This window comes from Palaemon carinicauda, chromosome 3, assembly GCF_036898095.1.
Source record: "Palaemon carinicauda isolate YSFRI2023 chromosome 3, ASM3689809v2, whole genome shotgun sequence".
Classification (NCBI taxonomy): Eukaryota; Metazoa; Arthropoda; class Malacostraca; order Decapoda; family Palaemonidae; genus Palaemon; species Palaemon carinicauda.
In genome coordinates this window covers 128,110,365-128,180,485 of record NC_090727.1, presented here as the reverse complement: position 1 = coordinate 128,180,485, position 70,121 = coordinate 128,110,365, and the positions used below count along the sequence as shown (strand labels likewise).

Genomic DNA, 70,121 nt, shown 5'->3' with positions numbered 1-70,121 from the left:
GAGAGAGAGAGAGAGAGAGAGAGAGAGAGAGAGAGAGACATAACCAACTTAAACTTGAATTATTATATCTTGAGAGAGAGAGAGAGAGAGAGAGAGAGAGAGAGAGAGAGAGAGAGAGAGAGAGAGAGAGAGAGAGAGAGAGAGAGAGAGAGAATACGTAACAGCAACAAAGTATTATATCTTGAGAGAGAGAGAGAGAGAGAGAGAGAGAGAGAGAGAGAGAGAGAGAGAGAGAGAGAGAAATACATAGCAGCAACTTAAACTTAAATTATTATATCTGAGAGAGAGATAGAGAGAGAGAGAGAGATACATAACAGCAACAAAGTATTATATCTTGAGAGAGAGAGAGAGAGAGAGAGAGAGAGAGAGAGAGAGAGAGAGAGAGAGAGAGAGAGAGAGAGAGCTGTGTTCACAGTATAATAACTGCTTTTCATATATTATGTTATAATTTTTAAAATAAAACCCAAACTGCTGCTTTTCGGGGACTGGAAGATAGGTTAGGTCAACGTAATGTTGCATTTATAATTTACATAATTTAGAATATCACATTTATTGCACTGTCTCCTCTAATGAGATGAAGTGAGGAATCTATTCTCTTTATTACCAGCATATGTGATTCTGTCTTCTATGAAAAAATTAAATGAAACAAGCAAGAAATTTCTCCAGAAGCGTTAACTTTTAATGAAACTTTCAAGACCTTTTCTTTAAAAGATCAAGATACGCTATACAAGTATTGATATATTTCTTGTTATGCAATCCAGAGGAAAGGAGGAGTTTAATATCCAAATTATACTATGATAGATCTGAAGCACACAGGTGACGTTAATAGTCAATTTTAGAATATCGATTTTTGTTAATCCAAAAATATTTTTATGTCTTCAATTTCTTTTTAGAGTAGGCCTATCCACATGCGCTGCTGTGTAAAATTTGAACTCGTATCAACCAATTTGGTGAAGTTTTTTAATGTCTATTGTGTAAAGAATTAAAGAAAATCGTAATTTTCTAAGCATCATTTTTTTTTTTCATTTTCTTCCTGAGTGTGACGTTTCACAGTTGTTTCTATTCAACAACAGATGTCAGGGCTGTTTGCTGTAACTTGCTAAAATGCATTCTTTGAGTGTCCTTGCTCCTCAGCCAATCAGAAATCGTTCCCTCTTTCCTTGTTTTTAATTGGTTGAGATCTGCTAAAAATATTATCAGGAATAGATCCTTAGCCAACCTCTACCATTTACCGGAGTCACTGCGTTCTTTTTGATAGAGCGTCGGTGAGTGCGGGAGTAATTGTGGCTTTACTCCATCAGGTAGGGTAATTTTAGTCATTTTTTGTACATATTTGGTCTTTTGGTAATCGCTCGCGGGGATTAGCTATTAGTGTTTGGTGCATATAAATGTTAATTGTACTTTGACACTGATTCAACTGCAATGTCGGTTAATATTCAAGAACTTCCTCGACTTAAAGGTTGCAATCTTCGCTCGGGGGGCCAGCCGGGTACATGTTTCTTTTAAATTAACCTAATTGGCTTTCTCTACTAATCGGCGGCAAATTGTTTACCGTGTATGGTTGGTTTTCCCCCTATCTCGTTTGATTTATATCTTGTATCCTTGATTTTTTATTTTGACAACGGATATAATTTTCGGAAAGCAGATGTGAAGTGCATAACCTGTTGACCCGCATGATAGCCATGCGCAGCCTCGTCTACCGCTTGCCAGAATGGTGTGATTTTGTTTGAGCTTAGAGTAAAAAGCAATATTTATAACTTTAGCGTTTTTCAAAACTCGACTGATCTAGCTGACGAACTGTGCATATTTAGACTTATGGAAACTACACAATTTCCGTTAAATCTATTGTAAAACCTTTTCACTTTTAGTTATGGGGAAGAAATTTAATTGTATATTTTGAAACTTTAATATACTTTACCGATTGGAAGTAATGAAGTTGCCCTTGTGGAAATAAGCTGTTTGAATTGGACCATGTAGAGCTGATAGGAAAGTGGTAAATATTTTTGCAGGTTGTATTCATCAGTGGCAATTATCTTAAGTTACTATAAATGATTTGTTTTAAATGAGGTATACTTTAAACTAGTATGAAACTCAAGCCAGATTGACATTTTTAGCTGTCCGATGTTGATTCTGGAATTCCAGGTAGCGTGGTGTTATGTCATGAAACCTTTATAAATTTCACGTGTCATTGAAGTACCAAGTTACGACTCTTTGCTCTTGACAGTGTAATTTTATTACTGCTACTGGTTTTCTCATAACCAGTTATACTACAGTTGGGTAGCGTTTATCAGTATCAATTCACAAATTTTTTATTCAAACAGTCAGTTAATCAATAATTGTCATACAGGTTAATCAATAATTGTCATACAGGTTAATCAATAATTGTCGTACAGGTTAATCAATAATTGTCGTACAGGTTAATCAATAATTGTCGTACAGGTTAATCAATAATTGTCGTACAGGTTAATCAATAATTGTCGTACAGGTTAATCAATAATTGCCGTACAGGTTAATCAATAATTGCCGTACAGGTTAATCAATAATTGCCATACAGGTAATCAGTTACGTAAATTATAGGCTTTCGGTTGGTTAACTTGAACAAATGGATTATGCTCTACTAGCAATATTGTTAATCGTTAAAATTGAGTTTTATCCTTTGTCTTTAAAATAAGTTAGTGATTTTGTATGCGTGTGAGAAAGATCTTAATGCTGTAATTTCATATGCAAGCTGTGGTAGGTGGGTAGTTGGATTTAGCGGAAATTTTGACTGCTCATATTTCGAGTAGAGTGGGGTAATTGGTTGCCGAAGGTACTTTAAATACCGCCGAATTAACATCAAAATATCCGTAGTAATAACTAATAACCCACCGATTTAAGATGTTAATTTTTTTCATTGCAATTGCTGTTTTTAACTTACGCATATAAAGCAACATAGTGAATATTGTTACTTTACTCGTCTTGTGGATTAAAACGGCTGCTGGCGATTGCCACCAATTACAAAATTTTCCCTACCTTAAAATTGAAATGATTAGCTAACACGGTAGTGCTAAGCGCTCGTTAATCTTTTTCTGTAATTGCTAACTAATTAACCACCGTGTGAGGTAGAATGCTGTTGTAACACAGGGCTGTGCCTTTAAGCAGCTGGTAGAACAATCATCATACGGCCTTTTTGCTAATTTGGGGATATTTCTTATAATGCGTATTATAGAAAGGAAATCTATCTTGGAGGAAATTGTGTAGGGATGAAGGATGAGAGGACAGGACACGTGTGATAGGGTTGAATAGTACGTAGTTCTGTTTTATAAGATTACTGGTTTAGTTAAGCACTTAGATTTGGTGTACTACCATAATTTAGGAAAGGTAGGAACACCCAGGTCTTGTAGAATAGAAATGTGTCCGTTGAAAATTGCCAAAAAAAATGGTTTTCCTTAGTTCCTAATTTACTTTTACCCCTATTAAGGATTTGTACTTGAGAATATTGTCTTCAGATTTGAAATTATTTTCCATATTGCCACATGGTAGTCAGTAATGCTTAAATATAATTTTAAACATTTCATCCACAGACGCAACAAATTCCCCGAAAGAAAAGAGGGATGGATACTTATCCATAATTAGGATATGGGCAGTGAAATTGTTTTAAACCAAACTAGTCTGGTATAGATTCTCTTCAGATAACTGCAAATTATCGCCAAATTAAGACATACCCGAGGGACTTTGCATCAAGATTGCTTTTTTTAATACTGAAATGAGTCATTTTAGTAATGGCAATTCTAAGTTCTACATTTTGTATTAATTAATTTAGTATCTTACAAATCTCGATTAAAGTATCATAAATACATGAACGGTTTAAACGTTTTGGAACTTTAGTTTAAGAAACCTGTTTGGTCGTTGTAGCACTTCGAACGCAGTTTTCAGTGGGGGAAAAAAGAAACTTAAGAGTTTGATGTAACAAGTTAGGAAACTTGGCGGCATATGTCATTAAATGCATTAAATGTATAGTTATGACAGGTCGTACAGATTGGGCGTAGTCCAATGTCATAGCTGCTGTAAAGTTCTTATTTGCCGCAGCATGTTAGGTAATAACCTTAGTTTGTAGTCTTAAATCATTAAAAGCAGCTTCTAGTTTAACTATAAGCAAATTAAAACTAGCTTTTAACTACTTGTAACTATTGTGGAGTTTTATAATCGGGCTGCGTATCAACCTTAAACTTAGTTCCAAAGATTAAATCTTAAGTCTTCAAAAGGGATACTCAAAAGTGCTGAAAATATTGTTATACAGCATATAGAAAGTTATTCTTAGTGAACAAAGGTTTTTCTCTTGGTGAATATTTAAGCGCAAATTGACTTTCGCAAGTCTGTAAATTTTGATTTATTACTGGACAGACTACTTGATTTTCTAATTACCGTTAGTTTTCCATAAAAGCTGAGTCTTTCCCTTTGAAATTTTGATAAAGTTCGCCTACTGACTTGGTACGACTTAAAATACAATCATAAATATTTAAGTTCTCTTTTGAAGGAAGCTTATAAATTAAAATTTTACTTAAGCTGCTGTTCTTAAATACGCATGAAATGTGCTGATGTAAAGTATATGTTTTTGGTGTATATGATAATTTTAGTAAGGTCTTTGCAATATTATAGAATAGGGCTGTCCAGAAGTTCTGTAAATTCAACTTAGCACCTAGCACCAATTTAGTGTAGAGTAACTTGATAAAATTTTGGTGAAGTAAAAAGTTGAGCTTTTAGTAAAATAAATTTGCTCATGAAATTCCTAGTATACAAAAACTACAAATGAATTTTATATTCTACAGCTTGTCCCGAAATACTATTGGCTAAAGTGTTCGCAAAATATACTAATTCAGAAAAGTATCTCACTGGGTTTTCTTATGTTTCACGTCACTTAGTTTATAGAAACTAGTACTTGGTTTATAGAAATTAGAAGTCCACTTCTATAAAAGTTTGACAAAGTTTAATACCTTAAACTAATTAAATCTTCAGGATTTCCAGTTAAGACAGTTTTGGGCAAACATTTGAACGCTTTTAATTTTTATATAATTTGCGTAAATTGTTATTTTATTCCAAAACTATTAATTAATAAAAAATTTGCTAATTCTTTAACTTTGTTACGTACAAAACTTTTAAATTAAAGCCATTTGAGTAGTTTTATTGATTATTCATATTTTCTATGCATCTAATGCTGTTCTTTTATCTTTTCAGACCTGCATTCTATGAAGACGTCTCAAGTGGTATGTAAATTGCTCAAAATTCTTATAGCCAGAAGTATATAAAAACGCCCGTTCATAGATGCCAAAACTGATCCTACGTCCAACACGGCTTAGTCTTCTGTATTTTGAAGTCCCCTGCATGGAAGATCTTCCTAATCGGGTAGTTGAATCAGCAGAACTTCAAAAGTTCAAAGTTGGAGCCAATGCTTTTTTGTTGACCAGGCGGACATGTCTTTTTATAGTTTATATATGACATATTTGTTTTTGACGTTAATAGTTTCTATATGACATATGTTTTAACGCTGTTGCCTTTTTAGAATGATTTATTGTTAATTTGTTCTCATAATTTATTTATTTCCTTCCTTTCCTCACTGGGCTATTTTTCCCTATTGGAGCCCTTGGGCTTATAGCATCTTGCTTTTCCAACTACGGTTGTAGCTTGTATAGTAATAATAATACTGCTTGAATAAACTATTAGATTGTATGGCTGTTAATTTCTTGAATCATTTATGATAATGAAATGTCCACGATAGGAAGTCAATCTGTTGTGCACAATATCTTTATCAGATTGCACACCATAAGCTGGGAAGATTATCTGCATTTACCATGTGGCTTTAAACTAATGCAATATATCTAATTTGACATCAAAAAATTGTGTACCAGTTTAACAATTTTATAAGCAGTTTGCATAAATATATAATACAATCACTGTACTATATTTCTGATCTTTACATGAAGAATTTAATGGTACAAAGTTGCAGTCCATCCACATCTGTAAAATTCAGATCTAACTAGATTACTTACTTGAATATTTACTTGAAAATTCCACTTTTGTAATCTGTCATTGGAATTATCCCATCGAAACTTAATAAATGTACAGTTCTATTCTGGTACTGTTCTGAATTATGCCTGTACTGTTCTGAACTAGTCAAACAATCGCATTTAACTTTGAAATTACGCTGCCTGGTATTATAGAAAATTCCATCAAAGTTTCTTGGAAAACTAAATCTCATTTTTTAATGTATATCCAGCAAATGCTATAGTTTCATGGAATTTGGTCTGTTTAATTATATAGTGTTATATAAGGTGTTAAATAAATTATTAACGTCTAGATTTTTTCCTATTTGACAGCACAATTTAAATTTTTTTTTATGGGTGGTTGAATTGATATAAACTGCTTACCATAATAAATGCCATTTGTTAACTTTTATATTTTAATTCGCCCCAAGCATTAGGAATCTGCATTTTCATAGTTTTTACAAATTAGAAATAGATTTTAATGTGTCCCGAATTTTTACCAAACTTGTTACTGGGAAAAACCACCTGTGGTTTGGATGGATGGTTGAAATTTTAATGTTTAACCAGAACACTATCAAAAACATGGCTACACTATACCTAAAATTTTGAGAGGGTGGTTTTAAATGAAAAATAAAAGAAAATTGGCAGACTGTTATTAAAAGCAGAAATATCATGTAGCATTGTAATTACCTATTTTCAATAGGATATCTGCAAAAAAGTTTGCAAGGTATAAAACTTAATGTTGTTGAAAAGAAAGTTAAAATTGAAGGTTGTAAAAACATATTAATGAATATTGCGCCAGTTTAAATCGAAATACAGCAACAAGGACCATATTAAACATAAGCCTGGAAAACTCTTGGCCATACTAGAGGATGAAGCGAAGCTTAAGCCCTTAACACGCAAGGGGCAAATGCGGGGTGGCACAATGTCCGTAATTCTCAAACGGTTGCGAAATAGGTCCAAGGTAGGCAGTTAAGGACACTCACGCGCACAAGAGCGCTCACAATTGCCTTGACCACATTTCCGGGCGAGGGCTCTTTGACGGTCATAGCTTCTAAAGGTAAAGGCTAAAGCGGGGTTTACACGGGTGAACTGCTCGTAGAGCCTGGTTCGACAACCCTGTGTTTGAATCGATGTTCGAGCGTGTAAACGGGCTATTTGGTTGTCGAGCGCGCTCGTCGAACGGCTCGATGAGAGTCAGGCTCATCTTGACTTTTGTGGGCGGAGCTACATTGTTTGACGAACGGTGTGAACGGGTGTCGAGCATCGAACCTCAGTTGTTATTCAAACCTGCTAGAGGAAACATCATCAAAGAAATGAATAATGGTTGCCATTAATGAGATCAAGATTGAGAAGGTAGCCGCACTTAATTTCATACATGCATATCGGGCTCATCCAGCTTTATAGAAAGTTAAATCAAAAGACCATTACAATAAAGTAGCCAGATACAAAGGAATAGCGGACACTCAAGTCTTTCATGTGGAGTTATGGCCTTCCATATAGTTGTATCTTCCTAAGTAATGAAAGGGCTGGCACGATAAAGTAGATCAGTGTACGTGTCTTCATCCATACGCAAATAATTGCGCCAGTCATCTGGCTCTTATTTTAAAGCAACAAGCAAGTTGGTGTGTGAAAATTTCTATTTTTAGTAGCGAATCCTTCGTCTACTTTGATTTTTTTTTCTTAGTGCCACTGCTAAAGCAATGGCTATCAAATAGCCCTGGTCGAAAGAAATGTTGACGTTGTTTTAGCACGAGGCACACTGAGGTTCGATGTACTGTCTGAAAGCCCTTCGAGCCGTTCTACAAGTAAGTTGGACAACCGGGCTCGCTGAGCTGTTCGGCCGTGTAAACCCGCCTTAATAACGTATGACTTCGAGCCAGGGAGTCAGACCGGGCAGCCACAGATGGCCGGCAGCGTGGTTCGTAGACAGGCGACTATTCAGTGCCTCAATAACGACTCTGGTATAATATCGTACCATGTGCGGTTCGATGGGTTACCTATGACCCATGCAGTGGGTTTCCTACTCTGACGTTGTATCTTTTGTTATCTCTCTTCCACAAAATTGATACGTGCATTTGGTACCTTTGGTATCTCATGTGGAAGGGCTTTGGCCAGGAAAAATCACCCCCCCCCCCCTCAATAGAAAAAAATAAAACATTCACTACAAATCTTATTCAGAGAAACTCATCAAATATTTATTCTGACATTGAATTGGCTTGAAACAAGTTATTCCAGCAAAGAGTATGGATCATAAACGTAAAGCAGAATTTTTTCAAAATATATCTCTAACCAGAAAAAAAATTCTTTACAATATTTTCTATTGGAAAGTATAAAAAAATCTTATGAAGAATAGTTTAGTAAATTATTCGGAAATTGGTAAATTACGTTAGGAAAGACTTAAGAAAATTTGGTAAATATCAGAGGACCAAATAAAACCTTTTAAGCTATCAGAAGACGTTAACCATGAGTAATTAGTGATTAAAGAGTAATAAATCTGCATCTGAACAGCTTCAGTAATGCATATCCAACTGAGGATTAATAGAATTTAATGCTTGACAAAAACATGCTAAAAGATTGAATAACGAGCCTACATAAAGGTAAGATGCATTGCCATTGTAATGCCTTTTCTATAGGATGTCTTACCAGGGACAAATTTAGTGTACTAAACTAATTGAGGAGTAGTTATAGAAGGAATAATTCATTTAATGAAAGACGTAAGAACAATGAAATAAAAATTTGCGAACAGAGGAAAGAAAGTAACTCTGAAAATGAAGATCAGAATAGTAAATGAAAAGTCTTATTCAATGTTTTATCAACTACACTTCATGTCTATGCTTATATCTATTAAAATCCCCAGAAGCCACTTTTTATAAGGGAAGGCGAGAAGTAATTGCATTAAAGCTTACATATTTTTGTAAGTTGGGCCCATTACGCTGTTTACCTTGAACTAAAGTAACTGTATTCTTTCTGTATTGTGTCTTTGACTTTTGACTCTGACGGCTGTTTTTTCCGGTCCTATACAGCAGGGGAACCCTACTCTCTACAGGACCTCCACTGTCATTTTATCTTATTCGTTTAGTTAAAGTATTTGCACAGTCGACATTATTCACCAATTGGTATGATTTCAATAACTCGTAAAAGCATCAGGATTTGATGAGTCATCCATCCAAAGATTTAAATATCCACAAATAACTAATTCATTTTTCTCTATGGTAATCATCTTAGTGAGTTCACTTAATTCTTCAAGGAAGATACTGGCATTTGTTCTCGGAGGTTTGTAAACTGTTGCAATGTTTTTTTTTTTTTTTTTTTTTTTTTTTTGTCGTAAAGTCAATTTCTGTCAATCAAACGCGCAAGGAAGCAAACAAGAAAATTCCTTAGAAGGCTTGACGTATAGACGACTTTATGGTTTTCTATAAAAAATGTAGACTCGGCAAATATACTCTTGCTTACTGTTCAGGACAAAGTTGAATAATCAAATGCCCAATTTTTAATATGATGAATCTTGGGAACACGTGGAGAAGCAGTCCTTTACCTATGACACAAATCTCTTTGAAAAATTGTATTTTCTAAACAAAATCCATTTTTTCTGCCCTTGATTCACATTTAAGAGTACATTCATCTGTCCACATACACTTGCTATTGTGGAATGATCTTCCAAATCAGGCAGTTGAATCGGTGGAACTTCAGAATTTCAAACTTGCAGAGATTTTTTTTTTCAAGAAGCTGAGATGACTGTCTTCCTAGAATATATTTTTGAAATATTTAGTTTGTTATTACTGATATGAGACCTAGGGCTTATAGCATTCTCCTATTTCAACTAGGGTTGTAGCTTAGCTAGTAGTAATATGATATGCAAAATTTAAATTGCAATTCTATAATTTGGTACAACTTTTGAACGTTTAATATGAATTAATTCGGGAAACCTGCAATTTCATACGCATCCTTTCTATTTTTTCTCATTTTTTTCTACCTGGAACTTTTCCAGTTTTTCTATTTAACAACAGATGTCACTTCTGTTTGCTGTGACGTAAGACACTGATATTCATTTTTGGATTGTTTCAGGGTCCTTGTTCTTCTTTTCCAGTTTTTCTATTTAACAACAGATGTCAGGTCTGTTTGCTGTGACGTAATACACTAATATTCATTTGTGGATTGTTTCAGTGTCCTTGTACAGTTTTTTTGTTTAACAACAGATGTCAGGTCTGTTTGCTGTGACGTAATACACTAATATTCATTTGTGGATTGTTTCAGTGTCCTTGTACAGTTCTTTTTATTTAACAACAGATGTCAGGTCTGTTTGCTGTGACGTAATACACTAATATTCATTTTTGGATTGTTTCAGTGTCCTTGTACAGTTTTTTTTATTTAACAACAGATGTCAGGTCTGTTTGCTGTGACGTAATACACTAATATTCATTTTTGGATGGTTTCAGTGTCCTTGCACAGTTTTTTTTATTTAACAACAGATGCCAGGTCTGTTTTCTGTGACGTAATACACTAGTATTCATTTTTGGAATGTCCTTGTTTCTCAGCCAATCAGGAATGCTTTCATCTCTCCTTGCTTGTGATTGGTTGAGAGCTGCTAAAAGTATTACAGGGAATGGATCCTCAACGAATCTGTACAGATCATCGGGTTTAGTCAATTCTTTTCTATAGTAGTGACAACATACGACAGGCGTCATCTTGGCTTAACTTGGTAAAGGTAAAAAATGGTGGTTTTATGTTCCAGGCCATGGGACATGTTCATAGTTTTTATGAGTTAGGAATATTAATGCAGTTAATAGATAGGGATTTGCAGATGTGTAGGATCATTTTGACAATTAACGTATACACTGTTTGTTCGTTAGTCATGTTTTTCATATGGATTAAATGGTTATTTGTCCCTTAATGCGTGGGGACAGTGGATTGTTGAAATATTGTATAATTTTATTTTATTAAATCTTAGGTTAAACTGATGAATATGCAGACGTTTTAATGTTGCCCAAATTACTGCGCCTTTGTATTTTAAGTTCCCTCAGAACTTTTTTTTCAGAATTTGTGATAATTAAAACTTAACGATAGAGTGTCTGATCTGATCATATTCAGAGGTTCCATTTTGTCTAACTCTGGGCAGTATAACTCGAGCTGCTTCAGCAGAATCCATGTTTTCTCTGGTCTCCATTTTCCTTTCCTTTAATCTTGCTGTCCAACTTTTTTCTATTTTGCTTCTTAGTGCAATTTTGGAGTTTTCTTGTTACACCTCGACTTTTAATGATCTCTTCGGTCTTAATGGCGGTTCCGGTCCATATGATCCAAATTCATTATAGCTTTGATGTGATTATAATTAGTTGGTTGCTTTAATTAAAGTTTATGACAACGTGAGCTATTTTCGAAAAGCAACTATTAATGTGGTAAGGGAATAGCGCGATAATTTCTTGTTAGTAACCTTACTGCCCTTGCGAGTTAAGGAAGGGTTTGGGCTAGAGCCAATATGTCTACACTCAATTATCAGCAGCCATTGCCTGGCCCTTCCTAGTCCTAGCAATCAGCAGCCATTGCCTGGCCCTCCCTGGTCCTAGCAATCAGCAGCCATTGCCTGGCCCTCCCTGGTCCTAGCAATCAGCAGCCATTGCCTGGCCCTCCCTGGTCCTAGCAATCAGCAGCCATTGCCTGGCCCTCCCTGGTCCTAGCAATCAGCAGCCATTGCCTGGCCCTCCCTGGTCCTAGCAATCAGCAGCCATTGCCTGGCCCTCCCTGGTCCTAGCAATCAGCAGCCATTGCCTGGCCCTCCCTGGTCCTAGCAATCAGCAGCCATTGCCTGGCCCTCCCTGGTCCTAGCAATCAGCAGCCATTGCCTGGCCCTCCCTGGTCCTAGCAATCAGCAGCCATTGCCTGGCCCTCCCTGGTCCTAGCAATCAGCAGCCATTGCCTGGCCCTCCCTGGTCCTAGCAATCAGCAGCCATTGCCTGGCCCTCCCTGGTCCTAGCAATCAGCAGCCATTGCCTGGCCCTCCCTGGTCCTAGCAATCAGCAGCCATTGCCTGGCTCTTCCCAGTCCTAGTTTGATGGAAGGTGGGTGGTTACTTGGGTACTGACCATAATTCCACATGTGGCCAGTCTCTTTCATGAGCGACCTCCTCTGGTCTCTTCAGAGTCGTGTTTTTCTGCCTTGTTGGATAGTTTCACTGTTCACAAATATGATAAATTAGTGTTCATAATTATGTGTGTACATTTATAACGTTGGTTGTTGCAATATTGTGTCCTGAGACAAATCGTTGGTTTTAATACTACGTATGTTTTTTAACGAGGCTGGTTTAAGAAAAAAAATTTAGTTATCAACCTTGAAATATTTTATAACATTTTCTTATTCTACTTGTCGGGTTTGAGCAGTTTTAATAAATTAACACATTATATAGCAAACGTATTTCATATTTATCTGGCGAAAAGTTTGGTCACAATTGCATTGCTTTTAGATTAAAAATATTTATCCTTCATAAACTTGGTAGTAGAATTCATAGCCAAACTGTAAGTAGTTTTATTGAGTTTTATTGTTCCTTGTAATGCTAGGCTGCCACCCATTACATCAATGCAATTTTGTCTTGCAAACAACGACGATATTACTTTATAAACTTACAGCACAACTCGTTCGTTTACATTAACCGTATCAACTCCTTTACTTGAAGGGTAAATGGTTGTTAATCGTTATACATAGTTATAAAGGGTAATTATACCCATTCTGCTTAGTATATAGAAAATGTTAGTTATCGAGTTAAAAGGAATTTTGCATCGGGGTTCTTTTTTTTTTACCTGAAGATAATTTAGAATTAGGAAAGGTTTTGCACATTGAATTTTTTACCAATAGATACCTGAAGAAAATTATTAGAATTATGAAAGGTTTTGCACCTTGAAATCCTTAGATTAATTTACTTTTAATGACATAACTCGGTCTTTTGACTTTTTAACGCTGGAAGGATATAAGAAAACACCAAATATATTTTTAGTTTGATGGTTAATAAGCTATCTTAACAGTTAATCTTGATCACACTTCGTAAGTATTAAAAGGTGACTAATCTGTTCCTTGCTTGGATGATTATTTGCTTAATTCTGAGGAATTTATTCTCGCCCAGTAAGTTTAAAGACAAATTCAGAAGCATTTTGTAATTTTTTTATATAGTTTACGAAATTGATGTTGATTAAAAAAAATAGTAAATGAATTGCTCATATGTGTATTTTTTTTAAGTTACGTAAAGTTATTAGTATTTAGCTTAAAAGCAAGATATGAATTTAAAAAAGAAATGTCCAGCTCAGTTATGAACGGTTAACTCTTAAAATTGCTCCATTACTATTAAATTGTATGGATTTCCGCCCCCCCCCCCCCCCTCCACCGTGATATATATTTTCAAAAGGGCAAATGACGTAAAAGAAACTTTACTGTTCATCTTTGTTCATTGAAAGTGTTACTTACCAATTACTTTTATATTGCTTTACCTGAAGTAAAACACGGGCTCTTGCGTTGGCAGCCCGTAAGTTACTTGGTAATAATCGTTGTTGTTTTTTTGTAGTGTATAAGTGTTAACTTTCGTTTACCGTACATTTTAAACACCTCTTCACCAAATATTTCTTTTATCTGAATTATCAACGGCACCAATTCTTACACATTTTAGATTGATCACTGAAAAGAAATTGGTTAAATTGTACTATACTATAATGATACCTTATGGAATAATTTTAAGTTCGATTGAATTAAGTTGATAATGACTTTTTAAGTGGGTTTGTAATTTCGGGTAACAGCCGTAACAGACACCATCGGTGGTGATATCTGCTTCAGTAATTTGTAGAATAATTTTTCGCCAATTTTTATAGGCGTATATTATTTTACATTATCGAAGGATTGAGATTAATTAATTGTGCCAATGTACTTCTGTTACTTACAAATCTAATTGGAAATGTGCTCTTGGGTCGTTTATCTTACTTATATTTATAATTAACAGAAATACTGTCACCATACTTAATTTTTTTTAATGAGGCGCATTTGCACCGACTCACAGCAGTGCCCTTTTAGCTCGGAAAAGTTTCCTGATCGCTGATTGGTTGTACAAGATAATTCTAACCAATCAGATAGCAGGAAACTTTTCCGAGCTAAAGGGGCACTGCTGCGAGTCTGTGCAAATGCGCCTCATTAAATAAAAATGAGTATAGTAAGAAGTCATAGCATAGTAAATCATTCAATAATGTTAAGGATCGTTTCGCCAGAATAAGGGTGTTTTTTGTTGGAAGTTGTAATACAGTATTATAATTAATCCCCAAATAAGGAATAAACAAATATTTGATTGGCCTCAGGCTTATTTCAGTAGTTGAGGAAAATGGCTGTCAAACGTGATTAGATATATGGATTTATGAACGCTATTTTGAGAAAACGGGTTTAAGTGATTGGAACTGGATTATTCAGTGCTTTCGAAGTAAAATCCTTTCGAAGTAAAATCCTTTAATACGATAGGGTACAAAATATGTGAATTTGTTGCTGCTACTATTAGAGAATTGCTCAGTTTGATTTTCATGGTTTTATTTTAATGGGTGGGCATTTTCACATGTGCAGTTTTGATGCATAGGGTTACTTACTTACTTACGTACTTACTTACGTACTTACTTACTTTTACGGGTTTATTTCTCTCCCTCCATCAGACACTAAAGGTCTGTTCAGGCGGGCCTTGGTGTGTGAAAATAATTTCTTTCCAGTTAATATTTTGCTCTGTATCATTATCAGTTATTTCGCTAGCATTTGTATTCAGGCTTAATAGTTTTAAGGTCACTATTATAACACTTTCTAAAGAGATAAGTCTTCAGGTTTTTCTTGAAAACTGCCACATTTTTGCTATTCTTGACATCGAGTGGAAGGTCGTTGAAGAGTCTCGGTGCAGCATAAGTCATAACTGAACGTTCTTCCTCCTATAGGTAGTGTATCGATGAGTGTATTTTGGTGTGGTTAATTTTAATGAATGTCTTCAAAAGAAGGCAACAGTGTTACCCCATACGAATGTGGAAAAAGCACGCTAATATAAGCAGCTCTGTCTTTTCAAGTGTAGTTTTGTTGCAGGTGGTCGTAAGTCTAATTTTCTCCCCCCTGTACTCACGAGTGATAAACTACAAAAGCTTTTCAATAACGAATTCATTTTACCTAGGTAATAATTCTCCCCTAATAGAGCATTGTAGTAGTACCTGTCCCGACTGTGATATATATATATATATATATATATATATATATATATATATATATATATATATATATATATATATATATATGCGGTTAAGTACGTATACGTATGGATGTTAGTGTATAGATCTATTATTATTATTATTATTATTATTATTATTATTATTACTTGCTAAGCTACAACCCTAATTGGAAAAGCAGAACGCTATAAGCCCAGGGGCTACAACAGGAAAAATATCCCAGTGATGTAAGGAAACAAGGAAATAAGAGAATTAACAATCAAAAAATATTTTCAGAACAGTAACAGCATTGGTGTGCTCTAGAAATATTAGAGTAAAATAATGTATTTGTGTATATGTGAACTGCATCTATAAATCGTTAATTTAGTGTACTGTGTATGTCCACTATAAATCTTTTGCTGTATGATTTTAAAGGACAGGGTCAACTCATTTCAGATTTTTAAAGCTCAAACTTAATCTTAGATCGTACAGCAGTTGCCACGACTACTTTTTTTCTTAATTATATAACTAATTAAAAAATAATAGTTGCTGTTAGAACGGGAGTACGTTTTATCTTGGGAGAATTAATTTCTAGGTCTCCAGACTGGCAACGAAGGAGCAACATGAAAACCCTCCAAGATTTATTTGTAGAATATTTCCTAATTTACTTGTAGAGAGATTGATGAGCTGGTCTTCTGTAATACTTTCTCCTATTCAGAAAATAAACTGGTTGCACATTGTGACATGGCGTTCAGTAATGCATTATTATAGATTAGACTTTTCACTCCCGTACTTTAATGTTTTTCATTATATAGGTAAGAAAATTTTTTTTTCTTGAAAGTAACCTGAGGAATCATTATCCTTATAAGAATGTGGCAGAAACCAGAGTAATAATTATCTTTACGAGTAATAGGTTGAAAACGTGCCAACAAGATTTATCTGTTCTGAGACTTCTTGAAATTGTAAGTTGACGTTAATTTTAGTGTAGAATGAAAGATACCAGGCAAAGTTTGCCTTAAAGTATTCTTGAGGATTCAGTTGGGAAACGGTTGGAAAAAAATAGAGAAAATTAGTTGGTAGTAATTTTGAATCTGTTGTGATTATTGCATTTTAGATGGGCTTTCCCTTCTGCTGTAATGTATTATATTGCTTAATTGTTAAGTGTGTCTTGCTGGTATGTCTTGTGATAGTTTGATTACCAGGTTATTATAGTCCTAAATTCCTGTGAAAGGTTTTGAGTCTTTCATTTGAACTTCAAAACTGATTTTGCAACCTGTAGAAACTTTAGAACCTTGTTTTTGAGCATTTCAGAACTTGAAATTGAACTTGAACTGGTTAGATGTTTGAGGTCCTGTTGGGACCTGTTCATCATTCTAAAACGGATTTTGAGTGAAGCGAAAAATCTATTTTTGGGTGAGATAAACATGTCGTCCTGATGGAAGTTCCTATAGGGTAGCTTCCTTGGGTATATTTGACTACGGTGATATTCCCAGAGAATTTACCTTAAGGTATCCAGAATTCAAACTCCTGGAGCAAATATCCCTAATTAAATTTAACCAGGGATATCGCATAATATCAGAGGACGTATTCTTGACACGCCACATAGCAATCTACACCCCGAACAGAATTAACACTTCGAAGGGGTCAAGTGGCAAGAAAACGAAAAACGAGAATGAAAGGAGAGCCGCTAGCAAGGCACCTCTCCTATCTCGCTTCGAGTGCGAGCATTGCGCCGCTAGCAAGGCACCTCTCCTATCTCGCTTCGAGTGCGAGCATTGCGCCGCTAGCAAGGCACCTCTCCTATCTCGCTTCGAGTGCGAGCATAGCGCCGCTAGCAAGGCACCTCTCCTATCTCGCTTCGAGTGCGAGCATAGCGCCGCCGACAGCGCCATCTGCATTCCTTGTAGCGATACACGAGGTGCTACAGATACTGTATATAGGGAGGGGTCCTATAGCCCTTTTTAAGAAAAAGGAAGGGCGGGTCCATCAGGACGACATGGCTATCTCACCCAAAAAAAGATTTTTCGCTTCGCTCAAAATCCGTTTTTTGGGCTCAAGCCATGTCGACCTGATGGAAGTATACCAGAGCATTACTGTATCTGTGGATTCTCAAAACGTGCCGTACTCTCAAGAAGGTATTTCTTGGTCAGCCTAGACCTAGAGACGTAAGATGTTACTGTCATACATCAATTCATCTAAACATAGACTATGTTAGTGCTGCCTGCCCCCTACAGGGAAGATTCATACTCGACTCTGGAAAAAGTCTCGGAGTACATATACCTATGTATGAATAAGATAAGCCAATATAGTGGTCTCACCCTATATTATGTAAATCAAAGTTTGTAGAAGAACCGCTTGTGTCGATATGAAATACCGACAAGTCCCCCGTTCTATTACTGGATTGGACAAAGGTTTATATCCGGATAGGAAGAAAACTGCATTTCCGCCACTGTCCCTATAGGGCATGAAGTCCTCCCTACTAGGGGAAAGCATAAACCAATGAAAGTTTGCTTTCAGTCAGGAACGACCTATTAGGATTATTCATGTTAAAATTATACATAGTTTAAGTAATGCTAAACCATTTTCTAGTAAAATGACACAGACGAATGAGATGCAAGGTTCACAGGAACTAGTTTATTGACAATCAATAAAATAAAAACAGGTTAATCAGCAATTATACAAGTATAAGAAGAGGATAACCAACAAATAAGCATAAGGATCATAGTAAGCAGAAAAATTATGTATCTGAAAAGAAAGAACATAAGCGCCACTTTTAATATTGAGATATTAAAATCATGAAAGTCTGTCTTACTATTCAATCACACTGGCGTTGGAAACGCTTGGCACACGTGTCTGCACTTATGCTAGGTTCACCTTTGATTATGGAACAGTCAACGAGGACACCTTAGTGACCTGACACTTAGTCTGTAGAACAGTCCGTGACTACACACCCACCCTAGAATTAATCGTCCCAATTAATTTCGCTGTTCCTCGCGGAGTTAAACAGTAGGTTTGACGACACTACCCACTGCTACCACAGACCTCTTCAGTTTCTCCACTTGCTTCGCATAGTGTCTAAAGAATACTCTGGAAGACTTCCAGCCAGTGTATGAGCGAAGATGTTCGAAATCCATGTTATTAAAGAAATTTATGGACGAGGCAACTTTCCTCGGATCGTGACCTGCGGGTGTACTATCTGGATCCGCTCTGCGAATAAAATAGGGAATTTTCGCCCTTAGTTGTTTCAGAGATAAATTTGAACCTTATGTTTCTCCCGTAAACAGCTGACCTCCCCTAAACTCTGAAGTTCTACGAAGATAGACCTTTAAGCATTCCACTAGACATAGAGATGCATCTTCTTTCAGAGGGCAGATTCTCCAGGGACCCCACCTGTTGGTGGGTAGCTCATTCTTGGCAAGAAACGTTGGGTCCGGAAAAAGGGTCAGTTCTCCCCCATCTAAGAACTGAACACGACTTTCCTCTCTCGAGAGGGCTACTATTTCACTAACTGTAGCCCCCTAAGCGAGTGCGAACAGAAATATAACTTTTTGGGTCAAATCCTTTAAAGCACACTCCTCATTGTTCATCAGCGTAGCGAAATGAAGAACCTCATCCAGAGACCATGAAATGAGTTTCGGAGGTGCTGATGGTCTGAGCCTAGCACAGGCCTTCGGAATTTTGTTAAAAATGTCGTTAGAGAGGTCGACCTGGAAGGCATATAGAATAGGTCTTGTCAAGGCGGACTTGCACGTCGATATTGTGTTGGCTGCTAAGCCTTGACCATGGAGGTGAATGAAGAAAGATAAGCAGAAGTCTGTCGAGATCTTTTGTGGATTCTTCGCCTTGACAAAGGACACCCACTTCCTTCATGATTACTCATATTGTCTTCTAGTGGATTTGGACTTATATTCCTCTAAAAAGTCTATACTGTCTTTTGATATCCCGAAACTCTTTCTCACCGCTAGGGAGAGAAAATCATGAGCTGCAGGTTTCGGGTTTTCAGTGATGAAGTGCAGACAGTCGAATTCTGAACTCGCTGATTGAAAACAGGATCCGGTAGCGGTAGAAACTTCAGCCGTCGTTCTAATGCCAGAGGGAACCATACACTGTTCGGCCACTTGTGAACCACTACTGCCACTTTTCCCTTGAAAGATCTCAGTTTGTCAAGGACCCTCAATAGAAGGTTGTGAGGAAGGACCCTCAATAGAAGGTTGTGAGGAGGGAACAGGTAAATCCTGGACCATATGTTCCAGTCGAGGGACATGGCGTCCACTGCCTCCGCTAGGGGATCTTCGTACGGGGACACGTAGAGAGGTAACTTCTTGTTGTCTTTCGTCGCAAAGAGGTCTATCTGCAGTTCTGGGACTTGATTCAAGATGAAGGAGAATGATCCTGCGTCTAGGGACCATTCTGACTCTTATCGGTGTGACCCTGGATAGAGCGTCCGCCATCACATTGCGGACTTCTTGAAGGTGAACTGCTGACAAGTGCCATCTCTTCTTCTCCGCTAGCCGTAAGATGGCCAACATCACTTGGTTGATTTGAGGTGACCTCGATCCTTGTCGATTCAGGCATCTCGCTATCACCTCGCTGTCTAGTACCAATCGTATGTGGATCGAGCGACTAGGGGAGACTTTCTTCAATGTAAGAAGTACTGCCATGGCTTCCAGAAAATTTATGTGAAATTTCTTGAATAGGTTGGACCAGGTTCCTTGGGCCTTCTTCTGATGAGAATGACCTCCCCATCCCTCCTTTGAGGCATCTGTATGAATAGTCATAGAGGGGGAAGGTGGCTGGAGAAGCACCGATTTCTTCAGTTGTTTGACGTTGGACCATGGCTTGAGAAGCGTTCGCAGACGAGTCGGTACTGGTCTTATGAGATCTCTTCGCGCGTTTGATGCATATCTTCTCCAAACTCCGGTTGCATCCTTTAGCTGTGCTCTTAGCACTGGGTCAGTTACTGAGGCAAACTGGAGAGAGCCCAGCACTCTCTCCTGTTCTCGTCTTGATATCCTTTTGGAATCCAGAAGTCTCTTGACAGAACCTGCTATTTCCTTCCTCTTCTTTACAGGGATGGAAAGTTGGTGTGACAGTAAGTCCCAGTGGATTCCCAGCCACTGAAACTTTTGAGATGGAGAAAGCCGAGACTTTTTTCCGTTGATCTTGAAGCCTAGATGTTCCAGGAACTGGATCACCTGTTGGGAAGCTTGCATGCACTCTGTCTTGGATGCTGCCCACACCAGCCAGTCGTCCAGGTAGGCCACTACTTGGATTCCCTTTAGGCGTAATTGCTTGAGAGCTGCGTTCGCCAGCTTCGTGAAGATCCTTGGGGCTATGTTTAGCCCGAATGGTATGGCTCTGAAGGCGTAGAGTCTTCGTTGTAGCTTGAATCCTAGGTAGGAGGAGAGTTGAAGATTGATTGTGATGTGCCAATAAGCGTCTGACAAGTCTATGGAGACGGTAAATGCCCGCTTGGGTAGTAAGGTCCTTATGTGTTGCAGTGTTAGCATCTTGAACTTGCAGTTCACTATGAACTTGTTGAGTGGCGACAAGTCCAGAATGACTCTGAGTTTTTTTGAGCCCTTCTTTGGAACATAAAACAGCCTTCCTTGGAACTTGATGGACTTTACCCTTCGCATTACTTTTTTCTCCAAGAGTTCTCGAATGTATTCTTCCAGAACGGGGGTGGAGTGTTGGAAGAATTGTGGGAACGGAGGTGGAGTGCTGTGCCAGCTCCACCCCAGTCCATTCTTGATTAGGCTGTGGGCCCAGGGATCGAAGGTCCAACGATCCCGAAAAAGATGAAGTCTCCCTCCTACCGGAAGCATTTCACTTCTGCTGCTGTTGACCTGAGGCCTTGCCTCCTTGATCGCGACCTCCCCTGAACCCCCTTCCCCTTGAGTGGCGTCTAGACGAACATCTGGCTGATCCTCTAGCTCTTGCTCGAAAGGTAGTAGACTGCCCTTCGAATGCTGGGTTAAATGCCGGAGACTGTGTTGTCATGGCTTGGGGTACCCACTGGTACGTGGTCGGGGTTTGTACCACCATCTGGGGCACTGCGGTCACAGGAAGTTGCTGCTGTTGCTGTCTGTACGGCTTGGCTGGCCGAGAGGGTAGCCTAGGCTTCTTAGTCTTCCTCTTTGGTTGGGGACCCTCATCCGGGGAAGACTTTCGTTTAAGAGATAGGCCCCACTTCTGCAGAAGGTTTCTATTTTCTGCGGCGGCCTTATCCACTACCTCTTTGACTGCTTCACTAGGGAAGAGGTCTTTACCCCAAATGCAGGAGGAGATTAGTTTCTTTGGCTCGAGCCTCACTGCAGCCGAGGCGAACGCGAACTCCCTACAAGCTCTCCTAGCTTTGACGAAGCTTTAAAGGTCATTCGTCACTGTGGCCAGATGTGTTTTGGCCACTACCATAAACATCTCTTGAGCCTTGGGGTCTCTAAAGTCGTTTGCAGAGACATTGAGGCGGCAAGTCTCTCTTTTGTCTCTTGCTCCCTACGTAAGAGAAAATCAGACAGCTTCGGGAGGTTTTCACCAAACTGACGTCCGGCAATATCGGCCTCCAACTTCCCGACTGAGAAGGTAAGATGGACGTCCTTCCAGTCTTTCTGGTCAATGGGTAGGGCCAAGGACAGGAGTTTACACTCCTCCAAGGAGGGACATGGTTTACCTGCCTCGACCGCTTTCAGAACAGCCGTAAACCCTTTTTCCATAAAGGGAAAGGCTCTAGTAGGAGAGGCCACAAAGGAAGGATGCTTCTTACCCAAAGCAGGTACCTTTGAGTTTGTGAAGCCCCTCTCCTTCAGCGAGCCTGATAGTAAAGCCTGAGCTTTAGCGTGGTCAAAAACTATGACCTCCTTCGGCTCCGTCTCTTCCTATGAAGCTGGCTCCTTCCTAAGACGGACATAGCAGTCCGGGTACGACTCCTTGCTGGGCCAGAATTCCACCTCCTCGTGGGGGACTGAGCCCAATCTCTCAGAGATGACGATCTTTCCCGTCGTCATAGGCATGTGCTCGGCATACTTCCAAGGATTGGCATCTGAGCACAAGGGAAGGTCCTTCACATTGAGCTGCTTCTGATCTGAGGCCCACGTGATGCTGCAAGTCTTCGCATAACCAACTTCATTGCAGCCGCCTTCTCATTATTTTCTATCTGCATCTGCTGGATCATTCCCATGATGGAAGAAAGAGTCCTTCTCAGATCCTCTGGGATAGCAGACGATGTTGAGGGAACAGGTTCAGGGGCCTGAACCAGAGTAGCCGACTCCTCGTCGAATTCTTCCTCTTCATTGTCCGGAGCCTGGGTCGGCTCCTCATCCTGGTCTTCTGCCAGGAGGTCTTTTTCAGTGTACTGGGACACCTCAGACATCCTATCGTCCCGTTGGATGTCTTGTAGGGCGTCCGAGACTTCAGAGTCCGCCGGAATCTGAACCAGAGGTATCTCCACTTGAGGCTGGGGAATCACTGCATCCGCTGATGCCTTGGGGAAAAGGTAAGCCCTCATCTTCTCGCTTGGAAGATAGGGGCCAGAAGTATTCTTCTGGAAGCCCCTCACCCAGGTTCGAAGCTTCTCCCTCCCTGCGTCCCTTGACTCCGCCAACTTAGGGGCGTCAAACGCCTCGGTAATCAGGTTTGTGCAAATTGTACATACCTGCGGGTCCCAATACCGGAGATCACCTTTGGAGACTGCGCATGCTGCGTGCCTCCTACACAAATCATGTCTGCAGAAGTTCTTGCTGCGGACGTTGCAGAATAAACTCCCACACTTCGGATGGTCTTCCTGTAAAGAGAAGAAATTCCACGAGTATTAAGTGAACAACGTATCACTGGATAACAAATGTTAAGTATATACAGCTTAAAGTAACTAAGCTAGAAAGGAAAGAAGGAAAGACACACCCTTGTATTTCATGCCCAGTCAATTGCTGTAACCTTCCAGATAATAAATTTTTTTATAGTTATTCTTATTCTAGAATAACCATCAAGGTATTTCCAAAGGAAAAAATAGGTGTAGCTCACACCAATATAAGTAATTTTAATATACTGAATAGTTAATAAAGAAGAACTCAATTTCTTCATCTGTACAGTTTCACAAAAGACTGTACAAGACAACACAAGAGTGTTGGAAAACTTAGTGTTATAATATCTTATATACTATAGTTTTCTCCATGCAGTATATTCTATACTGTAAAAATACTGGCTACTGTATATAATATAATGTGCCGGCCGGCACGTACCTTAAATTAGTTCCAAAGTATACTACCTTTAGACTATTGGGTGGAAGAGCGCTGGACACTGCCGGCAACTATAAATGATAGCACCCGGCTGCCAGCCGCTAATCGTAGCGGCCGGCAGATCTTATGGTGTGCTTCTGTTGCCGGCCGGCAATGGTATGCTACCAATGCCGCCCGGCAGTAGAAAAGAACCAGAGAACTTCCACCTGCCCAGCTGCCGGCCACTCAGGCCGGCAGTCGGGCTAGGGTACAAACACTAGAAGAGAAACAGAATGGATGTAAGGATATAAGACGGCACTGCCTTACAGCCCGGCATCCAGAGAGAGTGAACATAAGGAAGGGGAGAATGTAAATTCAGGCTTCCTTCTATCCCATGCCGCCTGGCTCTACAGACAGACATGGATGTGAGACCAAGGGAGGTCTGGGGAACACACTACAGAAGTTAGGCCTTTGCCGGCTGGCACGAACTTGCCGGCCGGCAAGGGACTGAGTCAGCTCCACATCTTAGCCTATACTAGGTACAGATGTAGAATGATGGCCAAGAGATGTAATGGCTAGGCCATCACTAAGGAAAGAGGGGGAAGGGGGAAGAGGGTCCTACAAACTCTGCTTTTGTAATAGATCACCCCGCAGCCAAGAAAGCTCATCCTAGCCTAGGGGGAATCATGGGAGGGAGACCGGCAATACTTGCCATCTCCTTCAGAACTAAAACAAGGTTTGGTGTTGCTATTCACATGGAAAGAAGAATCTTATCCTTCAAACCGAGAACAACAACACTGGACTAGTCTGCTAGATCACTAGAAGAAGGGATCATCTCGTACAGAAACCTTCAGAAGTGGTCTAGGGAGGCTAAGCCTCCTGTGTCTGCCCTAGGCTTAGCAAAGGAATCTCATTCTCAATGCTAGAAAGAAACTGACCCAGACTCAAAGACACTGATGTCCTGCCCCCTCCTGAAGCCAGATTCTCTGGAAACAGGAAAGAACAGAAACACCCTAGTACTGTATAGTTATATCTAAATATTTATTCAGATAAACCATTAGGGTTAAGCCCAAGGCTTAAACAGAGGGAAAAAGGGATTGCACTTATTCTCCGAGGAGAAAAGAGCAACCGGGGAGTGTGAGAAAGTATACTAGGGCTCCATAGGCACTAGCCTAGGTGCGAAGAGAATCGATTACCTAAATCTCCGAAACTCTCGTATACGTTCTTGGAATAAATAACAACAATATTTTATATGTATAAAACTGCCTAAAGCTTCAATAAATTTTAAAACATTGGAAATCTGAATATCATGCATGAAAGTACTAGAGCCAAACGTCTAGGCTACGAAGCCTAGCGTAGGCTAGGATCGGTAATTCATTCGCCGAAACAGAAATACTAATAGCATAATATAAAGAATTCCTATGTAAAGCTAAATAGCTAAAATTATTAAAGCATAAGGACCGGGAATGTCGCTCTGGCTAACTAAATGACTCTTGCATGGCGAGCGACGGCGTCCAGGACGCCTCCGGTAGGCAACAGCTCTTGTAACCAAAATATCGCTATCGAATTATTTTTAAGAACACCAAGAGCTCACATTTATACATAATAAAGATAATACTCAACTTTCCCGAGGCAGAAGAGGCTGGAGAAAGCATCATAAGGTTGAAATAATCCAAGATTTACGAGTAAACACGGAAAACGCTGAGTTGTTGAGCTACGCAAAAAGGAATGCAGATGGCGCCGTCGGCGGCGCTATGCTCGCACTTGAAGCGAGATAGGAGAGGTGCCTTGCTAGCGGCTCTCCTTTCATTCTCTTTTTTAGTTTTCTTGCCACTTGACCCCTTCGAAGTGTTAATTCTGTTCGGGGTGTAGATTGCTATGTGGCGTGTCAAGAATACGTCCTCTGATAATATGCGATATCCCTGGTTAAATTTAATTAGGGATATTCGCTCCAGGAGTTAGAATTCTGGATACCTTGAGGTAAATTCTCTGGGAATATCACCGTAGTCAAATATACCCAAGGAAGCTACCCTATAGGAACTTCCATCAGGACGACATGGCCTGAGACCAAAAATAAATTTTATACTGTACTCTATTGAGTGGCATGCGTGGCATTGAAACCTAGGAATTAACACTGGCAGGATGGGCTGTAAACACCTGGCAGGAGTCTCCAGTGGGCGTCAAGTCTACTCTTGAAGGCGTTCACCATTGGTGCTTGCACCACAGTGTCTGGGAGATCATTCCATGTGTTGACCACCCTCTGGGAGAAAGTTCCTCTGCGAACATCTAGCCTACAGTGCTTTTAGATGATTTTGAGACTATTACCTCTTGTTGCACTGTCTCTGCTGATTTCAAACTTTGGCCTATCTGAATCATAGATCTTGTGTATGTATTTGTAGAGATCGATCATATCACCACGACTTCTGCGATGCTCAAGAGTGGGCAGTCCCAGTATTTCCAGTCTCTCAGAGTATGGCTTATCCCTCAGTGAAGCAAACAGCTTGGTTGCTCTACGCTGAACATCCTCTTATTTCGCTACACAAGGTTTTGTGATGCGGCTGCCATACTGAGTGGCCATACTCCAGGATAGGGCGCCCAAGGCTTTTGTAGAGTTGTACGAAGAGATCATTGGTCAGGAAGTCAAAGGTACGTCGAATGATACCGACAACTCTATTGGCTTTTGCGGTTGCTTTAGCTACATGTTCTTTAGAGCTTAGCTTGTTGTCGATGTAGACGCCTAGATCTTTTTCATGTTCGTGCTCCTCCAGTGTTATTTCGCCAAGTGAGTTGTCATGCATGGTGTACTTTGCCTCAGATATTTTGCCCCCAAGCTTCAGGATGCTGCACTTCTGTGGGTAGAAACGGAGCAACCAAACCTGTGACCAGTGTTGCAAGCTGTCAAGGTCAGCCTGTAGGCTGTCTGTTGCTCCGGGGATGTCACTGCGGGTAAACAGCTTTGTATCATTTGCAAACAACTTCACATCACTTGTGCAGACATTGGGCAGGTCATTGATGTAGATGACAAATAGCATCGGACCTATCACGCTTCCTTGTGGTATCCCTCTCGTCACTGGTGCTGGTCATGATGTTGCTCCATTTACTGCTACACACTGCTGCCGATCTTTCAGAAAAGCCTGTATCCATTTGAGGACTTTGCCCTGGATCCCACACGACTCGATCTTTGACAAGAGGCGACGGTGTGGCACAGAGTCAAACGCCTTCATAAAGTCCATGTATAAAACGTCAACACTTCCTCCTGCATCGAGAGTTTCTGTCCAGGTATCCATAACATCCAGAAGTTAAGTTACACAGGATCTCCCTTGTACAAAGCCATGTTGTTTTCTGCTGATGAATTGATTTTCCTTCAAATGTCTGATGACTTCTTCTCTGATGAGTTTTTCCATCAGCTTAAGGAGTATGCATGTGAGGCTGACTGGTCTGTAATTGCTCGCTTGTAGGCGGCTTCCTTTCTTGAAAAGAGGTGAGACCGTCGCTCTTCTCCAGTCCTGTGATACTTGTCCCTCGTGCAAAGACTTGCGAAAGAGCAATGTTACTGGGTGAGCCAATATGTCTACACCCTTTGAGAGAACAAGAGGGCTGATGCCATCTGGTCCTGAAGCTTTGTTGGTCTTTAGAGTCAGGAGTAACTTCTGTACCTTTTCTTCGGAGATCTCAAAGTTTTGCAAAGGTGTGTTGTACTCAGCAGTTGGTGGGTCGGGTAGCGGGCCATCATCTTCTTGTGTGATAACGCTCTGAAAGAAGTCGTTCAGTATTTCTGCCTTTTCTATATCTGATGCTGTTTTGCTACCATCTTTCTTCTCTAGATCTCCTATTCCTGATTTTGTCGTCTTGCTTTTGAGATATGACCAAAAGGCTTTTGGATTACTTTTTGCTTCGGCTGCTACTTTAGCTTCTAAGCCTCTTTTTGCTTTTTTGCATTTCTTGCTAGCTCTGTTCCTTGCCTTAAGGTATGCTGTGTAGTCGTCCTCTTTTCTGGTTTACTGCCACCTTCTGAAGAGTCTGTGTTTCTTCCTTACTGATTCCAGTGTTTCTCTGTCCATCCATTTTTTCGCATGGGCTCTGCTTATGGATTTGGTTGGTGCTGAGTGTTGGATTGCCTGGTTGATTTTATCTTTAATCAGTGTCCACATGTCATCCACATTCCTGCCCTCCAGCTCACTGTCCCAGTCTGTTTCCTGTAGTTCACTTCTAAGTTTGTCAAAGTCTGCCTTTGGGAAGTTGAGTCTTTTTTTGCTGAGACGGAATTGCTTTGCGGTGATTTATTTTAATAATGAGCGTGTGGTGGTCCCTTTTCCCCATTCCTGGTGCCACTGTGATTTCTTCTATGAGGTCTTCACGGTTTGTAAAGACCAGGTCTAGCAGATGGGATTTCTCCCCCTCTCTATACCTTGTAGGCTTTTTCTGATGTTGTACAAGGAAGGCATCTTGAGTAGCTTTCAGAAATATTGACGCTGGTTGGTCTGGGCCAACTGTCCTGATTTCTCGCTTCTAGTCTATGCTGGGGAAGTTGAAATCACCAATCAGAAGTAGGTCTTGTGTAGTTGCCTCTGTAGCTTTACCCAATAGTGTATTTAGTTCCCTTGTATTTTCTTCGTTGCTACTTGGGCTTCTGTAGACAAGACCCACAAGGAGGGAAGTGTTGTTTGCCATGTTGCAGTCGACAAAAAGTGCCTCTTTGAAATTACTAGTGTCCACTCGATCACAAATGACTGGCTTCAAATCTTTCAAGACCAGCAAGCATATGCCTCGCCCATCTTGCATTCTAAGGTTAGTTTTTAGTGGTAATGAGAATGGAAAAACTAACTATTATTACAGTGACAGAGATTCTTGAGTTTTTAGGGATCCTTTGGCCCCTGAAGGTTGCTCATGAATGACAAAGGCAAAGGAAAGTGACAATGCCCTAGACATTGACCATAAATAGATATGATCAGCGTCCGTACACCCTCTCCACCCAAGCTAGGACCAGGGAGGGTCAGGCAATACCAGCGAGTTTGCAAAGGGTGTTGATGAGAGTGGAACGTGGTATCCCTGTGATGACTCTTGCATGAATTGTTGAGCATAGGGTCTGTTTTCTTGGCCTATGATGATCTGCTCCTCACTGGTGCACAGTTCTCGGCTGGTGCATTGTACTGAGCTAAGGCGGCAGCTCTTGGTGTATGAGCATTGGCACCCAACTTGATTCCTGCTGGGTTTTTTTAGCAGGGAATTGCGAGAACCAACCTTCCCTTAAAGTTTTGCAGATGGGTGGCAAATGACAGAGTTCTATCCAGTTTTACCCCTAGGTACAATGGAAACTGGGGATGCCCTAGCTCTTTGTCACACCAGAGGATTTTCAGTTTGTGATTGGCTTCTCTGTTTCTCAGGGGGAATGCACCGTGTCTTAAGGGGGTTTTGTTTTTAGAGATGACTTATCATAGTACTACCCTATCTGCTTTAGGGCGCTGATAGTCTTGTTTCAATTTCTTGTAAGGTTGTGGCCTTTAGGGCCAGACATAGATCGTCTGCATTGATTAATCTGTGGATGTTTGGTGGGGTGTTGATCATTAGTATACATATTGAACAGCCATTCTTTTGTGCTTACCATGAGACTTTGGGTTATATCCACTATAGTCTTTCTTTTCAATGTTTTGGATAGCTTCAGAAGTAGGCCGCTGTGATTCAGTGTTGTATGCAGGTGTTAGGTCTTTGAACACTGCTCCAGTGATTTGTCGCTGTTCAAATCCGTCCAATATATACTGGGTTAGGTTGAGAATCTGGGCAAAGTAAGAACATCCTGGTCTGAACCCAGCTTGTTCTGGGGTGAGGAGGTTGTCTACTGTGTTTGAAATTGGGTGATTTATTTTGGTTTTAATGTACTGTCCAAAAACTTGCAAGAATCTGTCCAAGCCTATACACTTCCGCCATTTTCAAAGAGCTTTAAATTATTTTGGTTAAAGGCTAAAATGGCTAGACTACTATTCAAGGAAGCTCTTGCCATCTTTATCTCCATGCTTAGAATTTTCCCACCAAAGTATTTTTCTGTTTTTTAATTTTTTTTATATACATTATTTCCTTGGTAGTTAAGCCCCACACTTCTTCCTTCTCTTTTTCCATTTTAATATCTCGCAGACTTTGTTGCCTTTCAAATTGGCCTTTTTTTTTTTGAAAGGCTGCACATCTCCCCAATACTGCATGTAGGCCAAGGGAACAAGATCCTAGCCATGAAGTGGTGATTGTTCCAAGGGTTTTTTTTTATTGTGTAGCTAGTTATTCTTTTCAGATATTAGTTGAATAACTGTTACTGGGCTCTATTTACTGATAAGTTATTTAGCTAGGCTATATGTACTTAGGTGTTTTAGGTAGAATTTGTTCTTAGTTGCTGTTATATGGCTAGGTTTGATGAGTTTGCTCTCGCTAAGCCCCCTTTCCCTGTAAATAATAAGTGAAAAGACAAAGGCAAATTGTTGATATAAGCAGTCACTAATACCTTGATAACCAAGCATTTTAGCCAGTCACGGTTTTGTCGTTAAGGTTTTGTCATTTAGTTTTGTAAGCTGCTGTTGAACAATATTCTCATCTTAAGTGTCATTACTTCAAACATATGTTTTATTATGCACATAGTTTAATTTGATTTAATTCAAAACAATGTTTTGATTGCGAAACTCTGGACTATAATGCAGTTTAGCTTAAGGGATAGTTTTTGTACTGTATATATGCCGGTACTATAAACTGAATCTGTTTTTGGGTGAGATAGCCATGTTGTCCTGATGGAAGTTCCTTAAAGTAGCTTCCTAAGGGATATATGTACTACAGTGATATTCCCAGAGAATTTTACCTTTAGGTATCCAGAATTCTAACTCCTGGCGTGAATATCGTTAAATTTTCTCTCAAGGATATCGCATAATATCAGAGGACGTATTCTTGACACGCCTCATAGCAATATGCACCCCTAATAGCGTTTACGCTTCGAGGAGGTGTGGCAAAATAAAAGGGAGCCGTATCAAGGCTACCCCGTTCTCGTACTATTATTGAGCATGATAACAGCGCCATTCCCATGATGGCGGACATTCCTTGTAGCATTGACCATGGTGTTACAGAAACAGTACCACTGGGGGGATACTGTGAAGATCTTTTTTTTTTTTTTAGAAGAGTTGGGTGGGTCCATCAGGACGACATGGCTATCTCGCCCAAAAATAGATTTTTCCCTTCGCTCAAAATCCGTTTTTTGGGCTCAAGCCATGTCGTCCTGATGGAAGCATACCAGAGCATTAGTGTATCTGTGGATTTTCATCAGTGCCTTAACCTTATAGCAACCTTTTCTATGGTCATGGGGACCAATTGAGACAAGTGACGTCACCGTTATTCGTCATCATCACTAATCATAAACAATGTTAGTGCTTCCTGCCTCCTACAGGGAAGAGTCATCTAGACAGTAGAAAAGGGGTCTTGAGGTTAACATATATTGTATGACCAAACATAAGTATACTGTACACTGAATATACAAATAGTCTCATAGTTGTATATTTGCTGAATTAACATCAGTGTCACTTATATCTATATTTGTGAGCATACAATTATATGAGGAATACTTACTTTTGTAAGTTGAAGAACTCTGGCATGTATACATACAATTGTCTGGCGAAAGCGGACGCACTACATTCTAATAGACATTTATTCCTAATTAATGACTAAAAGGGATGGTTAGTAAAACTAATGTAGTAGGACAATGGGATTATACCTGTAACGAGTACAGAGACTATATTTCTTTCTTAAACGGAAGAAATGATGAGTGCCACTCTCAGACTGAAGAAAATTTATAAAACAATTTCTCTTCATAATTCCTGTACTGGTTACTTCAATCTGCACTGTGTACTACATACACTGGCACTAGTGCTATCTGTATAATTCCACACCTGGGATTTTGAACAAAGCTAGTGTCACCATGGTAACACTTAATCAAGAGAGGTCACACCTAAGAAGGGTGACTGCTTCTCCCTTTAATTGACAGTCCCAGTCAATTAGCTGTTCATCGTAGAATTAGACGGCAGGTTAAGTATTCTACCCGACGTCACCACATACTGCTCTCGATCATGGACTTGCTTAGCGTAGTGTTTGTAGAACACTCTGGATGATTCTCACCCAGTACATGTGCGAGGACATATGAGGTCCCAAGCTATCAACTGTTTACCACAGTAATTAGGGGGCAGGTTTTAATACACTACCTGCCTCCACAACGAAGTGTTTCAGTTCATGCACTTGTTTTGCATAGTGTTTGTAAAACACTCTGGATGATTTCCATCCAGTGTATGAACGAAGACGCTCAAAGTCCATATACTGAAAGAAATTCAGTGATGAGGCAATCTTTCTCGGATCATGACCTGCGGGAGTACTGTCCGGATCCGCTCTACGAATAAAGTAGGTGAGCTTCGCCCTTAGTTGTTTCAGGGATAAATTTGATCCAGAAGTTTCTCCTTTAAAGAGCTGTCCTCCCCTGAAGTCTGAACTTCTACGAAGATAGACCTTAAGACACTCTACAGGACATGGAGACATCTTCCTTCAGAGGGCAGATTCTCCAGGGACCCCATCTCTTAGTGGGCGTCTTCCTTCAGAGGGCAGATTCTCCAGGGACCCCATCTCTTAGTGGGCATCTTCCTTCAGAGGGCAGATTCTCCAGGGACCCCATCTCTTAGTGGGCATCTTCCTTCAGAGGGCAGATTCTCCAGGGACCCCATCTCTTGGTGGGTAGCTCGTTTTTAGCGAGAAAGGATGGATCAGGAAAGAGATTCAGTTCTCCCACTTCCATGAACTGAATGTGACCCTCATCTCTGGATAGGGCCACTATTTCACTAACTCTAGCCCCAGAGGCTATAGCAAATAGAAAAATAACCTTTTGGGTTAGATCCTTAAGAGAACAATCTTCATTGTTCACAGATGAGGCATAATGTAGGACCTTGTCCAAAGACCAAGAGATGGGCTTTGGTGGTACTGCGGGACTAAGCCTAGCACATGCCTTCGGAATCTTATTAAAGATTTCATCCGCCAGATCCACTTGAAAAGCATATAGGAGAGGCCTAGTCAAGGCTGACTTGCACGTATTTATCGTATTGGCCGCCAGACCTTGGCTTGAAGGTGGACAAAGGAGGACAGACAGAAGTTCATTGAAATTTCTTTCGGTCCTTTTGCTTTCACAAACGCAACCCACTTTTTCCAGGAAGACTCATATTGTCTTCTAGTTGACTTAGCCTTGTATTCTTCTAAGAATTCTATATTGCCTTTTGAGATCCCAAATCTTTTTCTAACCGCTAGAGTAAGAAAATCATGAAATGAAGGGTTTGGGTTCTCTGTGATAAAACGAAGGCAATTAATTTCTGAACCTTCGGAAATAAACCTAGGATCAGAGCTAGGACCAGCCTCATCTTCAAGTTCTTCACATTGTCTATCAGCCCCACTAGAGGATCCTCGTATGGGGCTACATATCGAGGTAGTTTCTTGAAGACGCTCGTGACGAAGAGGTCGAATAGCAGTTCCGGGACTTGTTCCCAACTGGGAGGGAATAGGTCTGCGTCCATGGACCATTCCAACTCTATCTATCGGCTTGGACCAAAATAGAGCATCCACTGTCACCTTGTGGATCAGTTGTAAATGAACTGCTGGCAGGTGCCATCCCTTTAAGAAAGGGATGGGTAACTTCACCTAGACTGAATGAGACGTTCAATTGTGACGTCTTCTTATCGCTTCGGTGTCCCAGATCAGTCGTAGGAAGTCAGATCTGTATGGAGGGGGCTTCTCCACTCATGATAGGACCAGCAGAGTCTTAGGACTTCCGTGCTTTAATTTTTGTTAGAGAAGCGATTAAAGAGGGACCGATATCAGTCTTTTTTTAACTCTTCAAGCGTTTGATGCGTATTTTCTCCAGGCTCTTAACGCATCTTTCCGCTGTGCTCTTTGCACTAGGTCTGTCACTATTGCGAGCTGGGGAAAGTTTAGCGCTTGTCCCTGTTGGCGTCTTGGAAATATGACTGATTACCTGAGTCTCTTGACAGACCTCGCGAGCTCCTTTTATATTCCCAAGGGAAAGGAGAGTTGATGTGACTGTGGGCTTCAATGGTTTTTCAGCCATTGAAACCCTTGAGCTGGAGAAAGTCGAAACTTCTAGAAGCTTATCTTGCATCCGTGATGTTCCGGGAACCGGGTCATTTCCTTGAATGCACATTGGCCAGCCACTTCGGGTGCTGCCCACCCCAGCCTCTCGTTCAGGTATATAAATGCCTGAACCATTTCTAGGCTTGACTTTGACGTGACTAAGTTTGCCAATCCTATGAAGATACTTAGGACTGTGAGTCCGACACGTATCTTTCCTAGGATGAATGTTGCTATCTTTAACTTTAATTCTAGATAGGAGGAAGGTGGGTGGTTGACTGGAAGGTTCCGCAAGACACCTTTCAGGTCTGACAAGACTACAAACACCCCTACTTGAGACAAGGTCCATATGTTCGTAAGGATTAACATTCAGAACTCGCTGTTTTCTATGAACTTGTTGAGTGGCGACAAGTTCAGAATGACTAGGAGATTTCACGAGTCCTTCTCGTGAACACAAAACAGCCTTCCCTGGAACTCGATGGGCTATAGTTTTCTTACCACCTGTATGCTCTATAGCTCTCGGGTATACTCCTCCAGGAGGATTTTGAATTGTAGGAGAAGGTAAGGAAATGATGGTGGGGACATTTCTGTTTCCCATCAAGGGCTCATCTTGAATAGGCTTTGGACCGAAGGATCGAAGGTCCTGCGATCCTGAAGGAATGTTCCTCCTAGCAGAAGCGTCTTCATGCTTCGAATACTCAGTAGGCTTAGACTTTCGACCATCTGCCTGTGGCATCGTGGTCACAGGAATAGTGGGATGTTGTTGAGGAGCCCGGATATTTCCAGCATTTTCGATCTTTTTAGGTTGGGGACCCACAACCATGGAAGATTTTCTCTTAGAAAGGATGCCCCATTTTTGGAGAAGACTTGTTCTCTCCATGGTGGCGTTCTTAACTACAGTACTTTCTTAATTACCTCGTGTGGGAAGAGGTCTTTACCCCAGATGTTGGAAGATATTAGCTTCCTTGTTTCGTGTTTCACTGTTGCAGCAGCGAACACAAACAATCTACATGCTCTCGTAGCCTTCATAAAGTCGTAAAGGTCCTTAACTAAGGTAGCCATATGCATTTTGGCTATGACCATGAGCATGTCTTGGGTATTTTCGTAGGTTGAACACAACTCTAAATAGTTTTGTAGAGAAAGGGAGGTCACAAGTCTCTCCTTTGTCTCTTGTTCATTATGCAAGAACAACTCACATAATTTAGGGAGACATACATTAAATTGTCGACTTGCGACATCCGCATCTAATTTTCCTACTGAAAAAGTCAAATGGACTTCTTTCCAATCCTTTTCCTGTCTGGGAAATGCTGGTGACAGAGGCTTGCACTCTTCGAGTGTGGGACATGGCTTACCCGCCTCCACCGCTTTGGCAACAGATATAAATGCCTTCCCCGTAAAGGGGAATGAGAGTGAAGGAGGAGCAAGAAAGGAAGGATGTCTGTTATTCAGTAAGAATACCTTCGACTCTGAATAACCCGCCTTTTTCAGACTACCTGAGAGGATAGTCTGTGCCTTATCATGGTCGAGAATCATGACCTCCTTTGGTTCTGTTCCTTTCCTTGAATTTGGTTCGTACTTCAGTCGAACCCAACAATTAGGGAAAGCATCAAAGCTTGGCCAAAATTGAATTTTGTCCAAAGCAACAGCACCCATTTTCTCTTGAGATGTAGAGATTGCCATTTAAAATCGGCATCTGCTCTGCAAACCTCCAGGGATTGGTTTTGGAGCATGTTGGTAGGTCTTGATCCATGGGTCGTGTAACTAACCCCTGGGAAGCGACAAGATAAGCTTTGCGAGGCTCTATCTTGCGTTTTTCTTCCTGCTTTTCGTTTTGTTTACGAAAACCCTCTATCTGATTCTTCAGTTGGATACATAATTGTACCATTTTATCCAATAGAGGAGTAGAAGACGAAGATGTCGACATCGATGGCTCTAAAGCTGGCATAGGCGGAGGAAATTCCGACACGACATTTTTCTCTTCTACCTTGGGGCACTTCTTGCCCTCAATCCCAAAGGTTTTCTGGCCGTCTGGGGATGTAGTTGGATCCTGAGGCACTACTATTTCCCTGCTTGCTTTCGGAAATAGTAGCTTACGCATCCTATCAGTAGGTAGGAAGGGTCCCGGAGAGATTTTTTGGAAGCCTCTCACCCAGTTGCGTAACTTGTATTGAGCTGTATCCCTAGTCTCCGTAGACTTGGGATTTTCAAAACCTTCAGACATTAATGTCCGACATATATTGCAAACCTGTGGGTTCCAATAATGTAGGGATCCGGAAATAATATTGCAGGGGGCATGAAACCTGCAAGTATTATGACCATAAAAATACTTACTCTTGGCCTTGCAGAGGACTGCAGCACAAGGTATCTGGTGTTCCTCCTGTAAAGAAAGGAAAACCAAATGAGTATACAAAGGATTATCTCCCTGATAATCAACATGCAAAGGTCATCTACAACAGAATAGCTTAGGATAGTAAGCTATAAAGGGATAGTAGGAGATACATACTTGTGTACCCCTGCAAGCAAATGCAGTTACCTCTCCTCAGTATTAACTACATGGGGGTTCATGTATTGAGTAACTCCCAGTAGAAGGGCTCTTACCCCTAGGGGTAGAGAAGTACCAATTCACTGTCCCAAAATAATCTTAATACCGTGGGGTCAGGATGACTGATTCTCAATCAGAATATTGAAGAAAACTATTCATTCAATATATGAGCGGTACCAGCGGAATGCTCGTACAAGGGTACCCAAGGTATGTTAGAAATTACTACTGTATAATGGTACTGTAGTTTTCTATTTGCAGTAAGTCTATACTGCAATTTACTGGCTACTGTACATCATGTATTGTAGTCTAGTCATTATGCTGCCTTCATAGTAGCATATGACAGTACGGTCCATCTAGCATGAAGCCAGTTGGACTAGGAAAATCAAAGACGTATATTTGTATATCCCACTCAGCCTATTTGCTGTAGCCTTCCTTACAATATTAAAATAGTGTTTCCTGATCAGGGAGACTCGAGGATAGAGGCTCTACCCTTTAAGGGTTAGGAGTGTATCACTTCTGCCTTGAAGTTATTTAATATTGTAGGGTAATCCGAATACTGATTTCTAATCAGGATATTGAAGAAATCATATTCATTCAATATGGGACTGGGTTCAGCAAATGCCTGTGTTGGATATCCAAGATATATTGGAAATAACTACTAGTATAAAATATATAGTAGTTTTCTATCTGCAGTATATTCTATACTGTAGATATACTGGCTACTTGTATAACATATACTGTAGTTCAGCCGCATGTTGCCGGCATAACTAGGTCTTGCCGGCATATCTAGTATGCTAGCTAGAGAGAGAGATAGCATAGAGGAAAGGCTACTCCTTTACTGTGTATGTATACAGTACAGTAGGTCCTCGGGTTTCGCCGTTACGAACGCGCCCCATAAAAATATAAAGATATTAAGCGTCGTTCCGTCTTACACCGTTAGCGTCGTAAGCGACGTAAACAATTGCGAACTAGTTTCTAGCGCGCGGTGGATGAATACGCTTTGCGGTGGTTGTGGGCGAGGAAGACGGCGTCGCTCAGTTCCACTCATACGCCATTTTTGGTTGTGATTGCCTGTTCTTTCTCTCATGTGTTTGATCGTTTTTTTTTAACTTTTTGCCCTTCATTATGGCTCCAAAGCGCAAGGCAGATTCTTCTGATGGTAGTGCATCGAAGAAAAGGAAGGCCATCACCATGGAAGTGAAATTAGACATTATTAAGCGGTCTAAAAACGGTGAAACGCCAACGAACATTGGCCGATCGCTTGGCCTTAGCCGTTCGACCGTGGCTACTATCCTTAAAGATAAGGAGCGCATTGTTGAACACGTAAAAGGATCTGCTCCAATGAAAGCAACAGTGATAACGAAACAGCGTAGTGGTTTAATTATCGAAATGGAAAGGTTATTAGTGCTTTGGTTGGAAGATCAAAATCAACGGCGTATTCCAGTGAGCTTAATGGTTATTCAAGAGAAGGCTAAAAGGTTGTTTGAAGCGTTGAAAAAAGAAAGGGGGGGAGAAAGTGAAAGTGAAGAGTTTTCGGCTAGTAGGGGTTGGTTTATGCGATTTAAGGCTCGGGCCAATTACCATAATCTTAAAGTGCAAGGTGAAGCTGCTAGTGGGGATGAGAAAGCAGCAAGTGAATTTCCTAAAGCGTTGGCTGAGATAATTAGGGAGGGGGGTTATTCTGCTTATCAGGTGTTCAATGCGGATGAGACAGGTTTATTCTGGAAGCGCATGCCTAACCGCACGTACATAGCAAAGGAGGAGAAGTCAGCACCCGGTCATAAAGCAGGCAAGGCTTTCACAAGGCAGGGCTTGTCAAAAGGTTTTGCCGAGATACAACAAGCATTGGCAACTTTCGAGGCTCAAGATCCCAACATGGACAGGTTCACCAGGGTTTCCAGAGGTGTCATGGACTTACTGCAGTGTTATAAGGAGATTTTGGATGAGAAGAGGATCCTCTCTGTCCAGTCTAAGCTGGAGCGGTATTTTAAGAAAGTAGAGAGAACTGCACCCTCTACATCAGCTGCCTCTACTACTCCAGATTTGCCTGCAACAGAGCCTCTACCATCAACCTCAGCTGCCTCTATTGCTACAGAGCCTCTGCCATCAACCTCAGCTGCCTCTGCTTCTCCAGCTTCTCCACCACCTCTTGTAGGCTCTTCACCTCCAGACTCGCCTGCCCCAGCTTCTCCAGCATCTTCTGTCTCACTTCCAGAGAATCCTGATTCACCTGCCCCAGTTTCTCCAGCATCTTCTGCACCTTCCTCTCCACAATAAACCAGTCTCTCCGTCCCTTGCAACATCCCTTCCAGTGTGCAAGCCAACCATAGGAATAAGGTAAGGAATTGTTCTCTTTTTTTTTTATTGATATTTACTTTAATTCATGTGGTAAGGAATTGTTTTCTTTTTTTTTATTGATATTTACTTTAATTCATGTGGTAAGGAATTGTTTTCTTTTTTTATTGATATTTACTTTAATTCATGTGGTAAGGAATTGTTTTCTTTTTTTTATTGATATTTACTTTAATTCATGTGGTAAGGAATTGTTTTCTTTTTTTATTGATATTTACTTTAATTCATGTGGTAAGGAATTGTTTTCTTTTTTTTTTATTGATATTTACTTTAATTCATGTGGTAAGGAATTGTTTTCTTTTTTTATTGATATTTACTTTAATTCATGTGGTAAGGAATTGTTTTCTTTTTTTATTGATATTTACTTTAATTCATGTGGTAAGGAATTGTTTTCTCTTTTTCTAATATTGTTTTTATGTCATTTGATACATTTTATTATAGTACAGTATACAGTAATACTTTACAGTACAGTACAGTACGTATATTTATGGTGTTCCGACTTACACGGAAATTCGGGTTACACCGCGTCTTAAGAACGGATCAGCGTCGTAACCCGAGGACCCCCTGTAATTAAGGATGTAAAAGTCTCATTTTACTGCCGTTCTTCCGAATAGAAGGTTCCATTGGAAGGGGAGAATGTGCCATTCAAGCTTCCATCCAGCTATAGTACTATTGCCGGTAAGGTGCCGCCAATACACTGCTGGCAGGCTAGCCTCTGGCAGTATCAGTACAGTCGGCGTGCTGCCATCTAAGTCAGCACTTATCTGTACTGGTCTGGCCGGCGGTAATCCGGCAACAGAACTCCTGAATAAGTCCAAGGGAGAACTGAGGAACCTTGGGGATAGCAAGGGACTTCCCACTCTCAGCCATCATGGCCGCCGCCAGCTGTCGGCAGCCCACAGTCATCGACTAATGGTAGGGACCATAGCTGCCGACAGATGATGTGCTTGCCGGCAGTATGCATTGCCGTCAGCCAATGTCAGGGCTAGAGAGGGAGTCTGGCCGGCTCCGGCAACCTACCAGCAATGGTAAGGTTGCAAGATGCCGGCCCAAGAAAGACAATGGCTGGGCCATCAAAAGTGGACAGAGGGGTAGGGAACTGGGTCCTGTATAGTGTGTGAAAGGAACTGGCAAAATTGTCAGTCCCACCACCTGTCAAAAGAAACTGTTTCAGTATCGGCAGAATCCTAGGTGATAGTCTCAGTTCATCCTAGAGATTGCCAACACAGTTAAGGGGATGGTGGCATTGCCGCCTCCTCTCAACACGGGAGAAACAGAGTTCCAGTGTCACGTCATCCTAGGCAAAAGAAGATCACTCTTCAGCCTAGAGGTCTGCGGCGCAGGACTAGTCTTATAGTCGCAAGGAGAAGATGGTATCCTACCACTACTTCAAGTGCGGCTAGGGAGGGCTAACCTCCATTGCTGGCAGCCTGGTCGGCAGGGGAATGATGGTATTCTACAACCCATTAGCCCTGCCTGCAGGTCGCCGACATAAGACTAAATACTCTGAGATTCTGACTAAATCCCAAAACCTGCTGGTATACCACAACCAGCGGTTTAAGGGAAGAGGCAAGAAAAACCCTAGGTTAGTCATGTCTGAATAAAATTCAAGGCACGGCTATTAGGGTTGTAGCCTGAAGCTACACTCAGAGGGAAAGAGATTACCCTTAAATCTCCGAAGAGACGTGTAATGTTTCATATATTTCTATGAGGTAGTAGGTTGGCCAAGGCACCAGCCGCCCGTTGAAATACTACCGCCAGAGAGTTATGGGGTCCTTTGACTGGCCAGACAGTACTACGTTGGATCCTTCTCTTTGGTTACGGTTCTTTCTCTTTGCCTACACATACGCCGAATAGTCTGGCCTATTCTTAACAGATTCTCCTCTGTCCTCACACACCTGACAACACTGAGGTTACTAAACAATTCTTCTTCGCTCAAGGGGTTAACTACTGCACTGTATTTGTTCTGTGGCTACTTTCCTCTTAGTAAGGGTAGAAGAGACTCTTTAGCTATGGTAAGCAGCTCTTCTAGGAGAAGGACACTCCAAAATCAAACCATTGTTCTCTAGTCTTGGGTAGTGCCATAGCCTCTGTACCATGGTCTTCCACTGTCTTGGGTTAGAGTTCTCTTGCTTGAGGGTACAATCAAGTTTTCATAGTTTATATAGGAAATATTTATTTTAATGTTACTCTTCTTAAAATATTTTATTTTTCCTTCTTTCCTTTCCTTACTGGGCTATTTTCCCTGTTGGGGCCCCTGGGCTTATAGCATTTTGCTTTTCCAGCTAGGGTTGTAGCTTAGCAAATAATAATAATAATAATAATAATAATAGGAGGTATCAGTCTCTGCTGAATTGAAAACAATACACGAGGGTAACCAGGGGATGTCTGAACGTATAGTAAAACGCCTAGGTTAGAATACCTAGGCTACACGAGATCTCGGTTACATAAATCACCGAAACTCTAACTATACGATCGACAGAGAAAGGAAAATTATGCACATTATCAAATCTTTACGAGAAAAATTGCCTAAATAGCTAAATAATTAAAATAATTAAATAAAGCCATTTAAACTGGAAGTCGTTCTGCTATCTAAATAACACATGCCTAACGAACGACGGCGCCTCAAGTAACTGGCCTAGCTCTTAAGCACAATAAATTACTCTAATTACATTGTAAAACAGGAGCTAAATTATACTCGTAGTAAAGACCCGATAATCAACTTTCCAGAAGCGGAAGAAGATGGAGAAAGCATAATTATAATCCTTTAAAGCAATCGAAAAGTTAGATCAGCAGGGAATACCACCGAGCGAAATCGCTACAAAATAAGGAATGGCCGCCATCGTGGCAATGGTGCTGTTATCATACTCAATAGTAGTACGAGAACGGGGTAGCCTTGATACGGCTCCCTTTTATTTTGCCACACCTCCTCGAAGCGTAAACGCTATTAGGGGTGCAGATTGCTATGAGGCGTGTCAAGAATACGTCCTCTGATATCATGCGATATCCTTGAGAGAAAATTTAAGGATATTCGCGCCAGGAGTTAGAATTCAGGATACCTAAAGGTAAAATTCTCTGGGAATATCACTGTAGTACATATATCCCTTAGGAAGCTACTTTAAGGAACTTCCATCAGGACGACAGGGCTTGAGCCAAAAAGTAGAATTAGCGATAGTTTTTGTACTGTATATATACTATAATAGAATTAGCATTTGACTAGTAGGTATATTTGAAATTTTATAGACTAAGGCTGCCCATATGTGAAAATATAAAATATAATTTAGCACCTATTTATTACCTATTAAATTTAAACAGCAATAATATTACGGATTCATGACACTGGAAAAGCTGGTGGGCAGTAATATAAAAACTCTCCAGAAAGATGATTTCTTTCCAACTTAGTCAAGTTATTTATGGAAATACAGTATTAATGCTTCACATCAGCCCAAAATAATTTTGAAAATAAAAAGCTCACTTTTTAAAACCACTGCAGTGGTAACCTTTTGTAACAATTTAGAATTTTCTTACATTTTGTAATTAGTGTTAGGTAAACACTAGGAGGAAAATATATATGTAGGCAAACTAAAAGTAAAATTTCATCATTTATTTGTAATTTTTGCTAATTTACAATACTTCAAATTATACTATGAGAGCATAATTCCTAAATAAATTAGTATTGACTAGTTACTGTAACATATTTATGTAACCACTTACCAATTTAACATTTATGTAAGCACTTACCAATTTAACATTTGACATTAATCAAAGAAAATAATTTATAAATTTCCTAAACATCCAAATTATATGATTAATATTTTTATCAGGGTTTTCATATGCAACTAATTTTCATTTATCTTTACAGGTCAGATTTCATGTTGGACAAACTGTAGGACTACACATGCATCTATAGTAACATCAACAAACTGGAAATCATCTGCATACAAGAGCAAAATTAAAATACATTATGAATGGAGGTTGGCATAGTCATTATTTGTAGGTCATATAAGAGCTCTGTTAATTTTTGCAAATGATGGCAGGTCAAACTGTGCTTCTACATCCGTGGTTTCATACCATCATTCTGAGAAGATTATCTGCAAAAAAGATGAAGCAGTTTTAGCATAAGTTCTGAATAACAGAGGAAGCTGTCCAACAAAATCAAATATATGCAGTATCATTGTATTGGTTCTTCTGCAGCCATATACATATAGAATATTAAAACCTGAAACTACTAGCAACCAAACCACCATATGGTTATTATCTGCACACATCAATTCCCACTATCGTCAAACTGAGGAACTTGACTACTCGATTGACTGCATGCATTCAAGATTTAGAACTTTTAAAGTCAAACTGAAGGATGTCAAATGAACCAATGGGATTCAACCAAGGGAGCCTATGACTTTAGAATGGGAAATGTTACATGAAATTTATCATGTCTGCATGAACTTGCATCACATGCAGCATAGCTGAGCCTTTCTTGTGGTAAAATTAACAATAAACAGAGAATTGCCAACTGCAAATGCAAGATAAAGAAACTCCAATTGCTATATTAACATCATTCAGGATGAATCTTGCCTACAACATTGAAAGGTGACTGCATGAAAATCATTTTAGTTCTGTGGCAGTTTAGTCGACCTGTGGAGTATGGCTACAATCAAAGATTAATTTGGCAAGAAAACCACAAGATGACTGCATCAAAATCCAATACATCAAGGTCTTCCATCATGTCTAGTTCTTTGGCAATGAATCAAAACATAAAATATCTAGTTCTACGGCAGTTAAGTCAAACTGGAGATGGCTGCATTCAAGATGACATTTGGCAGGAGGCGGCAGCACGGGTAACTGCATCAAAATCCAGTACGTCTAGTTCTTCAATGGAGAAGTCAAATTGGAGTATATCTACATTCGAGATTAATTTAGTAGAGGCACCGACAAAAGACTGCATCAAAATCCAAAACATCTAGTTCTCAGTAGTTACTGGATGTCCCACTGGAATAAAGCTGCATTCAAACGGGAATTTAGCAGGAGGAAACCCAATATGAGACTGCAATAAAATCCAGTACATCTACTTCTTCGGCAGTTCGGGCAAACTGTGCAGTATAGCTGCATTCAAGATAATATATTAATGTGGTCAAATTGGAGTAGAGCTGTATTCAAGAACTTGGCAGGATTGGAGTAGAGCTGTATTCAAGAACTTGGCAGGATTGGAGTAGAGCTGTATTCAAGAACTTGGCAGGAGGAGAGACTGCATCAAAATCCAGTGCATCTAGTTTTTCAGCACTTGAGTCAAACTGGTGTATAGAAGCATTTAAAATTAATTATTAGTTATTCGGCATTCTAGTTCAACAGTTCAGTCAAACTCCTGGAATATAACTGCATTCAAGATTTAGTCGACAGAAGGTATCACAATATAACTTGCGTCAATCAAATACATCTAGTTCTTTGGCAGTTCAGTTGGAGTACAATTACTGTCAAGATTGTCACAACATAACTCTTGTTTCAGTGCATCTAGTTCTTCCGCAGTCTGTTAACTGCAATCAATATTGTTAAATTGCCAGAAAGCTTCTCAATCTGCAGTCTGTTAAACTGCAATCAAGATTATTAAGTTGACAGAAGGCGTTTCAACCAATACTGCTAGTTTTTCGGCAGTTCCGTCAAAATGAAGTATAGTTACATCGTCACAACCAATACATCTAGTTCTTTGGCAGTTCAATCAAACGGGAGTAATAGCTGCATTCCAGATTAAGTTGACAGAAGGCAGCACAGTACATCTAGTATTTCAGCAGTCCAGTCAAACTGGAGTATGACAGAAGGCGTCGCAACCAGTACATCCAAGATAAGTCGACAGAAGGCGTCGCAACCAGTACATCCAAGATAAGTCGACAGAAGGCGTCGCAACCAGTACATCCAAGATAAGTCGACAGAAGGCGTCGCAACCAGTACATCCAAGATAAGTCGACAGAAGGCGTCGCAACCAGTACATCCAAGATAAGTCGACAGAAGGCGTCGCAACCAGTACATCCAAGATAAGTCGACAGAAGGCGTCGCAACCAGTACATCCAAGATAAGTCGACAGAAGGCGTCGCAACCAGTACATCCAAGATAAGTCGACAGAAGGCGTCGCAACCAGTACATCCAAGATAAGTCGACAGAAGGCGTCGCAACCAGTTCATCCAAGATAAGTCGACAGAAGGCGTCGCAACCAGTACATCCAAGATAAGTCGACAGAAGGCATCGCAACCAGTACATCCAAGATAAGTCGACAGAAGGCGTCGCAACCAGTGCATCCAAGATAAGTCGACAGAAGGCGTCGCAACCAGTGCATCCAAGATTAAGTCGACAGAAGGCGTCGCAACCAGTACATCCAAGATTAAGTCGACAGAAGGCGTCGCAACCGGTATATTTAGTTCTTTGGCAGTCCAGTCAAACTGGAGTATAGTTGCATTGAAGTCACAACCGGTACATCTAGTTCTTTCGCAGTTCAATCAAACGTGAGTATAGCTGCCTTCAAGATCAAGTTGGCAGAAGGCGTGACAACCAGTCCATCTAGTTATTTGGCAGTTTTGGCAGTTCAATCAAACTGGAGTATAGCTGCATTTAAGATTAAGTTGACAGAAGGCGGCACAGTACATCTAGTATTTCAGCAGTTCAGTTAAACTGGAGTTGCATCAAGTCACAACCAATACATCTAGTTCTTTGGCAGTTCAAATCAAACGGGAGTAATAGCTGCATTCAAGATTAAGTTGTCAGAAGGCGCCACAGTACATCTAGTATTTCGGCAGTTCAGTTAAACTGGAGTAAAGCTGCATTCAAGATCAAGTTGACAGAAGGTGTCACAACCAGTACATCTAGTTCTTTGGCAGTCCAGTCAAACTTGAGTATGACAGAAGGCGTCGCAACCAGTACATCCAAGATTAAGTTGACAGAAGGCGTCATAACCGGTACATCTAGTTCTTTGGCAGTGCAATCAAACAGCAGTAATAGCTGCATTCAAGATTAAGTTGGCAGAAGACGTCACAACCAGTACTGGAGTACAGCTGCCTTCAAGATTAAGTTTGCAGTAGGCGTAACAACCAGTAAATCTAGTTGTTCAACAGTTCAATCAAACGAGTATGATGACAGAAGACGTTGCAACCAGTACATCTAGTTCTTTGGCAGTTCAATCAAACTGGAGTATAGCTACATTCAAGATTAAATTGGCAGAAGGTGGCATAACCAGTACATCCAAGATCTTCGGAAATTCAGTCAAACTGGAGTATAGTAGAGTATAGCTGCATTCAAGAAGTTGGTAGGAAGAATCACATTTCAATAAATAACTAGTTAGTTCTGCAATTAACTGCTGGAGGAGCCACAATAATTTGTTCTTCAAGAATTGAATGAATAGTATATGAAGTTTAAGAGGAAGCAATCATTTTAAGCTGATTAATGACTATTGCTATAACCCAAACTGTATGAAATTGAACCTTGTCCTAAAAAAAAGTGAAATTAACTGCACTGCCCTAAAATCATTATTAACTTATCACAAGTTCTCCACTCACAATTACCCATCCATATGAATGTCAAAATAATTTCCACACATACTGCAATGGAAATCTGCTGAAAGACTTTTTAGTTATCTTAACCTGCAGATAACACATTATGTGTACATAATAATTCAGCTATACACGCAGGTCATATCATATAAACAAACTTTTGAAGAATATAGCACAATTCTACATTCTCACATTTGAACTTTAAAGGAAATTAAAAACATTTCAGAAAGGAAATATCAATCATACACTTCATTCAATCAAATTGTATCCTCACTTAACTTCCATACATCTTACTACCTCCATTAGTCACATTGCACTGGACTGTGTTCATCTACTTACAAGGTTCAAGGTACTGTACATCCAAAATCCAATCCTTTAATATTCTCTGCTGACAAGGTACGTCCAATCCTTTAATGCTTTGCTTAATCTAGTATTATATTCCAAGGTAGGAAATGTCATCCTCCCAGATTTTCTGAAAAGTAATATGTTGTTTAGTTATTGAAAATTGCATTGTAAGATTGACTGTATATACAGAATAATTAGTACACAAATTCTGCTATTTATAATAAAAATAGATTGCATTGTAAGATTGACTGTATATACAGAATAATTAGTACACAAATTCTGCTATTTATAATAAAAATAGATTGCATTGTAAGATTGACTGTATATACAGAATAATTAGTACACAAATTCTGCTATTTATAATAAAAATAGATTGCATTGTAAGATTGACTGTATATATAGAATAATTAGTACACATATTCTGCTATTTATAATAAAAATAGTCATTTCAACATATTTTTTCCTTAGTACCTATACTTTTTGCTTCTTTTCTATAAAAGAAGGGTTGTGGTTAACCAGTTATACTAACTGCCATTCCATAAAAAAAAATATTTCAAAAGGTAAACAACAAAACAGCAGACATACTGGTTGAAACCCTAACATTTCAATACCCAATGTAAAGAAATACAATAGTCTAATTTTAGAAGATTGTTTTTGAACAAACAAATCTGTTAAACCAGCAGAAGATAGTTTTACTATCCAATAAAAAAAATACGGAAACTTTCTACCATGATGTATGACAGTTGAAATCAGCAAAGATTAAAAACTTGACAGTTGAAATCAGCAAAGATTAAAAACTTCAAGAAGTGAAAAAGTTTTACAATAGTACCTTGGCATCATTTGGCTGAAAATATTATTGTGGCAAAGTAAAAAAAAAATGACAAGATTTCTCAATCTGTAATTACACTTTACTCTATACGAAAAAAGCAAGAGCAAGATACAAATTAAAAAAAAAGATAAGACGCAACAAAGTAATAATATATAGTAAATAAAACACAAACCATTTAAAACAAACTAGGGGAAACCTTGAAATGCAACAAAAATATGAACCCAAAATCTTATGGAAGGCACTGGAAAATAAAATACTGTAACAGCATTGTGGATTACTTTGCAAAGATATAATAAACTCATAAATAACTCATAAATACTGTAACAGCATTGTGGATTAAAAATTGCCAAGATATAATAAAGAGGGACAAATAAAAATTTGTGGAAGGAACAGGAAAAATATTTCAGGAGCACAACACCGATAAGCAACTCGTGGAAGATTTGACGAAGAAAGTGTGACAAACTAAAATTAAACAATCACAGCTACAACAATAACCTGTAGTGACATAAACCATTGACAAAGTGGCACACAAACAGAAGCTAACAAAAACTAATATGAAATGTAAAATAACGATGAAACATCTCCACAACAACAAAGGTTAAACAACCACAACTACAACAAAAACCTATATTGAAATAAACAACTGACGAGGTGACAAAAACGGGCTAACAAATGTTAATACATGAAACTTAAAATAATGACGATCTGAAAATGAAACAACTCCGAGACGTAGCAAAGGTTACTCGACTTACAATATGTGGAGAGAAGGAACATCAATGAGACCTTGACAGTGTGAAAGCCATGACAGAGAGCACAAATTAAAGAATCCAATTCAATCGTCACTAACATACAAGGAAGGGATAACATGGAGAGTACGCCCAAAAACAAGCAATTTTTAAAAAATTAACTTGTAAAAATTAAGGATAAACAGTACATGAAACAAGGATCGAGAAAAGTGTGTGTTTTACTAAAAGCAAATGATTAGCCTCTCCCCATAAAGAAATGAAGGAGCTAATCAGACAAAAGAATGCCAAAATTTAAAGCAAAAAAACTACCCATGAGGAATTCAGAACACACAAAGACCAAAAAGAGTTTTAGGCATAAAATCTTAAAACTCTAGGTTTGACTTGCAGGTTCCATGATCTTAAAACTATAAAATTAATCACTTGTAAAACTAATATTGAATCCAATTGCTTGGGGTTCTAGGCCTCCAAGAGCATAAACCTAGCTCATTTCCTATAGGCAAGTGTGCCAAATGAAGATCATGGAAGTGAATGATTATTGAGAAAAAACAAAATTTTATAAAAAAGGGATGCTAAATGTATGCTACATGAAAAAAAAAAAAGACCTGAAACCATTAAAATAAAAATTCATTATGAGAGGAAGGGGGGGGGGAACTTAATAAAACAGCTTTAACATTTGCAAATAGCAAACAGGTTACAGTACTTCCAAAGAATGTTACATCTGTGTCTAATAAGCAGAACTGAAAAACAAATTTTAATTGACATAGTAGTAATAATAAATAAAAAAAAAATCTTAAATTAGACACTAGGGGGAAAATCTGGAAATGCAACACTAATATAAACCAAATAGAACCTTACAGAAGGCAAAGGAAAAATAAACTAATACAACATAAAAAAATATTACCCCCTTGTGGAAGACACTCCAAAGATAAATGGTAAAGTGACAAATAAAATATTTGTGGAAGATACTGTAAAATATTTGATGAACACAACACCAATAAGAAGCTTGGGGAAGACTTAACGAAAAGTAGGACAGAAATTGGAATTACAAAATTACAACTACAATGAAAACCTCATGAAGGGCAGTGTAGAGAAATAACCAAGTCACAAAGAGTGAGGAACACATAACAGGAACTAACAAAAACTAATATGAAATGTAAAATAATGATGAACAAACAGACAATGAAACAAGAAAATCTTGAAATGAAACACCTCGATGACTTAAGAAAGATGACTTGACTAATAATATGTGGAAAGGAAAAATATCAGAGAGACCTTAAAAAAGAACAACATGAAAGAGTACAAATTAACATGAAATAATACAAATTAAAAATTCCAATTCAATAGACACTATCACACATGTGGAAGGGATAACCAATAGAATTGGGGCCCCCAAAAAGGCATTCTAAAAAGATAGCCTAAACAAAGGTGGGGTCATACAATACAGTACATGAAACGAGGGTCAAGAAAGTGTGTGTGTTTTAGAAAAAGCAAATGATTAATCTCTCTTCATACAGAAATGGAGACAATAAGATGAATGAATGCCAAAATCTAATACATAATAAACAAAGTACAGTAGTGGGATTTCAGAAAATAACGACTAAAAGGAGGTTTTGGGCATACAATCTTAAATCTCCAGGTTTGACTTGCAGGTTACATTATCATAACGCCATGAAATCAACCAATTGTAAAACTAATATTGCATCCATAAGCTGGAAATCTAGGCCTCCAAGGGCATAACTGGTTAGCCCTCTGTTAAATAAACTTGAGTTTTTCCCTCTAAACAAGTGTGTTAAGTGAAGGTCATAAGAGCAAAAGAATGTTGAGAGAACAAAAAGTTAACCATAGGCTACATATACAGTACATCAAGCAAATCAGAACTAAGTGAAACAGCACTGGTAGAATTTAAGGTTTAAACATTATATACATATGCAAAAACAACCAAAGTATTGTATGGTGAACCAAGTGGATTTATTATTGTATTATGAATTAGAATTATTGCAAATAAGCTGAAAATTTAAGTACTTAAAGTTAAGGGAAATTTGTTAGCAGAGTTCTGCAAACATTGATAGAAGACCCTACAATCTTACACCCAGTACTACAAAACATTTCACAATTTTCTTTAAGTAACTTCTCAAAATGAAGCATAAGGACTTCAATTTATATTCATCTCTTAGGAGCACAGTCTGATGAAAATGGCTTCTAAAACAGATGCCCAAGAATATATACTGTATCGATTTTTTTTCTTAGTAAATTAAATGTTTAAAACCAAGTGACTTTCACCAACAGACTACTTGACAACGTTACTAACCTTTACCTAGCCATTCAAGAACAAAGCCAATAAGAGGGGTCTTTATGTGAAGGGTCTAGAACTCTTAATGAGGTACCCTCCTCTTACAGAAAGTTGAAAGGACCAAGAATTTTGTAGATATGATTATGGCAGCATACAAGTAAAAGTTCTACAAGGTAAAACACCCTTGTATCCATATGGAAAGACCCTATCAATTAAATACTGTACAACATTGACTGCTAGTATAATTGTTAAGTAAGATTCCTGCTATCAGAGTTAAGAAAATATCCAATAATGCTAAACACCACTTCACGTTATCAGTGAACTTGAGAGCTCCCCAAGAATAGAAAAGGACAGGAGCCTAAGGTAGCCTTCATAAAGAGGAAAAGCCTGACAAATCTCTGAAAATACATATCTATTGGGCAAAACTTGTGCCGTTACAACTTGGGATCGGTGCTGATGAAAAAAAAATTCAAGGGATATAGCAGCCCCCTCTCATTTATTTTGAGACGTGCATAGAAAGTTTAAGCAGCTACTCATTCTCATGGACAAACTTCAAAAGGCAAAATGGTCACAAAGTATGGACTACAATGAAACTAAAGTTCATACTGTACTTAAATATTCTATATACTGCACAGTACATCCCTTTATGAGTAGAGATACCTTAACGTGGTGAAAGTTTGCATACTGCCATGATAAAAAAAGCTATACTAATCAGGGCCACCCATACTAGGATGGTTTGCAGTTAATGATCACACAAAAATCTCCCACATCACCAACCTGAAATGGCCAGCATGGTGATGAAAACTAGCCAAACCCCAGACATGAATAAGGATATGTCTGAGGCCTTTGTACTGCAGTGGACTAGAAATGGCTGTATTAATTGCTGTATACTGTATAGTACATAGTATCTTCTGGCAATGGTAGCATCAACTATATGACAAAAGTTTCAAGTAGAGAAATGATCCCATCCAAATATGACAAATTCGAAGATAATTTGTATTTTTCCTAACCATACAAACCTTAGCTATTTACAAAGGGTTTACTTTTAGCGCAGCTGAAATGACGAGCCAATAGTTTTTAACGAGGGTTAATTACCCCCGCGCTAGTTAGCGGGGGGTGGGGAAGGGTAGCTTGCTACCCCTCCCCCCTCCACACACCGGTGACTTGCTTCACTTCACTTAGAGGTAGGACTTGACTTGGGGGTCAGGGATGGCGGGCACATATGTGTAAATAGCTAAGGTTTGTATGGTTAGGAAAAATACAAATTATCTTCGAATTTGTCATTTGTTCCGTAACCGAAATACAAACCACGCTATTTACAAAGGGTGACTTACCCCTTAGGAAGGGTGGAAAGTCCCCAGCCTTACTGACTTCGGCTTGCCCGGGGGCTCGATCCCTTAGTGAGCAGCACTAGAGAGAGGGAGCCCCTGTACCTCACAGGTTCCTAGCATCGCTAGGAACGAGTGGCCTACATAAGTAGTGTGAGGAGGAGAGTGTGACTCGTCCTATGAAGTTGACCTTGAGACCTTCAGATAGGAATTCTAGGATAGGACGTTCCCCATACCACCTCGTCAGGGTATGGGAGACGCAACAGTATTAAGCTTAATACTAGGAGCACAAAGAAGCATGGGTTACCTGCAGAGGTCGAGGTCAGCTATGCGAGGACCAGGATGCTGCTTCCCCAAGAGAGGGGAGAATGAAGAAAGAAGTAAGGGTCAGACATACTCTTTCATTCACACAGACTAAGACCGGGTAACAACGCCCTCAACCTACTGCTACTTGTCCAAAAAGGAGCCTGAGGTTAGACCAGCTGTTGTGCAGCCACCACAGGGCCGATAGAGAACGTATCGAGGCTCCTGTGGGTCACGTCTTGCAGGTAGTGGGCTGTGAAGGTCGTTTGACGCTTCCAGACCCCCGCTTGAAGTACCTGCGTCACAGAGAAGTTTCTCTTGAAGGCCAGGGATGTAGCAATACCCCTGACATCGTGGGCCCGAGGGCGACGTGACGGAGGAGGGTCAGGATTCAGGGCATGGTGGATAACCCTTCGAATCCAAGCAGAGATGGTGTTCCTTGTGACCCTCCTCTTTGTCCTGCCTGTGCTCACAAACAAAGCTCGCACATGAGGACGGACTGCAGCCGTTCTCTTCAAGTAGTACCTCAGACACCTCACTGGGCATAGTAGCAGCTGGTCTGGGTCGTTTGTTACAGAACGGAGACTCGCGATCCTGAAAGAGTCGAACCGAGGATCCGGCACTCCAGGATTCTGAGTCTTGGCCACAAACTCAGGGACGAACCTGAACGTTACCTCCCCCCATCCCCTTGAATGGGCGATGTCGTACGAGAGACCATGAAGTTCACTAACTCGCTTGGCCGAGGCCAAGGCGAGTAGGAAAGCCGTCTTCCAAGACAGGTGGCGATCGGAGGCCTGGCGTAATGGCTCGAAGGGAGGTCTCTTGAGAGACCTGAGAACTCGAACCACGTTCCAAGGAGGGGGTCTCACTTCCGACTGGGGGCAGGTAAGCTCATAGCTACGTATGAGTAAAGAGAGTTCTAGCGATGAAGAAATATCCACGCCCTTCAATCTGAAGGCCAAGCTTAAGGCTGAGCGATAGCCTTTCACTGCCGAGACAGAAAGGCGCATTTCTTCTCGCAGATACACAAGGAAGTCCGCTATTGCTGGAATAGTGGCATCGAGTGGAGAGATACCCCTTCCACGACACCAACCACAAAAGACTCTCCACTTCGCTTGGTAGACTCCCTCAGAGGACCTTCGCAGGTGCCGAGACATTCTCTCCGCAACCTGTTGCGAAAAGCCTCTCTCCGCGAGGAGACGCTGGATAGTCTCCAGGCGTGAAGTCGAAGCGAGGCTACGGCCCTGTGAGGGACACCGGAGTGGGGTTGTCTGAGAAGCTCGTGTCGTGGAGGAAGCTCCCTTGGGAGTTCCGTCAGGAGTTGCAGAAGGTCCGGAAACCATTCCGCGTGATGCCATAGCGGAGCTACTAGAGTCATGGAACAGTTGACCGATAGTCTGGTCCTGTTGAGCACCCTTCTCATCAGACAGAATGGTGGGAAGGCATACACGTCGATGTTGTCCCACCGTTGCTGGAAAGCATCTTGCCAGAGTGCCTTGGGGTCCGGGACTGGTGAGCAGTACAGGGGCAGCTTGAAGTTCAAGGCTGTCGCGAACAAGTCCACCGTCGGGGAACCCCACAAAGTCAGGACTTTGTTGGCTATCTGAGGATCCAAAGACCACTCGGTACTCACTATCTGCGAAGCCCTGCTCAGACTGTCGGCGAGCACATTCCTCTTGCCAGGAATGAAGCGAGCTGATAGTGTTATCGAGTGGGTTTCGGTCCACCTCAGAGTCTCTACTGCAAGATGGGATAGCTGTTGCGAAAAAGTGCCTCCCTGCTTGTTGATATAAGCCACTACCGTGGTGTTGTCGCTCATCACCACCACGGAGTGACCCGCCAGGAACCGTTGGAACTGTTGAAGGGCCAGAAAGACGGCCTTCAATTCTAGCAGGTTGATGTGTAGGCACTTTTCTGATTCTGACCAAAGGCCTGAGGCCCTCTGGTTCAGAACGTGCGCCCCCCACCCTTCTTTTGACGCGTCCGAAAACAGAGTCAATTCCGGGGGAAGGACGAGAAGACTCACTCCCTTTCGCAGGTTCTCGTCGGCCAGCCACCACCGCAAGTCCGTCTGTTCCAGAGACCCCATTGGGATCAGAGTGTCCGGGGAATCGGATCCTTGATTCCACCGGGACTTGAGCCGCCATTGAAGGGATCTCATCCTGAGGCGGCTGTTTGGAACCAGACGGGCCAGGGAGGATAGGTGGCCCAAGAGACGCAACCACGATTGGGCGGGGAGTTCTTTTCGCCTGAGGAAAGGTTCCGCCACCCTCCTCAGCCTTGCTATCTGGTCGTCTGATGGAAAGGCTTTGTGGAGATTGGTGTCTATTAGCATGCCTAGATAAACCAGTCGCTGGGACGGCTGCAGAGAGGACTTCTCGAGGTTTACCACGATCCCCAGATCCTGGCAAAGATCTAGAAGCCTGTCTCGGTGTCGAAGAAGGGTCGACTCCGAGTCTGCTAGGATCAGCCAATCGTCTAGGTAACGAAGGAGACGAATGCCGTTCCTGTGCGCCCAAGTCGAAATCAGGGTGAACACTCTGGTGAACACCTGAGGAGCTGTGGAGAGACCGAAACACAGCACCTTGAACTGGTAGATCTTGTTGTCTAGGCAGAATCTCAGGTACTTCCTGGAAGACGGATGGATTGGGATCTGGAAGTACGCATCCTTTAGATCCAGTGTACACATGAAGTCTTGTGGTCTCACCGCAAGTCTGACTGTGTCTGCTGTCTCCATGCTGAACCGGGTTTGTTTGACAAACCTGTTCAGAGCCGAGAGATCGATGACGGGTCTCCAGTCTCCAGTAGCCTTCTTTACAAGAAAGAGTCGACTGAAGAAGCCTGGAGAGCCGTCCACGACCTCCTGGAGAGCACCCTTCTCGAACATGGTCTTGACTTCGGCCTGAAGGGCCAGCCCCTTTGCCGATCCCATGGCATAGGAGCTCAACGACACTGGATTCGCTGTCAGGGGAGGTTGAGATGACGTGAACGGGACGCGATAACCTTGGCCGATCACCGAGATCGTCCAAGCATCGGCCCCGAGATGTTGCCACCTGCGGACGCAACGCTGAAGGCATCCCCCCACAGGTGGACACGCAGGGGGACTGCCACCCCTAGGGCTTGCGGCCGCGGCCGCCACCCCTAGAAGTCTTGCCTCCCCTGGAGGACTTACCACCCCTCTTGACCTTGGCTGGAAAGGGCTGGGGCTTAGACACCACTTTCTTAGCTGCCGGTGCCTGTTTTGGAGCCTTACGAGGCTGTTGCTGCTGTTGTGGCGGGGCTGGAGGCTTATAGGGCCGAGTTGTAAGGGCCCTGTGGAGGAGGGAGTCCGTGCTGGATTTCCTCCACCTCTCAGCCGTTCGCTCCAAGTCTTGAGGCTCAAACAGGCTCTCCCCCAGGAGGGAGGCATGTCGGAGCCTACACACATCTACGGCGGGGACCTTCGGATGGAATCTCTCGGACACAGCATCGCGACGCTTCAACACCGAGTTGGCCCACAGGGTGGTAACCTGGTGCGCCAAGAACTCGATGGAGCGGGTGCCCGAGAGCAAGAAGGTCTCTAGGGCCTTCCTATTGGTCTCCTTGGACAAGTCCTCAGATCGCAATAGGATGCCCAGAGATCCTAACCAGAAGTCCAGCCACGAAGTGGCCTGCATGGCACACTTAGCGACCTTCTCGTGGTTAAGGATCTCTGCCGCCGAGAACGACACCTGCCGGGCAGAGAGTTTCTCCAAGGGAACTCCCTTCGCCAGCTCCTCCACAGAGTGATGGAGCGGAAGAGCGAGGTTGTGCTCACCCAGGATCTCGAAATACCTCCTCTGCTGAAGGCGAGGAGGAGGGATGAGTTTGTTCCCGGCAGTGGAACGACTGGAGGAGGCAAGAAGTGCGAGCTGAGCATTGGCCCTAGCTCTGGCACTCTTCAGCCCCCGAGACCAGGGCAGAGCTGCACTGGTCTTAGGGGCCTTCCGAACGTCGAACACTTCATCCAGAATTGTGTCTTTGCCTTCACGGGGGGGGATGACTGGATCCGTAAGACTGTTAAGTTGCCTTATCAGGCTTAGGACCTGCCAGAAGGCATGTTCGGACTCTTGCTGTTCTCCTCCCTGTGGGCTGGCAGCTAAGTCTCCTGCCCCAGGAATCTCTTCCTGGGGTGATACGTGGACATTCCCCTGGGTAGTCATGGGTTCCTGTCGAATCCTTGCAGAGGATTTAGGGATGGTCTTGGAATCCTTGGGCTCCCTCCTAGGAGGGATACAGGATCCCAACAACGAGGTTCGAGGGGCCCCTTCCTCACGAGACAATTCTCCTGCCTGAAGCGAAGTCTCCCCCCCTGGTGCCGGGGGGAAGACTACCGGTCCACTGGACTCACCTGAGGACGGAAAGGCCTCGTCCACGGGAGAAGGAGAGAGTACTCGTGCAGGAGAGGGGACCCTCGAGACCGACCTCTTGGGAACCAACTTCGCCCTGGGGGAAGTCACCACGAAGTCCACTCCTCTCTTTCTCTTCAGCGAAGGAGAGACAGCCGCTGGTTTGTTACCCTGGCCGGCGAGTGCTGGTTTCATAACCCTCACTAACGCCCGTGCCAGCGGACCAAACCAAGTCTGCTGCTCAAAGGACACAGAGTCCGAAATCCTCGCTAAGGTGAAAGGGATCGGGCGATCCTTTGGAGTGGACACGACGGTACCTGCCTGAAAAGAAGGTGGGGAAGAATGCTGTAATGACCTGTCCTCGTCCTGCAATACCAACCTGTGCTTGGATGGAGGTGATCCCGAGTGCCGTCTAGGAGCACGCGTCCCTGCTGCTACCACCGGCTGTGGAATTCGCCGCGAACTATGGTCGCGCGAGGGTGAACGGTCGCGCAAAGGCGAATGGTTGCGCGGGTGATCGCGCGGGCGTACAGGCGAGCGGTCGCGCGGGCGCGCAGGCGAGCGGTCGCGCGGGCGCGCAGGCGAGCGATCGCGCGGGCGCGCAGGCGAGCGATCACGCGGGCGCGCAGGCGAGTGGGCGTGAGGGTGGGCAGGTAAAGGAACACGTGTCCGAGGCGACGAACGCAAGCGATGGCGCGACGGCGAGGGATCGTGCTGCCGCGTAGGTGAAGAAGATCGCTGGCGATAATGATCACGTGATGGTAAGCGATGGCGAGCGGCATGTGAAGGTGAATGATTGCGCGCAAGAGGGCGGTCGTTCAGGGTATTGCGATGAGGAGCAGCATGCGTAAGCGGGCGATCGTGCAGGGTTGTGCGATGGCGAGCAGCATGCGTAGGTGAATGATCGCGTGAAAGGGTGCGATGGTGATCAGCATCCGCAGGAAGGCGATCGTTCAGGGTTGTGCGATGAGGAGCAGCATGCGTAAGCGGGCGATCGTGCAGGGTTGTGCGATGGCGAGCAGCATGCGCAGGTGAATGATCGCGTGAAAGGGAGCGATGGTGATCAGCATCCGCAGGAGGGCGATCGTTCAGGGTATTGCGATGAGGAGCAGCATGCGAAAGCGGGCGATCGTGCAGGGTTGTGCGATGGCGAGCAGCATGCGTAAGCGGGCGATCGTGCAGGGTTGTGCGATGGTGATCAGCATCCGCAGGAGGGCGATCGTTCAGGGTATTGCGATGAGGAGCAGCATGCGTAAGCGGGCGATCATGCAGGTTCGTGCGATGGCGGGCAGCATGTGAAGGTGATCGCTCCTGGTCGCACCGTCGGCCCCGACATTGAGGGCAGAGGGTGTGAGGATCCGTACTCACGTCCGACATGAAAGTCCCACAAGGACGGCCGGCAACTCCTGGGCATGTCCGCATATTAAATAAAAGAAAATAACTGAAGGTCAACTTCCAACCAATCACACAAGCTGTAAAGAAAAAGAAGAAAATTAAAGGCTGTCAGCGAAGGCGATGAACAGACACGTCTGATCACCGCCGAGCCAAAAGTGAAGTGAAGCAAGTCACCGGTGTGTGGAGGGGGGAGGGGTAGCAAGCTACCCTTCCCCACCCCCCGCTAACTAGCGCGGGGGTAATTAACCCTCGTTAAAAACTATTGGCTCGTCATTTCAGCTGCGCTAAAAGTAAACCCTTTGTAAATAGCGTGGTTTGTATTTCGGTTACGGAACAATTAAGAAATCATCAAGGACATAAATTTACTGAGATTCAATTAAAGGCCACCAACCATCATTCCAGATCCTATTGATTCAAGATTCCAAAGAGCCAGTGAAAAAGTATAATAGAGAAAAAATATTGCTCACCACATAATCTTAGAAGGGACAAAACCACCGAGAAATAAAATAGGTGACAAAATTGGTGATTTTCTCTCAACTATTTTAAGAGGTGGAAGTGGGAAATAGTTTAGAAAAAAACGAGATGTTTTATCCATACATAATAAATTTCTACCATTAAAAGTATGGATCTTATTGAACTTACAACACTTACAGCACTTATAATGAAAAAAATCAATATAAAGTTCCTTCCACAAAATTCCTCTTGGTTCATGAAAGCATTTTAAAGGGAAGTCATAAAGCCTAAGCAAGAAAGTGAAAGATCCCCCACAACAGGATAAGGAAACAGCTGTCATCTATCAGTTAAATATACTAGCAGATACCTAGAAAACTAAAAAAAACATTATAAGTTTTAGAATATTGGCAGATAAAAGATGGTTATCTTTAAATATCATTGAAAAAATTAGAGCATAATGATGTCACTGTAGTAAAAAAAAACAAGGGGGGGGGAAGGGGCACAGAAGACATTGCCAACAGGATCAACATACTGGGTAGTTAAATAGGATGAACAGAACAAACCATCTGCATCTACGAGAGCTTTGATAATGACGATTTAACAATAAACGAGCAATATGTGGTGGGAAATGTTGAATGCTTTCGAACGAACATGATAAAATGACTGAGGAGGTCCTGTAGAGCGGAGGGTTTCCCTGCTTTATAAGACCAGAAAAACAGCCCTTAGAGTAATTAAGGGATTTTGACGAAGGAAAAATCTATTTCTGGGGAGATACCTGTGACGCCCGGTGAAAGGACCCTTTTCACCGGCCGTCACAGGTTGACCCAGAAAAGTAAGATGCATGAAAAATTGGTGCGAGCTTCTGAATTAGGACCAAACAAGGGTGAAAGACTAAGAAGAATCGCATACTTTGTAGAGATGGGGTTATATTTCAGAATGATCAACCAACTCAAATCAATACAATACAGAATGAATGGCAGTAATTTATCAAACTATTGATGTCTGATATCTCATGAATCTTTTAGTCAACACAGGCATAAACCTTACCAAGAGCTGCTATATTGTGCTGTTATAAAATTTTATTTTTTATCTGCTTAAATTTCCCAATTGTGGCTCAATCTATTTGCATAGCTGTATCATTTCAGGCCTGGAAAAATTAAAATGGTTAATATCACAGAAAAATAGTTTAAATCATACAATACTGTACCAATATGGTACATTTAGTAACAAATACCAATACAATACAGTACAGTATCATGAAAATTCTATTAACTTTACAAGGACTAGCATAATAATAATAAAAAATGTTATTTTGATAAAATAAATTTTTGAATATACTTACCCGGTGATTATATAGCTGCAACTCTGTTGCCCGACAGACAACTCTACGGTAAAAACTCGCCAGCGAACGCTACACAGGTTGCGGGTGTGCCCAACAGCGCCATCTGTCGTACAGATACCCAGTACTCAATGTAAACAAAGACTCAATTTTCTCCTCGTCCCACTGTGTCTCTATTGGGGAGGAAGGGAGGGTCCTTTAATTTATAATCACCGGGTAAGTATATTCAAAAATTTATTTTATTATCAAAATAACATTTTTCAATATTTAACTTAGCCGGTGATTATATAGCTGATTCACACCCAGGGGGGTGGGTAGAGACCAGCAATATATGTTTACACTTTTATGAGCTAAGAGTTTTTATTTCATTTTTGAAGTTATCAAAATAACAAAAACAAAATAAATAGGTACCTGGTAAGGAAGTCGACTTGAACAATTTCTCTGCCTTTTAAGTACGTCTTCCTTACGGAGCCTCGCGATCCTCTTAGGATGCTGATCGACCCCTAGGATCTGAAGTATCAAGGGTTGCAACCCATACAACAGGACCTCATCAAAACCCCTAATCTAGGCGCTCTCAAGAAATGACTTTGACCACCCGCCAAATCAACCAGGATGCGAAAGGCTTCTTAGCCTTCCGGACAACCCAAAAAACAACAATAAAAACATTTCAAGAGAAAGATTAAAAGGGTATGGAATTAGGGAATTGTAGTGGTTGAGCCCTCACCCACTACTGCACTCGCTGCTACGAATGGTCCCAGTGTGTAGCAGTTCTTGTAAAGAGACTGGACATCTTTCAAGTAAAATGACGCGAACACTGACTTGCTTCTCCAATAGGTTGCGTCCATTATACTTTGCAGAGATATATTTTGCTTAAAGGCCACGGAAGTTGTTACAGCTCTAACTTCGTGCGTCTTCACCTTAAGCAAAGTTCGGTCTTCCTCACTCAGATGTGAATGAGCTTCTCGTATTAACAATCTGATAAAGTCTGACCAAGCATTCTTTGACAAAGGCAAGGATGGTTTCTTAACTGAACACCATAAAGCTTCAGATTGGCCTTGTAAAGGTTTAGTACGCTTTAAATAGAACTTAAGAGCTCTAACAGGGCATAAGACTCTTTCTAGTTCATTGCCTACGATCTCCGATAAGCTGGGGATATCGAAAGATTTAGGCCAAGGCCGAGAAGGCAGCTCATTTTTGGCTAGAAAACCAAGTTGTAGCGAACAAGTGGCTTTTTCTGACGAAAATCCTATGTTCTTGCTGAAGGCATGAATCTCACTGACTCTTTTAGCCGAGGCTAAGCATACCAGGAAAAGAGTCTTAAGAGTGAGATCTTTCAGGGAGGCTGATTGTAACGGCTCCAACCTGTCTGATATGAAGAATCTTAGTACCACGTCTAAATTCCATCCAGGGGTAGCCAAACGACGCTCCTTGGTGGTCTCAAAAGACTTAAGGAGATCTTGCAGATCTTTATGTTTGGAAAGATCTAAGCCTCTATGCCGGAAGACCGATGCCAACATGCTTCTGTAGCCCTTGATAGTGGGAGCTGAAAGGGATCGTCCTTTTCTCAGGTATAAGAGAAAAACAGCTATTTGAGCTACAGAGGTACTGGTCGAGGATACAGAAACTGACTTGCACCAGTCTCGGAAGACTTCCCACTTCGATTGGTAGACTCTAATGGAAGAAGCTCTCCTTGCTCTAGCAATCGCACTGGCTGCTTCCTTCGAAAAGCCTCTAGCTCTCGAGAGTCTTTCGATAGACTGAAGGCAGTCAGACGAAGAGCGTGGAGGCTTTGGAGTACCTTCTTTACGTGTGGCTGACGTAGAAGGTCTACCCTTAGAGGAAGACTACTGGGAACGTCTACTAACCATCGAAGTATCTCGGTGAACCATTCTCTCGCGGGCCAGAGGGAAGCAACTAACGTCAACCTTGTCCCTTCGTGAGAGGCGAACTTCTGCAGTACCTTGTTGACAATCTTGAACGGTGGGAATGCGTAGAGATCCAGATGTGACCAATCTAGGAGGAAAGCATCTATATGTATTGCTGCTGGGTCCGGGACTGGAGAGCAATAGATTGGAAGCCTCTTGGTCAGCGAGGTTGCAAAGAGATCTATGGATGGTTTTACCCCAAGTGGCCCAAAGTCTCTTGCACACATCCTTGTGGAGGGTCCATTCGGTTGGAATTACTTGCCCTTTCCGACTGAGACAATCTGCTATGACGTTCAAGTCGCCTTGGATGAACCTCGTTACTAGGGAGATGTCTTGACATTTTGACCAGATGAGCAGGTCCCTTGTGATCTCGTACAACGTCAGTGAGTGGGTACCTCCTTGTTTGGAGATGTACGCCAAGGCCGTGGTGATGTCCGAGTTAACTTCCACCACTTTGCCTCGAAGGAGAGACTTGAAGCTTTTCAAGGCCAGATGTAATGCCAACAGCTCCTTGCAGTTGATATGCATGCTCCTCTGACTCGAGTTCCACAGTCCTGAGCATTCCCGACCGTCTAGTGTCGCGCCCCAGCCCACGTCCGATGCGTCCGAGAAGAGAACGTGGTTGGGAGTCTGAACAGCCAGGGGAAGACCCTCTCTTAGGTTGATATTGTCCTTCCACCAAGTCAGACAAGACTTTATCTTTTCGGAAACCGGGATCGAGACCGCTTCTAGCGTCTTGTCCTTTTTCCAGTGAAAAGCTAGATGGTATTGAAGAGGACGGAGGTGTAGTCTTCCTAGTGACACAAATAGTTCCACGGATGACAGCGTCCCTACCAGACTCATCCACAGCCTGACTGAGCAGCGTTCCTTCTTCAGCATCTTCTGGATGGATAGCAGGGCTTGATCTATTCTGGGGGCTGATCGTCTTGTTGTTCAGCAACGTCCTCATCAGAGGGTTCCTCATCCGAAAACTGATGAGGAAACGGCAACGGAGTGGGCAACGTCTGGCTCGCTGAGTCCGGTCGCACTGGTGCATGCGTGACGGAGCCGGACGCAAAATCATGGAACTGCTGCACAGTCTGTGAACTGTCAACAACCATGGGTGCGCGAGGAAGCACAGCGTCAACCCGAGACTGTCTAGACCGTCTGGGTTGTGCAGTCAACACCCTACCGGGTTGCTGAGGTTGACGCACTGCGTCAAAACAAGTCACCTCTGCTGGTTGTTGAACGTCCTGAACGTCAACAACCACCTCCGAGCGTCGCTTAACGTCAACGTGCGGCTGGCAACCCACACTGGGTCGCATCGGTGGAGGAACCACCTCAACTGGCAGACACGAGTAGGTTACCTCAGCGTCAACAGGGCGCACAACCGACCGGTTGGAAGGTTGTTGGCCAGAAGGTTCGGTAGCAACCTTCTCCGCATTAAAGTCCTCTATCAAGGACGCAAGCTTGGACTGCATGTCTTGCAGCAAAGCCCATTTAGGGTCTACGGGAGCAGGTGTGGCAACAGACGGGGTTAGCGACTGAGGCGGTACCGTTTACCATCCCTGAAAGCCTTGTTATGCGTGACATAATTGTACAGCAAAACTTCAAAGGCTCAAAAACAGCTGTGAAGTTGACCTGTAAACAACTTGGAGCGTCTCCTGGCCAGGCGCCAGGGAGAGTCTACGAGAATTGAGAAGTCTATCTGGGCAGAGGCATGAACTCCCAAGCCGAGAACTTCTCTCGTGTCATATCAGACTCTCGCTCTATAAACCAGTTTAAAAGAAGGGAAAGCAAAGGCTGTATCCCCCAAACTCCTCCTGGTGAAAAACCAGTCGCCTAGCCAACGTAAAGCTCTCTAGGAGAGCGAGAGAGCACTAGCTTAAAAACAACGGCTTCGAAGTAGCTAGGCCTAGTGTAAGCTCTGACGTTTAGGCGAACGAGGAGCAGCAGTTACAAAAGATCCGGACAAAGATCCTTAAAAAATCATCATGATTTAATTAAAGTCCATAGGAGGCTAAGCAGCTTTAAGCTCCTCTCCATCTGACAGAGTCCTCAAGGGAATATCAGTAGGAGGGGGAACAGCAACTTCCTCATCTACAGGAACCTTGTCCGATAAAAGCTGAGTCTCAAGCAAGGGAGAGACCTACCGTGGTGGCAATGCTTTACAAGCAGAGTCCACACTCACTGGTGCATTAGTAGCGGACCAGAACGCAACGTCATGTAACTGCTTGACGGTCTGTGAACTGACAACAACTGAACTGTCAACCACAACAGGTGCGTGAGGACGCACAGCGTCCACTCGAGACTGCTTTGACTGCTTAGACTGAGCAGTCAAAACAACTCTAGAATGCGGAGGTTGACGCACAGCGTCAAAACAAGTCAACTCCGATTGTTAGTGAACGTCTTGAACGTCAACAGGAGCATCAGCAAGTGGCCTAACGTCCAAATGCGGCTGAAAAACCACACGAGACCGCATCGAGTGTGGTTCTAAACAACCTGACTGACGTGACTAAGCTACGCCAACGTCAACAGTAAGCACAAAGGAACGTTAGGTTGGCTGAAAGCCAGGATATCGATGAGATAAACGGCTAGACTCAACGGACTAATCGGCAGAATAGTCTTCCATTAGGGAGGCAAGCATATACTGCATGTCTTGCCATACAACCCATTAAGGATCAACGGAAATGGTTGTGGTAAGAGACGAGGGTAACGTCTGTGACCGCAACACTTTGCCTACAAAAAAAGACTCTCGGAGTCTGTGTTACGCTTTTGTTAGGCGGCGAGCAGTTATCCGATGACTGCATAGGGTCAGAGCTGTCCTAATGGTTGTAACCAGGACGCTGGACCTGTCCTGAAAGGACTGACTTTCGCTTAAGGGCTTCGAAACCTTGTGACAGGTTTCTTATGCGAAAAGCCTTCGGATGACGAGGAGAAACAACGTCTCTCTCGTCTTATGGTAGGGGAGATCTTGGTAAGATACACCCGATACCATAGAGGGAAAACGTCTGTTCGTTGGTCAAGGCCTCTCGAACCCATAAGTCGTTTGACATTACTTCTCCCCTGGGCTTGGGAGCATGTAAGAGGTCCCGGACTAGGTGAACGACAGGCACGAACAGACGAACCCTCGGACGCAACACTGTAACACTTTGCGCATATCACTTTATCACTTCGATTTTCTGTTTTGCACTTATTTCACTGAAATCGAAACTTTTACTGATTTCTACCTGAAACACGCAATTCTACCCTTCATTAAAAGGTAGTAATTGCGAAATCAGTCGTATAATGCAAGCTCATTAATACCAGCAAAAAACAGAAAACATATTTTAAGATAAAAAAAAAAAATCAGTGGCTGGGAAAGAGACTAAACACTAGTTCATATAACTACGTTTTCAATCTCTCACCGCACATAGCCTGGGGACGAGAATAGAAAACTAAAAACGTTTTATCCTTTCTCCCCGTACAGAGACTAGGGACGAGAGTAACTCGAGAACAACGTTACCCGCTTGAACGGAACGTTTTCTCTCCTCTCTCTCCCTCCGTCTCTATCTCTCTCTCTTTCTCTCTTGATTTCGCACCTGAGAGAAGAGCCCAATTATATTTCGTCAAAAAAACATGTTATTTGACTAAAGGAAAAAACTGAAAGGTTTTTCAAATAAAAAGTTCCTTTAAAATAGAATTTAAAACATTTAAGCTAAGAAAGAATGAACAAAACGTCAGAATCGATTTACTCTTACTGCAAAGTGAAACCGTGATACACTCTCTCTATCGTAACGATAGAGCGCATGTTGAACGTCCTGAACGTCAACAACTGCGTAGCATAAATAAACTAAACGTTAGTTCATCTTTGAAAACAGTACGAAGACTATCAAAGAAAATCTTTCATAAAATATTACATTTAAAAAGTTTTAAATCCTTAGCTCATTACGATATAAAGGGCTCAACGTTGATTAACTTCGGTTTCCAAGTTAGGACCGCCTACTCTCAGGAAAGGTCTATATAAACAAAACATTAAAATTATTTTTATATGTTTATAATAAATGGAAAGTTAATCGAAGAGGCCTAATAAAGGCGGAGAGATATAAAATATATAGAGGAAAATCTATAACGTGATATAATTACTAAAAGCCTAAACACACTTCCGTCTAAGGGAAGGGTCGGCCATTTAAAAGTGAAAGAAAGTCCATACTCTCTTTGTCACCATAATTAAATCTATCCAAAACGAGATCAAGATTTAAGATGAAGATAAAACACCTGCATAGCGAAAGCTCAAAACTAGAATAAAGTACTTCACCAATTAGTTGTGAAAAAACTCCAGTTTAGCAACAGCGAGTAAGTACGTCTTGTCGATAGCTCGACAGAGAGAAAATTGAGTCTTTGTTTACATTGAGTACTGGGTATCTGTACGACAGATGGCGCTGTTGGGCACACCCGCAACCTGTGTAGCGATCGCTGGCGAGTTTTTACCGTAGAGTTGTCTGTCGGGCAACAGAGTTGCAGCTATATAATCACCGGCTAAGTTAAATATTGAAAAAAAAAAGTTTAAAGCAAAGAATGTCAGAGAACATTAATCAAAATTCATAAGTAGCTACAGTTTTACTTCCTAATTCCTTGAAAAAAATCTATACTGATTTTATCCCTTACAATCTGGTGGCAATGATTCCACATACAAATGTGTAATGTTTAAGACATATCCAATCTATAAGTGTGTGCCAAATTACATGAGCTTTAGCTTTAACTTCTTGTCTACTGTATTTACTAAATTTACTTTTCTGATGAATTGCTTGCAATGAATTGCTTGAATATGTGCAATTTTTCACATACCTGACCGAAACAGTTCCCAGTGCCTAACCTCTTGACTGAGCACAGGACTAAAGGAGGCTAGAAATTAAGGGATTTTGACGAAGGAAAAATCTATTTCTGGGAAGAGGCCTGTGACACCCGGTGAAAAGGTCCTTCTTTACACTTTTCTAATATAAATCTTCCAAATATACTAGTGAAAGATAAAAGCATGGAATGCAGAGGTTACTACCCTCGCGCAATCACCTTGTGGGTGTCATGAATACAACAAGGGCGTGTGAAAACCACTATTCTTATCAAACAAGGATTAATTAAGGCCTAAGAATAACTCATGATAATTCCTTATCAAGATCAAATTAAACAACACCCAAAAAGGAAATACTGTATAACAATTTTACTATTTCTTTCTTATTGAATAAAGTATGTGTATACAGCACAAGTTGATCAGAAGTAAGATATTCACTGATTAGTGTAGTCAGTCAATTTCTCAAAGTTCCAATTTGATCATATCAATGTCTCTAGAGTTTCTCTTTAAGCTTTTTGAGTCCTTCTTGCACAAAATTGTTCTGCAAACTTCCTGAACTTTAATATATAAGTTTTTTCCTTCTTTTACTCATATAGAATATGACAAATTCGAAGATAATTTGTATTTTTCCTAACCATACAAACCTTAGCTATTTACAAAGGGTTATTACTTTTAGCGTAGCTGAAATGGCGAGCCATTAGAATTTAACGAGGGTGTATTACCCCCGCGCTAGTTAGCGGGGGGGTAGGGGAGTGGTAGCTAGCTACCCCTCCTCCCCCTCACACACAGGTGAATACTCACTTTCACTTAGAGGTAGGACTTGTCTTGGGGGACAGGGCTGGCGGGCAAATATGTGTAAATAGCTAAGGTTTGTATGGTTAGGAAAAATACAAATTATCTTCGAATTTGTCATTTGTTCCGTAACCGAAATACAAACCACGCTATTTACAAAGGGTGACTTATCCCTTAGGAAGGGTGGAAAGTCCCCAGCCATACTGGCTTTGGCTTTACCCGGGGACTCAGAATCCGAGTGAGTCGCACTCGAGAAAAGGAGTCCCTGCACCTCACAAGTTCCTTGCACCGCAAGGAACCATGTGGCCTATGTAAGCTTGTGTGTGAAGGAAGAAGTGTGACCCGTCTTAGGCAGTTGACCTGGAGTTCCAGAAGGAACTCTGGGTTAAGACGTTCCCAATACCACCTCGTCAGGGTATGGGGGACGCGACAGTATTGACTCAATACTCGGAACACAAGGAAGCATGGTTTACCTGCAGAGGTTCGAGGTCAGCTATGCAGAGACCAGGATGCTGCTTCCCCGTAGAGGGGATGATGAAGAAAGAAGTAAGGGCCAGACATACTTCTTTCGTTCATGCAGACTAAAACCTGATAACAATGCCCTCAACCTTCTGCTACCTGTCCAAAAAGGAGCCTGAGGTTAGACCAGCTGTTGTGTAGCCACCACAGAGCGATAGAAAACGTATCGAGACTCCTGTGGGTCACGCCCTGCAGGAAGCGGGCTGCGAAGGTCATCAGACGCTTCCAGACTCCAGCTTGTAGCACCTGCGTCACAGAGTAGTATTACTCGAAGGCGAGGGACGTTGCGATGTATCCAACATCGTGCTGTAGGGCGACGTGACGGGGGAGGGTCTGAAGACAGGTCGAGATGAATGTCCTTGAGTCCGGGCTGAAGAGGTATACTGGTGACTCTCCCCCCATGTCCTCCTTGTGTTCCCAAATCGGCTGCAACTGAGGCCAAACTGCAGCTGTTCCCAGCGCTAACCTCTCGATTCCTGTACTGGCAAGAAAGAGAAGGTCTTGGGACATCAGACACAGAATGGAGACTCAAAATCTTGAATGAATCGGACCGAAGGGTCGGGACCCACAGATTCTGAGTCTAGCCAACAACTCAGGAGCGAGCCTGAATGTTGCCTTCCCCTCTTCCTTAGAAAGGGGGGGAGTAGTAAGAGACCAAGAAGATTGCTTACACACTGGCCGTGGCCAGAGTGAGCAGAAGACCCAGGGCGGAATACAATCCGAGGCCTGTCGTAAAAGGGTCTTGAGAAGATCTCTTAAAGGACTAAAAGTCCGAGCCATGCTCCAAGTTGGAGGTCTTCCTCCGACTAGGGCAGGGACGATCGTAGCTTCGCATGAGCGAGGATAGATCCAGCGGGCAGGAAAAAGTTATTCCTTTAAGCCTGAAGGTCAGGGAAAGGCTGAGCGACAGGCTTCATTGCCAAGAGCGGAAAGGAGTTTCCTCCCGCCGAAAGGCAATAAGACCGTTATTGCTGGAGAAGAGGCCTCACGGGAAGAGGTATATCTCCCACGGCACCAACCACCTTAGACTCTTCACTTTGCCTGGGAGACCCCTGTGGATGACTATCGCAGATGACGCGACCTCCGTACCGCGACTGTAGCGGGTTGTCTCTTCTAGAGGAGGAAGCGTAGTGTCTCCAGGCATGAAGCCGAAGCGACGCCCCGGTTCGGGAGAGATGTCGCAGTGTGGTTGCTTGAGTAGTCTGCGCCGTGGGAGAAGCTCTCCCGGGAGTTCCGTCAGGGGAAGCAGAGGGTCCAGAAACCGTTCTGCACATAGTCCCAGTGGAGCTCTCCCATTGAAAGGTTGACAGACAACCTGGTTTTGTTGAGACCCATTGTCCGCAGACAAAAAGGAGGGAAGACGCAGGCGTCGAAGTTGTCCCACCATCACCGGAATGCATCTTGCCAGAGTCTCGGGGTCTGAGACTGGGGGGAAAACTAGCGGAAGCTTGAGGTTCCAAGCTGTCGCGATCAGGTCCCCCAGACCAGCACTTGCTGGTTACCCAAGGTCAAAGACCCCTAGGTACACTCTCTCTATGAGGCTCTGCTCGGATAGTCTGAGAGAAACATTCCCCTGCCTGGAATGAGAGAGCCGATGGTGGAATTGAGAGAATCTCAATCATCCCGATATCTCTACTGCAAGATGTGAAGGTGTGAAAATGCGTCCCCTGCTGGTTAGCATGAAGTCGACACGCAACGGGGCGACTTGGCAGGAGCGGTAGGATCTGAAGAGGGGCCAGACTAAGGCCCTTAAGCCTGCCTGAATGATGGAGAGGTATCCTTCAGGTCTTGACCATAGGCCTGGACCGGAACATGCCCCCCCCCCCTTTCCTTTGACGAGTCCGAGAACCGCATCAAGAATGTGGGGAAAGGACGAGAATATCCACTACCATCAAGAGGCTCCATAGGTCAACACCCATTGTAGGTTTAATAGTTCCGCTGGTCCCATAGGGCCAGGGAGTCCGGTTAAACATTGCCTGAAGCCACCGGAACTTGGATCGCCCCACATGGAACTTATCCTGAGGCGACCGTTCGGACTATAAACGGGTCAATGAGGAAAGAAGAACTAGGAAACGTTCCAAGGTAGGGCTGAAAACTCTGCTTGACTGAGAACAGGTACTGCGACTCTCCTCAGTCTTGCCACGGTGAACCGAAAGGAAGGCTCGGAGGATGTGGTAACAGAATCTGGCGTCCCCAGGTGGTCACCCATCCAATTACCGACGTTGCTTAACCTCGCTGGACGGACGAGAAGCGGGGTTTCCAACGTGGTAAGGCGGTTGACTCAATATCATGGCCAGATACTCCAGATGTTGAGGCAGAGGAAGAGAAGGCTCCAAGCAAAATACCATGAGCCCACACTCATGGTCAGCATTCGGAAGCTTTTCCCGGCGCTGAAGAAGGTCGAAACCCGAGCCTACCGGAGTTGACCAGCCCTCCAAACAGCAGAGGAGGCGGAAGTCTGCACCTGAGCGGCCAAGAGGAAGGCAGGGAGAGTTCTCTGGGGAAACAAACCTGCTATGCCACGGCGGGATAGCCACACTGCATCATAAGCAGGAATACTTGCAGTTTAGGCTGAATTCGACGAGCACCCTGGAAGATGGATGGAATGGAAACTGAAAGTACCCGTCCTTCCGATCCAGGGTTAAAGGAGTCCTGTCGCCTCGTTACCAGTCTGATCGATTCTGCTGGTC

At 42.0% G+C, this 70,121-nt stretch overlaps 1 long non-coding RNA gene across 1 annotated transcript; it reads left to right on the top strand.

Annotated features, from left to right (window-relative positions):
- The first annotated feature begins 10,496 nt into the window (after window positions 1-10,496).
- On the top strand, window positions 10,497-42,638 carry LOC137638488 (uncharacterized). The gene is made up of 2 exons (XR_011044141.1): window positions 10,497-10,728; window positions 42,324-42,638. It is a non-coding gene; the product is annotated as an uncharacterized lncRNA (long non-coding RNA).
- The last annotated feature ends 27,483 nt before the right edge of the window (window positions 42,639-70,121 follow it).